At 58.8% G+C, this 66,568-nt stretch overlaps 5 protein-coding genes across 7 annotated transcripts in view; 2 read left to right on the forward strand and 3 right to left on the reverse strand.

Annotated features, from left to right (window-relative positions):
* The first annotated feature begins 12,868 nt into the window (after nt 1-12,868).
* On the forward strand, nt 12,869-26,458 carry HSPA12B (heat shock protein family A (Hsp70) member 12B). Its single transcript, XM_004593333.2, has 13 exons — nt 12,869-12,998; nt 17,485-17,542; nt 19,408-19,505; nt 20,378-20,502; nt 20,928-21,114; nt 21,325-21,429; nt 21,632-21,748; nt 23,046-23,229; nt 23,898-23,984; nt 24,215-24,319; nt 24,416-24,674; nt 25,051-25,154; nt 25,429-26,458. Exons 2-13 carry the CDS (start codon nt 17,500-17,502, stop codon nt 26,073-26,075), a joined length of 2,061 nt encoding a protein of 686 aa, XP_004593390.1. The 5' UTR covers nt 12,869-12,998; nt 17,485-17,499; the 3' UTR covers nt 26,076-26,458.
* A 639-nt stretch (nt 26,459-27,097) lies between these two features.
* ADISSP (adipose secreted signaling protein) lies at nt 27,098-38,225 on the reverse strand. 2 transcript variants are annotated; one of them, XM_004593332.2, is made up of 6 exons: nt 38,098-38,225; nt 32,442-32,564; nt 31,249-31,391; nt 28,727-28,865; nt 27,912-28,034; nt 27,098-27,756 (listed from the first exon to the last, which is right to left on the reverse strand). In XM_004593332.2, exons 2-6 carry the CDS (start codon nt 32,458-32,460, stop codon nt 27,656-27,658), a joined length of 525 nt encoding a protein of 174 aa, XP_004593389.1. In that variant the 5' UTR covers nt 32,461-32,564; nt 38,098-38,225; the 3' UTR covers nt 27,098-27,655. The 2 variants fall into 2 exon arrangements, with proteins under 2 accessions (XP_004593389.1, XP_058535561.1); XM_058679578.1 differs by lacking the exon at nt 38,098-38,225 and adding an exon at nt 37,855-37,878.
* Nucleotides 38,226-42,909: 4,684 nt separating this feature from the next.
* SPEF1 (sperm flagellar 1) lies at nt 42,910-45,965 on the reverse strand. The gene is made up of 7 exons (XM_058679575.1): nt 45,332-45,965; nt 44,747-44,858; nt 44,289-44,445; nt 44,083-44,122; nt 43,911-43,971; nt 43,714-43,822; nt 42,910-43,160 (listed from the first exon to the last, which is right to left on the reverse strand). The coding sequence occupies exons 1-7, from the start codon at nt 45,438-45,440 to the stop codon at nt 43,053-43,055; spliced, it is 696 nt and encodes a 231-aa protein (XP_058535558.1). The 5' UTR covers nt 45,441-45,965; the 3' UTR covers nt 42,910-43,052.
* A 2,135-nt stretch (nt 45,966-48,100) lies between these two features.
* On the reverse strand, nt 48,101-50,405 carry CENPB (centromere protein B). The gene has a single exon (XM_004593330.2). The coding sequence runs from the start codon at nt 50,111-50,113 to the stop codon at nt 48,260-48,262; it is 1,854 nt and encodes a 617-aa protein (XP_004593387.2). The 5' UTR covers nt 50,114-50,405; the 3' UTR covers nt 48,101-48,259.
* A 10,261-nt stretch (nt 50,406-60,666) lies between these two features.
* The window catches only part of CDC25B (cell division cycle 25B), an 8,343-nt gene continuing 2,441 nt past the window's right edge, over nt 60,667-66,568 (forward strand). The window contains exons 1-13 of one of the 2 annotated variants that reach the window (XM_058679574.1): nt 60,667-60,995; nt 61,688-61,809; nt 62,400-62,451; nt 64,059-64,100; nt 64,193-64,229; nt 64,428-64,553; nt 64,672-64,794; nt 64,887-65,024; nt 65,346-65,426; nt 65,522-65,701; nt 65,793-65,888; nt 66,250-66,312; nt 66,452-66,550. In XM_058679574.1, the coding sequence (XP_058535557.1) occupies nt 60,826-60,995; nt 61,688-61,809; nt 62,400-62,451; nt 64,059-64,100; nt 64,193-64,229; nt 64,428-64,553; nt 64,672-64,794; nt 64,887-65,024; nt 65,346-65,426; nt 65,522-65,701; nt 65,793-65,888; nt 66,250-66,312; nt 66,452-66,550 (1,329 nt within the window). In that variant the 5' untranslated portion in view covers nt 60,667-60,825. The remainder of the gene's footprint in view (nt 60,996-61,687; nt 61,810-62,399; nt 62,452-64,058; nt 64,101-64,192; nt 64,230-64,427; nt 64,554-64,671; nt 64,795-64,886; nt 65,025-65,345; nt 65,427-65,521; nt 65,702-65,792; nt 65,889-66,249; nt 66,313-66,451; nt 66,551-66,568) is intronic. The other variant, XM_004593380.3, reaches the window with a different exon arrangement.

Genomic DNA, 66,568 nt, shown 5'->3' on the forward strand with positions numbered 1-66,568 from the left:
GGGGCGTTTACTCTCCCATTCCTTTGGGGGGGGCCTTTCTTCGCTCCCCCCATCCCCACCACACTGCTCTAAGAGTGTCCAAGAAGCGTGGCCTAGCTGTGGGGTCTCTGGGGCTCCCACATGACCAACAGCACCTCAGAGTGCTTCCTCCTCACCCCTCACCCTACCCTGCCTGTCCTATGCCTCCAGCCCTGCTTTGAGGCAGAAAAGGAAAGTCCCTACCCCAAACACTGGACCTGTTTTCTCAAGGGCCTCCTATTTAACAGGCTCTTGACACAGGAGCGAGACAAGTGCTAAAAGCTCTAGGCAATCCCAGACACAAGGATGTCTGCTCAGTGGAACAACCCAGCCTCACTTAGCTACTGCCCCTGCCTGTTGGGACAAAGTCACAAGCTATGCCATGGCCTGGAGACCAATCCAGCAGCCTCACACTCAGAAAGCCTCAGGCAGTAGAGACCAGCTTCTTGGCTACAGCTTCTCTCCCCCATCACTCCTCACATCTACTCCTAAGCTAGGGTCATTTCCACGTCAGATCGGATCAAAATATCAAGTGTTCATACTGGGGCTTCCTGCCTGGAAGGCTGCCACTCCCCTGCCCAGCTCTGGGTCTTGGGCTGTCACCCCTGCAGACCAAGGCAGTCATCTTCCCCAAGCCTGCCCCACCCTCAGTCAGGCCTTCAGCAGTGACATGCTCCTCCAAGGGGTACACAGGGACAGGACCTGAGTCCTGGTTGGCCTTTGCTTTGCCCTTCCAGCCCCTGCCTTGCCCAGGTACCCTCCAGCTCTACCCTGGAGGCACAGGTGTGCAGCTGGAACTCCAGCCCTCACCTGCAACCAACCCTGCAGGAGTGCAGGCAGACCTGCATATGAATCCTGCAGCAACCTGAAACAAGGCCCAAGACTCAGAAAGCACACAGCAGACGGCCTCACATCTCCTTAGGACAAGGAAGCCAGACTCACACTCCTTGCCTTTCCTGACTCTGTGGAGTCTACAGGAGCCTAAGCCCATTCATTAGCATTCCTAGGTATGTCTCAATAGGTCACCCTGTTGTCCGTGCCCTTAGCCTTCACAAACAATCTGGGGGTGGACACCATAGTTCTCATTGCAGCTACAAGATTTTAGCCACAGGCAGATGGGGAACTCCCCAGGACAAAATGTTTTGGTTGCAAAATATAGAAAAGGTGGCTGTCAAAGTGCAGAAAACCTCAGATAACAGTGGCATAAACAATGTAAAAGTTCATCTGCCTTCCTTCAAGTGTCAGTCTCCGAGATGAAGCAACGGCACAACCCCAGCAAAACAAGACTGACTGCTTGGCCCGTCGTCTTGGAGGGGCTGCTTCCACTCACGGTTGGTGACAGCAGCTCCAGCAACCGCCTCTGCCGCCCAGCCGGAGAGGGATCGGCCGGTCCTGCCTCGTGCTCTGAGACAGAGGCTGAAGACGGGTAGCGATCGAGAGCTTCGGCAGAGATCGAAAGCTCGGGCCGAGGCTGAAGCCCGGTGAAGCTCGAAGGCCCAGGCCTCAGGAACGGGAGAGAGGAAGCTCCGCCCTCAGGGGCAGCCCGGGTCGAAAGGCAGCTTCCCATTCCAGGCCTGCTTGCAGATCCCAGCTCCCGCCCCCAGGGCCCTGTCCGCTTCCCTCCAGTATCTGCAGGGCCGCCTCTCTCCCCCAGAGGGAGCCAGAGCCCTCTGCTGCACCGAGCAGGGGGTGTTCAGGCTAGCTGGGGGACACCCTCGAGGCACGCAGCTCTGCGGTGAGGCGAGTCCTTCCTATCAAGCTGTGTTCCAATGCAGACACTGCTGTGTTCCGGTGGGGACTCTGACCTGGAACCCACACTGCAACGCAGTCATCATCAGGAAAGCTCTGTGACTGTGGAACCCCGCAAGAGCCCGGAGGCATGACCCTGCCCTGTGCGGGCACTCACAGGCCCGAGCCGACACTCATGGGCATTCCATGTGGACACTCACAGGCCCCAGGGGGCGCCAGCTGTGCACAGCTGGAGAGATCTGAGGACATGTAAGCCACCACACCTATTCCAGTGCAATAGAGGGGAGAGGGTTAGCCTCAGCCCCACAGGGATATGGAACGGAGGACAGAGGCCATCAGGGGCCAAGGCTGGAGGAGAAAGACGCCCCTGGGCCGAGCAGGTGTGGACCCTCCCTGGGCAGCGCACAGAAGTTTGTCCCTGTTCAGGGCGGGGACAGGCTGTGTGATCACCACCGCCCATCACACCTACCCTTTGCTCCTGAAGATGAACCAGTCACAAACGGCCCCTACAAAAGTGGACGCGGGCAGGCTTGAGAGACGGACGAATGCCAACAGCCTGGAAAGCTCCCTGTGGGCCTGAGCTCTGGCTAGGTCACACTGGGGCGTGCACAGCTGGCCAGCCCCAGAGAGAGGAAATTCCAACACAAGCGCGGTTCCTGCCTTGGGCCTGGATCCCTCAGGTACACTTTCTCTTTAACAAGTTAAAGAGGATCGTGGACAGAAGAGAGCTGAGGACAAGAAAGGTTCGAATGAAGCTTTCACGACACACACGAAGGCAGCTGGGCTGGCACTGTGGTCAGGCCAACGACCGCAGCCTGTAATGGAGCATCAGGTCGGATAGCAGTGCTCTGCCGACCATCCAGCTCCCTGCCCATACTGCTGGGAGGCAGCAGCTGGTGGCCCAAGTGCATGGGCCCCTGCCACCCATGTGGAAGACCCAGCTGGAGTTCTGGCTCCTGGCGTGTCCTGATCCAGTCCTGGCTCTTGCAGTCATTTGGGGAGTGAATCCGCAGATGGGAGAGCTCTCTCTCTCTCTCTGCCATCTGCCTTTCACATAAATAAATCTTAATAATAACAAAAAGCAGTTTCTATGGGTCCAGCACTGTGGCATAGTGCTAAAGCTACCACCTGTAACACTGCATCCCATATGGAAGACGATTCATGTCCCAGCTGCTCCACTTTCGATGCAGCTCCCTGCTAAGGTGCCTCAGAAAGCAACAGAGTGCCTGGGTCCCTGTACCCATGGGGGAGACTCGCTGTTGGCAGCCATCTGAGGAGTCAGTTAGCCCATGGAAGAACTCTCTCTTTCTCTGTGAATAACTCTGACTTTCAAACAAGCAAATCATTTTTTAAGAAAAATCAACCGGGCCCGGAGGCGTGGCCTAGTGGCTAAGGTCCTTACCTTGAACGCCCCGGGATCCCATATGGGTGCCGGTTCTAATTCCAGCAGCCCTCCTTCCCATCCAGCTCCCTGCTTGTGGCCTGGGAAGGCAGTCGAGGACAGCCCAAAGCCTTGGGACTCTGCACCCGGGTGGGAGACCCGGAAGAGGTTCCTGGATCCTGGCTTCGAATCGGCATAGCATCGGCCTTTGCGCTCACTTGGGGAGTGAATCATCGGACCGAAGATCTTCCTCACTGTCTCTCCTCCTCTCTGTATATCTGACTTTCCAATAAAAATTTTAAAAAATAAATATTTAAAAAAAAAAGAAAAGGCAACCAAGATAAGAAAGCAGTGAACAATTATGGGAAACTTAGCATCGAGTGCTGAAGTGAAAAGTGTGGACATCTGTGGCAAGGTTTCCAAAACTAACTCACTTTCCTTCTGGTAAAAACCAAACCAAACCACCTGATTCGCTTCCTGTATTCTGTAGTTCTGCGGATTGCTGGGACCCACTTCCCTTCCATTTATGCCATGCAAGGGACAGAATGCTCTCCCAGGCCACCAGGAGAGGCCAGGGGAGGACAAGGCTGGAGGCAGAGGAAGGATGTACTGTGAGTTCCTGGATCAAACCCTACCTGAAACGAAAGAGGCGAGAGCTTCTCCGTCTGCACTGACCAAACACCCTGAGAAGGTTCCGGTCACCCTCATTGCAGTTTCAACCATCCAGACCGAAGCCGAGTCACCACTCAGGGAAGCTGCCACGCCTTGCCTAGAAACCCACCCACAGAGACACTGGAGCTGGGAACAAAGCAGGAATCACAAAATTGGATGATGAAGAGCAGCCGCTCCCCAGAAATCAGGGACCGCGGCAGGCGAACGCTGGATACCCACGCCAACAGCCGCTTTATCCCACTGCACGCACAAACGACTGGGCGTGGAGAGGTGTGTGTAGCCAGTGGACCTGCAGTGACGTAAGGAGGGCATCTGTGTCCACCATCAGCAAGAAACCAGCAAATGAGGAACAACAAGGTCAAGTCCAAAGAGCAAATAGGAAGCAAACACAGGTGAGGCACTCCACAGCCAATGGCGGGCAGGAAACCCAGGTAGGCACCCCGCAGACATTGGTAGGTAGGAAACCCAGGTGAGGCACACCCCCACCGCCCCCCACCATTGGTGAAGTGCAAGAGAATGCAATTGAGCTTGACCCTCTCCTTCAGCAGCAGGGCTGCAGGGAGCAACCTGTGTTTTCTCCCCAAAGGAGCTCTCAGGCGTGGCCACGCGGTAGGCAATGCTTAGAGACTCCTAACATGTGACCAATTCTGTGTTCAGAATCAACCTGGAGTTAGAGCGGGCAATAGTTCACTCTAATTACAGAACAGAACGCAGCTGTTAGGAACACTAAAGAGAAAAACCAACAGAGCCAGGGGGCAATGGGGGAAGCGAGGTGGCTGGGAATACAGCGGGGTTCACTGATCCCGTGAGGCCGGTGGGAGTGAAGCTGTGGTACAAATGGAGATGGCTTAGAACATTCCAGAGCCCCAAAGAGGACTGCAGTGACAACCCAGCAAGCAGAATCAAGACGGCGGGCCAGCGAGACCAGAAGTAACACAAGTGACATTCCTCGCTCGAATGCTGAGAGGTCCAAGAAGCTGCTCTCAAGCTGCTAAATAATGTGTTATCTGCGGCTGAGATGATGAGCCTCCCGCAGGGGCTGCGGGCCTAGTGGTTAAGATGTCAGTCAAGACACTCATATCTCAGGAGGGCAGCTGGTACAGCAGCCCCCCAGCAGACGCCTGGTACAGCCCCCTCCTCAGATGCCTGGTACAGCAGCCCCCCTCCAACAGGCACCTGGTACAGCAGCCCCCCAACAGATGCCTGGTACAGCAGCCCCCCTCGAACAGGCACCTGGTACAGCAGCCCCCCCCAACAGATGCCTGGTACAACAGCCCCCAGCAGGCACCTGGTACAGCAGCCCCCCAGCGGGCACCCAGTAAAGCAGCCCCCAGCAGGCACCTGGTACAGCAGCCCCCAACAGGCACTCCACTCACTCCAGCTCTCTCTAATGAAATGAAGTGAACCAATGAGTGGAAGATGCCTCTCCCTCTCTCTAGCTCTCTGCCTTTCAAATAAACTAACTATATATATATATATATATATATACATTTATATATATATACATTTATATACATATAAATATATATTTATATGTATATTTACATAATATATATATACATTTTAAAATATATATACATTTTAAAATCTTTAAAATAAGGCCCAATATGTTAGCCTGGAAGTCCTCACCTTGCACACACCAGGATCCCATATCTGGTTTAATCTTCGCGGCCCCCTTTCCATCCAGCTCCCTGCTTGTGGCCTACAAAAAGCAGTCAAGGACAGCTCAAAGCCTTGGGACCGTGCACGCGCATGGGAGACCCGGAAGAGGTTCCTGGTTCCCGGCATCGGATCGGCGCGCATTGGCCCGTTGCGGCTCACTTGGGGAATGAATCATTGGACGGAAGATCTTCCTCTCTGTCTCTCCTCCTCTGTATATCTGACTTTGTAATAAAATGAATAAATCTTTAAAAAAAAAGATTAAAACTTTAAAAAATTTTTATTGGAAAGTCAGATATACAGAGAGGAGGAGGGACACAGAGGAACATCTTTCATCCGCTGGTTCACTCCCCCGTGGCTGCAATGGCCAAAGCTGAGCTAGCTGATCTGAAGCCAGGAGCCAGGAGCTTCCTCTTCCGGGTCTCCCACCCGGGTGCAGGGTCCCAATGCATTGGGCCGTCCTCAACTGCTTTCCCAGGCCACAAGCAGGGAGCTGGATGGGAAGTGGAGCTGCCGGGATTAGAACCGGCGCCCATATGGGATCCTGGCATGTTCAAGGCGAGGACTTTAGCCACTAGGCCATGCCGCCGGGCCCTAAAGTTTTAATCTTTAACAGAACAAAACAGTAAAGGAGCAAAGGATCAGCATCTTATATCATTAGAGAATTTCAGAGTAACCCCAGCATCCGCCCCTGTTGCATCCCTATTTAATGAGCCAAATCCAGGACAATGACACCCCAGTGCCAGTCATCTGCCTTGCCAGTGTCACCCCGGTGCCAGACGGGCACCTCACAGCTCTTGGTCCTTTGGTAAGAGGGGGGATATGAATGGTACTTTGATTTGAAAGCCTGCCAGCTTTTGCAGAAATTCAACATTGCCTCAAAGTACAGTCAGGCAGTCACATGCCTAGATAGTTCTCCAGCTGAGACAAAAACCTATGTCCTCACACAGCCCTGCACGCGAATGTTTGCAGCAAGCATATGTGCCATGTCCCCAAACCAGAAGCAACCAAGAGGCGCTCCAGTATTTGAATGGATACACACACTGTGCTATAGCCACACAGTGGAATACTACTCAGCACTTAAAAAAAAAAAAAAAGCTACCGAGCCACAAAACTAAACAAAAGAGTCTAAAATGTTTATAACTTATAATGGGGCAGGCATTGGGGCTCGTGGGTTAACCGGCCACTTGGGAGATCCACTTCCTATGTTGGAGTGCCAGGTTCAAGGCCCCACTACTCCACTTCTAATTCAGTTTCTTGTTAAGGCACACCCTGGAAGGCAGCAAATGACAACCCAAGGGCACTGTCGCTCTTGTGAAAGGCCAGATGGGGTGTTAGGTTCCCGGCTTCAACCTGGCCCACCATAACTGTCATGGGCATTAGAGAGCGAGCAAACAAAGGTGTTCCTTCTCTCTCTCTCAGCTGCTGTCCTTCAGACACGTGGGAGGTCATGAGGCAGCGGGCAGCCAGAGACGGACCAAGACAGACAAGCACAGGGGCCTGAGCTGGAAGCTGGAAGGGATGAGTCTGTACCGACCCTCAGAGAGAAGGGGTCCTGCAGACCACCCGAAGGACAGGAGATGGGTGGGCAGGGCACCTGACACCCCCAGATGTCCCCGCTCAACCCACCCCGCCAGCCCAGACCTGGACTGCAAGAGGGCAGCATTCTTCCCCACCGAGTCCTGAGGGGTGGGCTTCCTTCCAGAAATTCCTCTGCCTGCCCCACCCAGCTGGACTTCCTCCTCCTGGCCCACCAGGCTGCATCATTTTCCTCCTGGAAATGGGAGCGTGGGAGGCCGGGTCCCCTCCCAGCTACACACAGGAGCCCGGGGGCTCCTGCTGGCCCTGCTTTGTGGCCAGCTAGTACCTCCTTCTTCACGCAAACCAAGCCCGGGGCCCACTGCCCTGCCCAGCCCCCTCCGGCATGGGCAGCAGCAGAGGATCCCTCCCGCCCACATTAGCAGCCCTTGCCCAGCAGGGACATCAAGATGCCTTGTGGAGGGAGGTGGCTCCTGAGTGGACGGATGACCACATGGGAGCCATGTGGAGGAGTGGGAAGGGCATCCCAGGTGGCAGCAGTGACAGTGTCCACAGAAGCAGGGAGGGCACAGCTGAGCAGGGAGTGGAATGCAGCTGGCATCCTTGGCCGCCGGCCTCCCACAGGGCAGGCGCCTTTGTCCCTGCTGCTTGCAATTACAGACCTACCCTGATGCCTTGGCACAAAGTCATCTGGCCCTTGGCACAGCAACTCCCCACACCACTCTACTTGGATGTGCGCTGTTGTGGGAGTTGAGGTGAGAGGAGGGTCTCGCTTCAATGAACAATGATCTGCCCTTCTTCACTTAGCTTGGGTGAGACCTCCCCATGCCAACTCCAGCCCCAGAAAAGTGCCCTGCTGATGAGGTGGCCGAGATAGGGAAAAAGGCAAGACCAAGGCAAAAGGAAGACTTAGGGGACAATGAGGCTTCCCATTTCAATCATGTCCAGAGTGAAGGGGACGGGGCTGCAGCCCCCCTCCCCCCGCACAAGGAACGGGCCTATCTCTCAGCCTTCTTTAAGCTAAGGGTGGCGTGGCCAGGTGACCAAGTGTGGCGAAGAGACATGAGCAGAAGTGCTTGGTGGCATCTTCCAAGGATCCTCCTTGAGGTGGCTGCTGGATGCTTGCCCAAGGCTCCTTGTTTCTCATCATGCTGCTCGATGTCTGGCTGCCCAGCATGCTGACAGGGTGACCAGAGACTTAAGTCCTGCTGTGGACCATGAAGCTAGAGGACACGCCCCATGGACAGCAGCAGAGTGACCTCAGGGCAGCAGCCTGGGACTGCAGTCCTGTGCCAAGCCAGGCGGGGCTTTTCTGACTGCCAAGTGCAATGGGAGGGAAAAACAAAACTTCATGTCACTGTAGTCTGGTCTCTGTCATTGACAGTGGAACGCAACCCTGTCTGCTGCAGCCCACAGGGGATGCTGAGCAGGCAGCTCATGTCTGGAACTGCAGCTCCAAGCAGGGCTGGGGATTGCAGGTAGCCCTGGTAGGCATCCAGGTGGAGGTGGGATTGAAGACACCAAGATGTGCTCGCCCAGGTGAATGTGCTCTGGGGAAGAGGAGGTGCTGCGAGCCCTGCACCAAGAGGCAGTGCTGGAAAGAGAAGACAGGCAGGCAGGCGGGCAGCCAGAGGAAGCCTCTCTCTGTGAGAGGGCCGCCCGGGGCTGACTACAGGCTTTCAATGAGTACACAGACGCAAGAGTTGTTTTGAAAGCAGCAGGCAGGGCCTGGCATGGTAGCCTGGTGGCTCAAGTCCTCACCTTGCATGTGCTGGGATCCCATATGGGTGCTAGTTCTAGTCCCAGCTGTTCCATTTCCCATCCAACTCCCTGCTTGTGGCCTGCAAAAGCAGTAGAGGATGGCCCAAAGCCTTGAGATCCTGCACCCATGTGGGAGACCTGGAAGAAGCTTCTGGCTCCTGGCTTCGGATCAGCTCAGCTCTGGCCATTGCAGTCATTTGGGGAGTGAACCAGCGGATGGAAGATCTTTCTCTCTGTCTCTCCTTCTCTCTGTAAACCTGCCTTTCCAATTAAAATTAATAAATCTTTAAAAAAAAAAAAAAAGAAAGAAAGCAGGCCCAGCAGCGTGGCCTAGCGGCTAAAGTCCTCACCTTGAACGCCCCGGGATCCCATATGAGCGCCGGTTCTAGTCCCAGCAGCTCCACTTCCCATCCAGCTCCCTGCTTGTGGCCTGGGAAAGCAGGAGAGGACGGTCCAAAGCCTTGGGACTCTGCACCCTCATGGGAGACCCGGAAGAAGTTCCTGGATCCTGGCTTTGGATCGGCATAGCATCAGCATTGCGCTCACTTGGGGAGTTAATCATCAGATGGAAGATCTTTCTCTCTGTGTCTCCTCCTCTCTGTATATCCGACTTTCCAACAGAAATAAAATAAATCTTAAAAAGAAAGAAAAAAAGAAAGCAGCAGGTAGGGGGGTTCCTCTTGGAGCAGGAGCAACAATCCACTGTGTGTCCCAACAGCTTTTTTTAAAAAAAGATTTATTTATTTTATTACAAAGTCAGATATACAGAGAGGAGGAGAGACAGAGAGGAAGATCTTCTGTCCTATGTTTCACTCCCCAAGTGAGCCGCAATGGCCGGTGCTGTGCCAATCCGAAGGCAAGGACTTTAGCAGCTAGGCCATGCCACCGAGCCCCCCAACAGCTTTTGTTCACGTTTCATATGAACTAATTCAACTGTATGGCTTTTGCTCCCTGATAAGTCATCACCCCAGCCAGGAGGTCCTCAGGGAAACCCTTGCAGGCCTGAGCTGGGAGGAAGATCCGTGGCCATTTCCAGTAGACACATGTGCTGCCCGGAGCTCTGGCCTGGCCCACCACAGACCTCATCAGCGCAGCTCATTTCTCACAGCTTCCACGTCTGTCACCACTCTTCTCTGATGCCATCTCTCCCTAATGAGAGGAGGAGACCAACATAGAAGCAGATCTTCCTCCCCCTGGTTCATTCCCCAAATGGCTGCAGTGGCTGGAGCTCACCCAGTCTGAAGCCAAGAATTTCTTCCAGCTCTCCCATATGAGTGCAGGGGTTCAAGCGTCCTCCCTTTCTCTCCCCAGTGCAGTAGCAGGGAGCTGGATCAGAAGTGGAGTGAGCAGCGTTGGGGAGTTGCTGTGCCAAGGGCCAGATGACTTTGTGCCAAGGCATCAGGGTAGGTCTGTAATTGCAAGCAGCAGGGACAAAGGCGCCCGCCCTGTGGGAGGCCGGCGGCCAAGGATGCCAGCTGCATTCCACTCCCTGCTCAGCTGTGCCCTCCCTGCCTCTGTGGACACTGTCACTGCTGCCACCTGGGATGCCCTTTCCACTCCTCCACATGGCTCCCATGTGGTCATCCGTCCACTCAGGAGCCACCTCCCTCCACAAGGCATCTTGAGGTCCCTGCTGGGCAAGGGCTGCAAATGTGGGCGGGAGGGATCCTCTGCTGCTGCCCATGCCGGAGGGGGCTGGGCAGGGCAGTGGGCCCCGGGCTTGGTTTGCGTGAAGAAGGAGGTACTAGCTGGCCACAAAGCAGGGCCAGCAGGAGCCCCCGGGCTCCTGTGTGTAGCTGGGAGGGGACGCGGCCTCCCACGCTCCCATTTCCAGGAGGAAAATGATGCAGCCTGGTGGGCCAGGAGGAGGAAGTCCAGCTGGGTGGGGCAGGCAGAGGAATTCCTGGAAGGAAGCCCACCCCTCAGGACTCGGTGGGGAAGAATGCTGCCCTCTTGCAGTCCAGGTCTGGGCTGGCGGGGTGGGTTGAGCGGGGATATCTGGGGGTATCAGGTGCCCTGCCCACCCATCTCCTGTTCGTCGGGTGGCCTGCAGGACCCCTTCTCTCTGAGGGTCGGTACAGACTCATCCCTTCCAGCAGGGCCCCTTCTCTCTGAGGGTAGAGGCAAGAGATGTGATGAGGGTGAGGGAGCAGGCAGGGTGAGATTGCCAGCAGGCCCCAGCATCAGGAAGCCTCAGACAGTGTTGGAGGCAGCTCCTGGCACCCCTTTCCTTCCCAGGGCAGCCTGGCAGCTCCCCTCCTCTACCCATGGAGTGTATTTGAAGCTAAGGGTCTGTCCCACTTTGTGGGTTCTGGGCCAGCAGCCAGGCTAAGTCAAGAGTGAGGTGGGGAACTTTGAAGTCCCTAATCACCTTAGGTTGGGGAGGACAGATCGTGTAAGCGAATGTGCCCCTTGGTTGCACTGGTGCGTGGACCCGGCAGTGGGCACTGGAGAGGGAGGACTCGTGTCTGCCTGCCACGTTCAGAGACTTCCAGAAAGGCCCTCATGGTGGTGCCCGGGACTGGGGGCTCTCGATGCGGCCACAGAGACCCCAGGAGGGCCCAAGGCAGGGAAGCCAAGGTCAGGGTTGCAGTTGCCCAGGTGGAGCAGAAGCAGGAAGCACAGGAGACCAGTCATGTCGGGGACAGGCTGGAGGTCATGCTGGCCGGGGGAGCCCGAGGGATAAGCCAAGGACAGGCCTCGCCATAGGCCACCAGGAGAGGTCAGCAGTGGCCAGGTGAGGGCCCCAGACTGTCCTCTCTGCAAGTCTCCTCCAATTGGGATGGGAGGTCCAGGGCCCAGAGGAGGGCAGCTGCTCCCGCGAGGGCCACTAAGGCCACCTTTCCTCACGCTCGCCCTGCCCACAGGGAGGTGCAGAGAGCTGAGGGGTCAATGGTGGACCCACTGCAGGGCACAGTGGGGCCAAGGACAAGGACCCTGTGGGGCCTACCTGAGCCCATACCCCCTGATAACAAGTGAGTCACGCTGGCCTATGCATGGAGTTCACGCACCCCCGACTTCACACACATTCCTCAAACATGCTCATCCTTCCATGAGGCTGACCAAGGACTTGCTCCCAGGCAGACACACACAGACACCAACACTCCACCAGACACACAGAGGCAGTGAGAGGGTAGAGACCCTGGCTGGCTTCTGGTGGGCACCACCTCCAGAACTGTGGGTCAGCCAGGGCGGTGGGGCGGGGGTGGCCCTAAGAGTCATGGTGGCCGACCTAGGGGAGGTGGCCCTGCAGCCGGGCAGACAGGTGCAACAAAAGAAGTCAGACAGGGGAGGTGGGCACTGTGGAGGCTGGGGCGGGAGGACACAGATGATGCTCTGAGAAAGGGGTCTTGTTGGCTGGGGGCAGCCAGAGCCGCTGGGAGGGCACATGGAGTGGAGGACTCAGCCTAGCCCCTGCTAGTACCAGTGGTGGGCCAGGAGCCTTAGGAGCAGCAGGCGAGACAATGCCAGCGGCAGGCTCTGCAAACTGCCACCTGAGATGACATCTTAGCATCCCTAAGAGGGCCTGGGTGGTACAAGTGAGAGTAATGAATCCCCACGTGAGAGGGCTGAGTCCTCCCTGTTGCTGAGGCGGGAGGGAGGGGGCGGGGGGGGGGGTTGCCCTGGTCTGATCATCTGATTGCGGGAGACCAGGGTGGGGAGCCCACGAGGCTAGGGGTCTGAGTCAAAAGCCTGGCGGTTGGGGCAGGGTCCTCCCTCCCCAGCGGCTTGGGCTCCCCGACAAGGTGGGCTGTGGGCGATGGGAGGTGGGAGGTGGGCGGCAGGGGAGGTGGGGGGAGGGGGGAGGTCCAGCACAGCTGGGCTGCAGGAATCGCGCCTGCCTGCAGCGCCTCCCCGCCCGCCCCAAAAGGGTCTGGAATTCCTCGCCGCCTCCTTCCACCTCCCCCGCTGCCTGCTCCCACCCCTCTGGCTGCTCGCAGGAGGGACGCAGGGAGGGCCCTGGACGCCGGGCCAGCGTGGGCCCCTCGGCAGTGGAGGAGGCCCGCGCAGGCAGGCCCCGCCCCGGCCTCGCACATCTGGGCTGCGAGTGAGCGCGGCCATCCGGCCTGGGGGAGGGGGCGGCGGGCGGGGTGGGTGGCGCGGGGGCCGAACTGGGGGCCGAACCACCGACAGCCGCGGCAGCTCAGCGCACGTCGAGGGCTGCGGCCCGGGATACAGGCGGTCAGTGGGACAGGCTCAAGCTGTCTAGAGCGCGGAGGTGAGCTCTGGGCCGGGGGCGGTGGGGCTCCTAGAGAGCAGGAAGGCATAGGGGGATTGTGGGCTGAGACCCCACCAAAAACGAGGGAGTCGGGCCGGATCAGATGTACAAGGCCCTCTCTGGCGGCTCAGGACTGCCATGCATCAGCCTGGAGGCCAGCGCCTGCTTTTGGGGACCCCGTTGTGGGGTGTTTCGTTTGGGGCAGTTCTGGAGCTGGTTGTGTGGGGCGTGGAGGTGGGGGTGCTTCCACAGGCCAGTGCCAGGGGCTCCCTGCTGCTTTCCCTGAGGCCCTTGTGGGGGGTTCAGCTGGGGTGGGCCGTGGGCTCTGCTACCCAGAGGGGTGTTGTGACAAAAGCTAGTGTGGGAGAGCCCGCCCTGGCTGGGAGGGAGCTGGGAGAGCCACAGTGACCCAGGAGTGAGGGGGCAGGGGTGTGTGGGAGGGCAGCAGGGCCCTTGGGACCCAGGTTGTTTGTGACCTGGCTGTCCTGTCCTGGGGAGCCACAGGGTGGGGCAGGCAGGATGTATGGAAAGCCAAGGGGGAAGGGGAGGCGCCTGATGTGCCCCCTGCCCCAGTACAGCCTGGGACAGCAGGGCTAGCCCTTGGGGTGCAGTGTCTGATCTTACCTTGGGTCCTGGTTGGCCCCGTCTGTGACTAGAGTGCCTGTGACCCAGCTTCCCCTGTTGTGAGAGTCCCGTTCCTCTCAGGAGCCAATCCAGGGCTGGGCAGTGGGTAGTGCACAGGATGGGCAGGGCGCCGGAAAGGAGGGTGGCCCAGCAGAGCGGGGTGGGCTCCTGGTGTGGATCCCTGAAGCACAGCAAAGCCACACGCCCATGGCTCTCTGGCCTCTGCACAGCACCCTACCTCACCCCAGGAAGAAAGCCGCCAAGAATTTCTTCCCTCAAGCTGGCCCAGCCTCATCCTTGGCTGCCCTGAGACTGGGGCGTGGAGTGAATCCAGGTCCCCCAGTGGTTTCTTGACCATGTTTTGGAGTAGAAGTCAAGGCCAGGGTTCAGGGTAAAGCTGAAGAGTACAGGTCACCTTGAGGCCAAGAGTTGAAGATCAGTTCCCAGGCAGGGCGGGAGTCCCTCTAAGGCTTTGGTGTGAATGACTTGACTTGCTGAGTTAATCAGACTGGCCCAGCCCATCACCCTGGGACCACAGGCCTCACTGCTCTGCAGTGGAGGCCCCAGGGGAAAGGCGTATCTCTCCCCATCTCCTGAGCCCCGGGGCAGCACTCTCCTTAAGTGAGTCTGAGCATGCATGCGTGTGGAGCGCAGGCAGTCAGCACACGCATGGCACATGTATGTATGTATGTGTGTGGAGTACAGGCAGCCAACGCACGTGAGGCACATGCATGTGTGCGTGTATGCAGAGCGCAGGCAGCCAGCACACACAGGGCACTACGTATGTGCGTGTGGAGTGCAGGCAGCCAACACACGTGAGGCACATATATGTGTGTGTGGAGCACATGCAGTCAGCACACACAGGGCATGTTTGTATGTGCGTGTGGAGCGCAGGCAGCCAGCACACACGGGGCACATTCGTGCTTGTGTGTGGCCTCCAGCTCCTCAAATCACTGGGATCTTTTGTGGCACACTTTGACTCAGTTGGACCTCCCTTCTCCCCTGAAGAGCTCAGGATGACTAAAGTCTCTGGAGGACCCAGACCTTCTAACAAGAGGAAATCCAAATTCACACCTGCCCACACTGGCCCGATCACTGCCTTCACCAACAGTCACCCTACACACGCCCCGTGCCACCCACAGCACAGGCACTTAAGCCAACTGCGTGGGCCCTGCCTTCAGGGACGCTCAGTGTGTCACATGCACAGGAGACAGCAACTTCAGACAGCTGGGGGACTCCAGGTCAGCGTGGCTAGGCCAAGTCCTTGTCCCACCACTTCTAGATATTTCCCCAGATGCCATCGCCTAGGACTAGAGAACTGTTTCCTCAACAGAGAGGTTCCCCAACACATGGCAGGGTCCAGCACAAAGAACTACTCAATATGTGTTGGTGGGAGAGTTCAGCCGACACACCGAGGGGCCACCAGCTCCTCCGCTGTGGCTCTGACGGAGTGCTGTGCTGGGAAGCCACCTCTCTGAGCAAGGCTAGGGATTGGCCGATTTCTGTGCTGTCGGCACTCCCAGCGTTCGCTGATGTCATGCTCGCCTGTGTGATGCCCCTGAAGTCATCATGAGCACTTGCAAGCTGGTGGCTCCATCGCCCTGAGCCCGGGGGCCTTGGCCATGGCTCCCAAGGTCCCCACTGGCCCCCTCTGTCTGTGTTGCTTTCTCTCGGCGTCACCCCTCTGCTCTCTGAGGGCCCAGGGCCAGCTCCCATCCTTCCCCTGGCTCCCTCCACACAGAAGGTAGCCAAACAGCCTGTGTTTGGTGGCGATGTCCCTGGTGCTGGCCATGTGGACACAAAAAGCACTGGGGTCCATCCATGGCAGGACTGGCTTGTTTGCACCCCTGGATACAGAGGGGAGGGGACTCTGGGCAGCCTTCTCCAGATGAAAATGGTTGCATGGACAATCTTAAAGCTGGCCATGGGGGCCCGGCGTGATAGCGTAGTGGCCTTGCACGCCCAGGATCCCATATGATCGCTGGTTCTAATCCCGGCAGCCCCACTTCCCATCCAGCTCCCTGCTTGTGGCCTGCAAAAGCAGTCCAGGACGGCCCAAAGCCTTGGGACTCTGCACCCGCGTGAGAGACCCGGAAGAGCTCCTGGCTCCTGGCTTCGGATTGCACAGCACTGGCCATTGCGGTCACTTGGGGAGTGAACCATCAAACGGAAGATCTTCCTCTGTCTCTTGTCTCTTCTCCTCTCTGTATATCTGACTTTCCAATAAAAATAAATAAATCTTTTTTTTTTTTTTTAAAGCTGGCCATGGGACACTGGAGAGCAGCGCTTCTCGAACCTGAGTATGCGCCTGAATTACCTGGGGATCTTACTGTTTTATCATTTTTGTTTTCAAAATTTGCAAGACCATTAAGGAAAGAAGTCCCAGCTGCTGGTTCACTCCCCAAGTGTCCACAATAGGCAGGACTGGGTGGAGCTGAGCACCCTGACTCAATTCAGATCTCTCGAGGGTGGACAGGACCCCAGCTCCTAGAGCCAGCACCTGCTGCCTCCCAGGTCTGCAGCAGCAGGAAGCTGGAGCAGGAGCTTGGTCATCCGTCCCAGGCAGCCCGGTATGGGGCAGGCTCGATGCCCAGCTCCTGCGAAGCTTGACAGAACACACGTTCATCAGCGGGTCTGGAAGGGCTCTGAGCTGTGCATCTCCCACAGGCCCCCTGATGGCAATGCTGATGGACTTGAAGGATCTTGCCTGGAACCTAAGCCCCAGAGCTTCACAGACACAAGCTCGGAGTTTGTCCCAATGTAGAGAATGCCCTTTCTTGGATTTGAGGTCCCTGACTAGCAAGTGGCTCAGCTCTCTCACCTGAGCGCACCTGCTTGGATCATAACCACAGAATTTCTGGTCTCATCCGAGGATCTCCTCAAGGCATCTGGCTTTACTGCCTTCTGTCTCCTTGGCGTTTTGAGCCCCCCCGGGGGGGGGTCCCCTCTCTCAGCCAGCCTACCAGGCCCTGCTCAGAGTTCACATGTAGCTGTTCCCCCCTTCCCCAGCTCCTTCTGCTCTGCCCAGCCTCCCAGCTTGGGTTTCTCCCTGACCTCCTGGTCACCACCCCTCTGGCTCAGGCTGTCGCCTGTTTTCCTGACCAGATGCTTGCTGCTGGTAGCCTGCTCCTGCTCCAGAATTCTCCACCCCTCGACCCAACTGCTAGCCACTAGCCACAGCCAGAGCCTACCAGCCTCAGCACCTTCTTCCCCTACCCCCTCATCCCATCCACCTGTTGATTCCCACCTTTGGCTCTTGCATATCTCTAGTTGAATCTCAAAGCAAGTGCCCTCCACCATCGCCCACAACCTGGAGGGCTGTGTGGGCCGGAGGAGGCTCCTGCTTCTACATCACCCAAAGAGCCCACTCACCCATAGCCTGCCCCCCCTCGCAGATCCCACCAGATTGGCCGTAAAATGCATCCATCATGAATCGAGCCAGCCCCTCTCTGAGGCCTTCTCAGGCTCCCGGCCACCTGCACAGCCATCCCCAGGGCAGGGGCACTCGTGTCTCCCTGGCACATGGCACATGGTGGACACCAGAAACCATAGAGAAGCATCTTGCCTCATGCAGGGCAAAGCCAGTTTAGAGACGTGCCAGGCCTGTGGAGCTGAGCTTCTCAGGAGGCTAAGGAATGACTGTTCATTTTGTCCAACATGAGGGTTCACAGTGTTGTAGTGACTTTTCCCAAACATCGTTTTCTTTTAGTGTGTCAAATGTATTGGAGATTTTATAGGTGAACAACATGGTGTCTGGGATTTGCTTCTAAAGACTCCAGCTGAAAGTAAATAAATAAGCATTCAGGGAGAGCACAGAGGAAATAAATAGATCCCAAACCCACTTGCCTGTTCCTGTTGACAGCGACAAGGCTGCAAGATGCTGGCTGTTCCGGAGCTGGGCCTTCAGGGGCTGTACATCGGTAAGAGCCTCAGACCATGAGTGTGTGTGTGTGTGTGTGTGTGTGTGTGTGTGTTGTGCAGGGAACCCTGTGTGGGCCTGTGTGTGTGCATGGCTGGTCTGTGTGCACAGTCCCTGTGTGTGTGTGTGTGTGTGTGTGTGTGTGTGTGTGTGTGTGCAGGGAACCCTGTGTGGGCCTGTGTGTGTGCATGGCTGGTCTGTGTGCACAGTCCCTGTGTGTGTGTGTGCAGGGAACCCTGTGTGGGCCTGTGTGTGTGCATGGCTGGTCTGTGTGCACAGTCCCTGTGTGTGTGTGTGTGTGTGCAGGGAACCCTGTGTGGGCCTGTGTGTGTGCATGGCTGGTCTGTGTGCACAGTCCCTGTGTGTGTGTGTGTGCAGGGAACCTCATGTGGACGTGTGTGTGTGCATGGCTGGTCTGTGTGCACAGTCTCTGTGTGTGTGTGTGTGTGTGAGATGCAGGGAACCTCATGTGGGCCTGTGTGTGTGCATGGCTGGTCTGTGTGCACAGTCCCTGTGTGTGTGTGTGTGTGTGTGTGTGTGTGTGTGTGTGCAGGGAACCTCATGTGGACATGTGTGTGTGTACACCAGGCACATCTGCTCTCAGGCTGTACATGGGGGTGCAAGGAGAATCTGGCTCCAAGCACTGGGTTAGATCTGTCTTGGGCTCCCTGTGAGTGAAGCTGTGTGTGTGGGCACGGGAAGGGAGGCCCTGTATGTGTATGAATGTGTCTACATGCATGTGTGTGTACACAGGACCCGTGTGTGGCCGGGTGTGCAGGGAGGGTATACACAAAGCCAAATTCACGTACCTACAGTGGATGTGGCTGTGTTCTGTGTAGCCCTGGCAGGTCTCTGTGCTCAGGCGGCGCGTGGAGCGTGCAGGGGTACATGCACGCATGCCTGTGAGCTGCCCCGGGAGTGGTTCTGGGTTCCTGCAGGGGTGGGAGGCCACAGGCCTCAGGAAATCCATTCACAAAGACCTGGCGGGCTGGGCCCTTCCTTCCTGCCTCGCTTCCCAGGCTCCAGCCACGGCTGCCTGGCTGCTGAGGCTGGAGCTGGTGAGATACAGCTTAAGCCTGCATGAGTCCTCAGTATGTGAGCACTCCCGGCCCTTTGTGGATGTCCCCAGATTACCCCAAGAGCACAGGGTGCTGGGGTCTGTCCCGGGTCACAAGCCCAGGCCCCAGCCGAGGGAGTACACGTGCCTGTTGCGGTGCAGCCTGAAGCCAGGAGATCTGCTGGTGTGTCCACAGATCCTCACGGCAGATGCCACACCCTGTCCCTGGCCAGTCTCCCCGGGTCCACCCATGGGTCTCAGGGGTGTGGGGACCAGCTTTCAGCCCAACCCCGTGGTGCCCTTCCCACCCACCAGGAGCTGCTTGCCCCTCCCAGCCATGCCTGGGACCACTCTCCTTGCTCCCTGCAAAGTTCCAGCCAAGGCCTGGCTGTAAATGCTGGTGTGTGTGTGGGGGGGAGAAGGGCTGCCCCCTTCCCTGTTGATTCCTCCAACCAGACCACAGCCCTTGTGGGTGGAGGAGGGGCGCTCTCTCTAGGCCTGATTGGAACCATGTGGCCCAAGTTCAGAACTGCAAAGAGCAGCCACACCTCTGGGCCAGCTGCCCCCTTTCTAGCCAGTGAGAGCTGCAGCGCCCCACCCCCATCCCAGGGGCCTGCCCAGTCCAGTTCCCCAGTCCTCTCTGGGTCCTTCCCTGCTGTGTGCACAAGGGGTGTTGGGGAGAGTGGGCCCCCAAGCAATATATGGAAAAAGATGCCCTCCCCCCCACACCTATACCCTTGATTTAGCCCAGTAAGGACTCGTGGGGGTATCCTGCCAGTCCCCATCTCAATTGTGCCCTCTCTCTGTAGGTTCCAGTCCAGAGCGGTCCCCAGTACCCAGCCCACCCGGCTCCCCAAGAACCCAGGAGAGCTGTGGCATCGCCCCCCTCACACCCTCACAGTCTCCCGTAAGCGTGTAGCAGGGATGGGGAATGGGGACCTGGTGATACAGAGGAGGGGGTGCCGGGCAGGCCTACAGTGAGATGGAGGAGGGACAGAAATGCCCCCTGAACACTCCAGGCACCTGCCTTCCCAGAGGGCAAGACTTGGGCAGCAGAATGAGGCTGCCCATTCTGACTCCCAGACTTCACTGGGACGCCCACAGAGGCCACTGCTGCTGCCTGGCTAAGTGTATGTCTTCCATCTTCATAGCATTGGCCTCCCATCTCCTGTCAAGCACAGCCCCACCTTAACCTGAGCCCTATCTGGGGGAGAAGAGACACAGTTGAGAAAAAAAAAATCATTTTGGAACCAGTTTGAGGTCTCCAGGACATACTCTCCACCCCTCCGGTGCCCTTCCTTGTTGGTTTCCAGGCACTCAGGGAACCCCAGGGCCAGGCCTGCAGGAAGGCAAGGGCCGCCCTACTCTGCATGGATTGCACAGTGGGCACAAAGAGCCGGAGGCTGAGATACACACAGGCTCACGGGCACTACAGCTGCCCCGAGCAGCAAAGTTGCTTGCAACTGGGCCCTGCCTAGAGGCAGGCTGTGAAGATGGTACAAGATAGAGACAGGGCTGAAGCCAGCCAGGCAGAAGGTGGGCAGAGAGCTAGACCTTGGACAGGAGGCGCTGTCTTGGCCACCAAAGGTGCCACTGGCTTTCTGAGCACTTGGCACCAAGAGGTGTCTGGTACCTGAAGCCTGGAGCCTGGAGAGAAAGCCTGGTGGGTGGCTAGGTGCGGGAGGGCCAGGTCGGTCAAGTTCCCACAGCCAGCCCAGGGCAGAAGCTCCCACCTACACTGGCCTGGGCCTGTGGCTGACCCCCTTCTCGCACTTGCAGAAGCCGGAACCCCGGGTCCTGCAGCCAGCCCCCTTCTCCGTGGTGGTGGCCATCGACTTCGGCACCACATCCAGTGGCTATGCCTTCAGCTTTGCCAGTGACCCCGAGGCCATCCACATGATGAGGTGACGGCGTCTGGGCTGGGAGCTCCGGGAAGGGGTCTGCCTACTGCCAGTCCTGTGCATGAGCCCCTCCCACGTACAGGGCAAGCTTCTCTCAGGGGTATAGACAGCTGGGGTCCAGTGGTGTGCCTACCTTCAGAAAGGGCATGGGGGGGTCCAAAAAATGTCAGAGAGAGCCATTGCCCCCCACCCCATAGGAAGCATGGGCCACATTTATAAAACACAGTAGCAGGCACCTGACGCCTGCGTTTGCCCTTCAGGCGAACCCAGAGGTAGTGACTGATGTTTCCGTTTCCTAGATGGTAAGACTGAGGCTCGGGGAGGCTGTGGCCAAGTCCACAGAGCCAGCCCTGGAGCTAGTACCCCAGCAGGTTGGAGGGAGCAGGGCGTGCAGTCACTGACTGCAAGGACCACCCTGTGCCTCTCAGGAAATGGGAGGGTGGGGACCCAGGCGTGGCCCACCAGAAGACTCCGACCTGTTTGCTGCTGACGCCAGAGGGCGCCTTTCACAGCTTCGGCTACACGGCCCGCGATTACTACCATGACCTGGACCCTGAGGAGGCTCGGGACTGGCTGTACTTTGAGAAGTTTAAGATGAAGATCCACAGCGCCACTGTGAGCCTAGTTTCTGCTCCGAACCTGGCTGCACCCGGGGGGGGCGGGGCTCGGGCAAGAGGGACTTGGGGTTAGAGGAGGGGTTCAGGCTGGGGCTAGGGACAGAGCCCAAAGAAAATTGGGGCTCACAGGGCGGGGAGACTGCAGGTGATCAGGAAGTGAAGTGCGGCATTACGGCCTCCTGCAGAGCGGCCCTCTCTCCCCTGCCAGGATCTCACCTTGAAGACCCAGCTGGAGGCGGTGAACGGAAGGAAGATGCCTGCCCTGGAAGTGTTCGCCCATGCTCTGCGCTTCTTCAAGGAGCATGCCCTCCAGGTACCTGAGATTCCTCCTTGCCACCCAGGGGGAACCCCAGGCCCTTCTGGTCTCTCTTTGAGGTCACTCCCCAATCTGTGCCCTGGGTTACCTGGAAGGCCTTGAGGGCCAGGAGGAGGGATGTCCAGTACTTACAGCTCTCTGCAGAGGACGGGCACCCCCACTCCAAGCTGGTCCCCTCACAGCTCCCCTCCTGCTTCAGGAGCTGCAGGAGCAGTGCCCCTCCTTGCCCAAGAGGGACGCAGTGCGCTGGGTGCTGACCGTGCCTGCCATCTGGAAGCAGCCAGCCAAGCAATTCATGCGAGAGGCCGCCTACCTGGTGAGCATGTGTGGGCAGATCAAGCGCGCTGCCCAGGGGGGCCCTCACTGGCCATGGGGCTGAAGACCCCCGGCCTTCCCCTGCTGGGAGGTATGGAGGCAGTAGGGTCTCAGGGCACAACCTAAGCCAGCAGTGTCTTGAGCGAGGTTCCCTGGAGGCAGAGCCTGAAATGGGCAGTCTTGGGTGTGTAGCCGGCTGGAGAAGGGCTCTCCAGGGTCAGGGTGAGGGTGGTGGGATGGGAGCTGAGGTCTGACCCAGCCTGGCCCCGCCCGTAGCTGATGTGGAGGGAAACTTGTGGCAGGAATTGGCCACCAAGAGGCAAGTTCCAGAGACAAGTAGGGGGTTGGAGGCTACTCCTGTGAAGTGGCTCCCTGTCCAGTAGTGGCAGACATAGCAGCGGGCAAAAACCAGGAACATGTATTTGGCCCCGGCAACAGCATGTTTGGGACCCCACTCACGCCCCAACCCCGTGGGTCCCAGAAACACTGGAGGTCTTGCTTGCTGCTACAGAGGCCCAAAGTCTACAGGAAGGGGGGGGGGGCTGGGACAGTACCTGGCCACAAGGAACAGGAAGGAAGCATGGTCTCTCCCAGAGCCTGGCTCTATCCATGGGGCCTACGGAGCCACAATCCCCCATGCCTATAGGCCAGGTTGAATGCCCACCCTGAGCACATGGGCATTCCCCAGCAAGGCTGCCCCACCTTGCCACCTGCTGTGTCCCCTGCCTGTTTTCTCCTGTTGCTTCCCTCCACACCGATCCCTGGCTGTCAGGTCTCCCCATCCCAAACCCCTCCCCTACCTGGTCCGCATTCAAGGAACCCCAACAAGCTACCAAGGACCTCCCAAAGGGATCCCCAGCCCCTGCCGCAGGAAACAACAGGGCCCAGGTGTTTTCTCCCTGCCACTCTCCAGTCTGGGTGCCTGGAATTTCACTTGCTTCCTTCCTGCCAGCTCAGATTCCCTGGGAACAGAGAGCCCTTGGGGAGTGGAGCCACCTGTGGCCAGTGTCTGACACAGCTGGCCAACCCCGGGTGCTACCCTACCCTGTCCCATTCCCTCCGATGGCCTGTGCTAACTCCCGAGCTGGCCAACGCATGGCAGGCCCGGGGACCCTCAGTCTCATCTCACTGGGGCAGCCCCTTGGCACCCTGGATCATAGCCAGCCTGGTCACCGGGTGGCTGGGAGGCAGCTCCAAGTCCATGCCTGAGAGGCAGAGTGTGACTGGGGAGATGGGAGCCTCTCACCCTGGTTCCCCACCCTGGGGTGCTGCCTGGTTCTGTCCCACACCCACCCTAGGCTGGCTTAGTGTCCCGCGAGGATGCAGACCAACTCCTCATTGCCCTGGAGCCCGAGGCTGCCTCGGTCTACTGCCGCAAGCTGCGACTGCATCAGCTCCTGGACCTGAGCAGCCGGACCCCAGGCGGTGGAGGTGGCGGGCGCCTGGGCGAGCGGCGCTCCATCGACTCCAGCTTCCGGCAGGGTGAGCCACTGCCCAACATGTCACTGTAGTAAAGGGGCAGAGGAGTGTGGTGCCCAGGAGGGGGAGAGAGACACAGCCCTGTGGGGCGAGGGAGGACAGCGCATAGCCTGAAGGGGCACAGACTCAGCCATGCCCTGGTTGGGGGAGATGGGAGGCCACACTCCCCTTTCCAAGCAGCTGCTTGGAAAGGGACCAATGAATGGAATGTCAGCCCCCAGGCTGAGTCCGAAGGGGACCCCCCATTCTGTGGCCCCCCTGACATCAATCCCAGGTCCTGCTGCCAGGAGGAGGCACTCAGGCCCAGGGTAGCTGTGGCCAATTGTGGTCCACTCCTGGATGCCTCCTCCCATGATAGGCTCCCCAAAATACCCCCTTCGGGCTGCCCCCACCCTCAGCTCCTCCAAAGCCTCCTAAGCATGATTTTGCCCAGAGCTCTCTTGGGGCATAAGGGACAGCACTGGGTACAGAAAGCCTTGTCCCAGCTGGTGGACCCAACACTTGGGAGTCCTTCCCCTGGGCTCCTCTGCACCCTCACGGCTCAGCATTGTCCTCTCCGTGCAGGAGTAGGGGGACCTCCAGGTCCTCGGTGAGAGGACGGGGTTTGCCTGCGGTGGTCCCTAATCTTAACTCTCCTGCAAGCCCTTGACTCCACTGTGCCCTTTCCCCAGCCCGTGAGCAGCTGCGGAGGTCCCGCCACAGCCGCACGTTCCTGGTGGAGTCAGGAGTTGGAGAGCTGTGGGCAGAGATGCAAGCAGGTGAGGGCCGGGGGATGGAGTGTTTTCTTGACCCCTCAAGTGCAGTATACTAAGAGCACGCGCAGGGAAGAGGGGCCTGACCGGTGGAACCTTGCTTCGGCGCCTGACTTTCCTGCTCCAGCAATGCTCTGCAGGTCACCTCCTCACACCCCCTCAGTAGGTGGAACGGGGGTAGGGACGGGGGCTAGGCGAGGCAGGCCCCAAATGTGTGTCCACACTTGTGGCCGCAGGAGACCGCTACGTGGTGGCCGACTGCGGGGGCGGCACCGTGGACCTCACCGTGCACCAGCTGGAGCAGCCGCATGGCACTCTGAAGGAGCTGTACAAAGCGTCTGGTGAGTGGCCCAGCACCCAGTGCGCCCCTCAGCACCCAGGCCCCTGAATGAACGGTGGGCCCTGACTTTGCCCTTCTGCCCACTGCCACTCCCCAGGCGGCCCCTACGGCGCGGTGGGTGTGGACCTGGCCTTCGAGCAGCTGCTGTGCCGCATCTTCGGTGAAGACTTCATTGCCACCTTCAAACGGCAGCGGCCGGCAGCCTGGGTGGATCTGACCATCGCTTTCGAGGCTCGCAAACGCACAGCGGGTCCCCACCGCTCTGGGGCACTCAATATCTCACTGCCTTTCTCTTTCATCGACTTCTACCGCAAGCAGCGAGGCCACAACGTGGAGACAGCCCTGCGCAGGAGCAGGTGTGGCCCGGGCAGGAATGTCTTGGGTACCTAGGGGTGGCAGGTCCATGCACACACTGTGCCAGGATTCACCCCAGGAATACACAGCCCGAACTAAGGCTAGGGGTAGGGTAAGGGGATCATGGGCCCTGGGATAGGGCCATTGCACATGCCCCTGCCAGCTGTTGCTCCCTGGTTCACTCTGGGAACCTCAGGTCAGAGTTGAAGCAGCAACCTGGCAGCTAAAGTCCCTGGGACAAGAGGCAGCGTCCAGCTCATTCCCCCATTGCCATGCAACTTGTGGGCAGTGCCTCGGGGCACACCAGCCTCGTGGCAGGGCAGGGAATGGGGTAAGCAGCTGGGTCCTGCCACATGCTCCTATGGCCCCTTTCTGCAGCGTGAACTTCGTGAAGTGGTCCTCACAGGGGATGCTGCGGATGTCTTGTGAGGCCATGAACGAACTCTTCCAGCCCACCGTCAGCGGCATCATCCAGCACATAGGTGAGCTGCTGAGCTGCAGGGTCCGGGTGAGGAGAGCTGGGAGGCAGCGGTGGGCAGGGTGTGTGATGTCCAGTCCTGTTGTGCTACAGAACCTGTGGCGTCTTGTTTTCCTGTCTTGTAGAATAGGGTGGTAGGATTGGGTTCACAGGGCTTGTCCACAGAATGCATCCGACATCTGCGTGGTTCTGTGCCCATACATACTCTCCTCCTTCCACACAGCAGTTCCCCCACCGCTGTGGTCTCAGCATTTCTCTCTCCCTCCTCCACCCTGCAGAGGCGCTGCTTGCACGACCCGAGGTGCAGGGCGTGAAGCTGCTGTTCCTGGTGGGTGGCTTCGCTGAATCGGCTGTGTTGCAACAAGCGGTGCAGGCGTCGCTGGGTGCCCGCGGCCTGCGCGTCGTGGTCCCGCATGACGTGGGCCTCACCATCCTCAAGGGTGCCGTGCTCTTCGGCCAGGCGCCAGGTGTGGTGAGGGTGCGCCGCTCGCCGCTGACCTACGGCGTGGGCGTGCTCAACCGCTTCGTGGCCGGGCGCCACCCTCCCGAAAAGCTGCTGGTTCGCGACGGCCGTCGCTGGTGCACCGATGTCTTCGAGCGCTTCGTGGCCGCCGAACAGTCGGTGGCCCTGGGGGAGGAGGTGCGGCGCAGCTACTGTCCCGCGCGCCCGGGCCAGCGGCGCGTGCTCATCAATCTGTACTGCTGCGCAGCAGAGGACGCGAACTTCATCACCGACCCCGGCGTGCGCAAGTGCGGCGCTCTCAGCCTAGAGCTTGAGCCCGCCGAGGATGGCACCAGCGCGCCCCCCGGCCGCCGTGAGATCCGTGCTGCCATGCAGTTTGGCGACACTGAGATCAAGGTCACCGCCGTGGATGTCAGCACCAACCGCTCGGTGCGCGCTGCCATCGACTTTCTGTCCAACTGAGCGTGTGTCTGCAGGATTCCGGCCGCAGCTCTGGCCTGCCCTTCCCGGGCCCGGAGGACTGGGGAATGGGGTGGAGCTAAGGAACTGTAGTCCTTATCTGTATCCCCACCAGCCCCAGGAGAGACATGTCATTGGAGGGCGGGTGGGTAGGAACTATCCAGAGACTGGCTTTAGGATTGGGCTCTGGCCAAGGACTGGGATGGGCAGGGAGACTGAGGTTTCCAAGAGGCCCACCCAGCCCGGCAAGGAGCCTGTGGCCTGGAGACTAACTGGACTCTGAGACGGGAGAAGCAGGTGGCTGGGAGGCACAGAACCAGCAAGGCAGGCTGCTGGGGGCAGGAAAGGAGGCTGTTCAGGGCTGCACCTGCATGACTCACCTCACCAACAGCAGGCCCAGCACACAACTCTGTGCTGAGGCAAGTAGCTGGAGGCAGGCACTAGATGGACAGCTGTACGCACTGGCTGTGTACTGATGGCACAGCTCAAGTAGGGATGGGGGAGGTTGTGATGAAGGCAGTTGGGAGGGGCTGAGGGTAGCATATTGGGGGATTTTGCTGAGAAACTAGTCACCCACTGGGGAAGGTAACCCAAGGTGCTGCAGGAAGAGTCAGGATCAGGTATGGAGCACAGAGGGAGTGGGGAGCCTTGTGCATCCAGCCCAGCCATGGCTGGGACACTGTGCTGTTGGGACACTGACCACTGGGGACCTCAGGCTCTACCAGTTAAATGTCAGGCAACAGCTCCACTGCCAGTGAACCCCAAGGTGGCAATAAAGCATTATTGTTCCAGGAAAGCCAAGCCTTGCAGAGCCCCCACGCAGGGGAGCCCATCAGTGGAGAGGTATAGGGCATGGGGGTTGGGAGGGAACTGGCAGGAGCAGGTGCTGTGGTCTCCTGGGCAAGCTCTATAAGACACACTCCACACAGCAGTCCTGCCTCCTGTAAGGATGGCCCTGCCCATGGACATCCAGCTTTGGAGGACTGGCAGCGTCAGGAACCCAAGAAGGAAAAGTCGGCCGGACCTCTGGTATCCACTGGAAGTTTTATTTCTTTACAGTTCTATCCCAACCAGTCATTTAAAAATCAAATAGCACAGACCTGAGGGGTGGGGTTGGAGTCTGCACCTCCCTCCTCCTCACCCGGGCAGCACGGGGGAGAGAGTAGCGAAGGTGGCTGAAGCGAGGTGGTGGCAGCAGCAGCAGCGGTGGGGCCATGTCACAGAGCCAGCTCCGTCTTTAACCCAGACCCTGGCTGGGTTGGGGAATGGGTAGGACCCACCCCAGGCCCCCACTTCCCTCCTCAGATAGCCTCCCATGGGGGCTCAACCCAATGCTTCTGGCAGGAGACTGAGGCACATGGAGGAAGTGGGACAGGAGGTCATGGGAGAGGCAGGGTGGTGGCACAGAAGAAGGCAGAGGTGAGCAGTGTGGGCAAGGCCTGGCATCGGAGGCCCCTGGATGCTCCACCCCCTCACCCCCATGCCCATCCTGGGGAGGAGGAAGGACGCCACACCACTGCGCAGCATGTTGGGAGCCGAGGTGGGGTTAAGGCGGAAGGCCCCGAGAGGACAGGGCCGGGGCGTCAGTCGAAGCCATGCCAGTCACTGTGTTCTGAGTCGTATTCAAGCTCAGCGCCCACGCATTTGACACCGTCCAGCAGCATGGGCGTGCCGTGGTGCCGGTCTGCAAGGCAAGGGTGCAGAGTCAGGCCCTGCTGGACTCTGACCCCGAGGCCCTTCCCTGGGGGACAGGCTGGGAGGAGGGAGTCGCCCAGAGTCACATCAGGGCCCCTTCTCAGACACTTCTGGAATCAAGACAAGCTCTAGCCAAGCTCTTACCCATGACTCGTGCCTGTACCGTCACTCGCACGTAGATGCCGGCCCCTCCTTCGCAGGCCAGCAGCATCTCCTCCTTGAGCACGCCCTCCTTGTGTGCCGAGTATTCACACTTGACACTGTAACCTGCCCAGGGGCGTGGGCCACTGTTAGCACCTCCCTGACTCCCAGAGCCACTCCACCCCCAGCAAACCACAAGAAAGGTCCACAAAGTCTTCCACAAGCTACAAGAGCCCCCAGACTCTCCCCCCATGTGGCCCACATGAGCCCCCAGACCCCCCGTTGTGGCCCACACGAGCCCCCAGCCCCCACCCCCAATGTGGCTCCAAGGTGCTCCGGCTTCCAGCAGACCCTTCACTCCTCAAAAGCAGGCAGTCAGGCAGAAGGGGTGATGAGGAAGAGGAGGGGTGCCCAGGCAGGCTGGCAGGCTCTGAGTACATCAGGCTGTGAGAGGTTCTGGACCAAGAGGTCTCCATCTGCTGAAGGACAAGCTCCCAAGCCAGGGCAGGGGACAGCAGCCGAGACCCTGTCACCGTAGCCTCGAGCAGGCCAGGCCGGGACATGGATGCAGCCTGAAGGCAGCAGGCAGATTGTGAGAAGCAGCCTGGCAGAACCCAGGCCCCGGACAGGTGGTATTCTCACAGCCCCACGAGTCTTTCCTTGGTTAGGCAGGAGGGGAGGGCATCTGAGACGGCGGACCTGCAAGGCACCCCTACTGCAAGCTCACAGGGGTACCATGTCCCTGACTTACTGAGCTGCCAGTCCCCCGTGTTCTCATTCCCACTCTATCCCTCCAGCAGCCTGGAAAGCAGACGCACCTTCTGGGACAGGCAGAACGCTGAGCAGCCGGAGGTGCAAGCTGGACATAGGTGCCTCGCCAACATCCTTGCTTAGCCTGTGCACTGGGGGCAGGGTAAAGGTGATCTCGTACCTGTGCAGGATCTTCAGGAAGCCAACCTGCAGCAGGAGGGATGGGTGGGGGATGCGCCTTCAGCCACTGCTCCTGCCAGGGCCCAGCCAGGGTGTGTATCTGGCACTGCTGCCGCAGGCAACCCGGGAGCCCCCCTCCCTCCATCGCCCCAGGCCTGGGACAGAGCCCCTTCCACCAAGGACTCAGCCCTGCAGGCCCTGTAGCCTCCTCAATTATTTCAACATGGAAATAACTGGCTGGGGACCACACAGTACAGCCAGGGTAAAGTCACCCTGGACCTACCGGCCTTCCTGCTGTGCCTGACAAAGCAAGGCTCTTGCCACTGGCTGCATGGAGATGCTCCCAGTCCTGGACCCAGGCCAGCTGCCTGCCCGGATCAGGCTGCACAGCATGGGACAAGGGGTGCACCAGAAGCAGTAACAGACATTGCAGCAGCTGTGCCAGCCACACCAGGCCCATGGGCCTGGCACCCCCTCTGAGCCCAGCACACGCCTGGATGCCCACCCAGAGGCTCACTGTGTCCAACAGCCTGGTACCCCTAAAGTCCAGCACACTGGATGCTCCCCCAAAGGCTCACTGTATCCAACAGTCTGAAACCCCCACTGAGGCCAGCACATGTCTGGACACCCACCCAGAGGCTCACTGCATCCAGCAGCCTCCACTCAAGGTCTGAGAGATTTCTGTTGTTGGCATCCAGTGCCCTCTGGACCCGATGCTGCCTTTGGAAACTGCAATGGTGAGGAGTTCTGCAAGCCTGTAGCTCCTGAGCACAGTGCTTGACAGAGTGCCAGTCCCGTAGGCACACTGCACCTTGTACCCCCAGTGCCTGTGGCCCACAGCCCTGCCCCTGGAGGCCAGCTGGGACTGTCAGGCTGTTGATGAGCCTGGACTGATGTCCTGCCATGCTCAACCTGACTCCATGGTTGCACCTGCCCACTGTTGACCTTGTGACCACTGGACCACTTGGCAAAATTTTCCAGGGGAAATACTCAGAGATGTACAAAACAATACTCCTCACTAACTGCCCTGTTTGTAACAGTGAGAAAACAGACATGGCCGGAACACCCAGGCATGCGGAACCAGCTAAGTCAACGGAGATATGCATAATGGAACACCAGGCAGTTGTCAAAGCTCATGGAAAACTATTCACTGACACAAGACAGCTTGTCCCCTGTGACGCCAGCTTTCTGGTGTTGACCACAAGGCTTTGAAAAACACTTGGAATAACACATGTCAAAATGTTAGTCCCACTTCATTCTGAACAGTACGATTGTGGATTCTTTCAAATCTCTTCCTCTTTTTCTCTATGTTCCATTTTTTCTTTAGCAGAAATGATAGATTTTGCAAAGGTAAAGAGCTTATTTTTTTTCCTGCTCGCGCCTTTGCTCCTTTGGGGAGGGTTGTAGGCCGAAGGAGACAAGCAGGACAGCTGAGCCCCACCTCTGCTCGGTCCCACAGCTGAAACTGGCCCTGCAGACAGCGGGCTGCTGCACAGTGCAGCACCCAGGCAGCCAGCCTCTCATAGCCTTCCAGAGCAGAGCCTGGCCATGGGAGGAGCCACATAGCCGCCCGCCCATGGCCAGGAGAGCCCACATGGGTGGGAGATCAAGCCAGGGAGGGGAGTAGGTGCCATGCTGTTACCATAGCCTAGCTACACACCTGAACCACAAATGGGCTCCTCACTCCTCCCAGCAGGGTGTGGGTGGGAGCTGTCTCACAGCATGGGCTCCTCCCTCTACCTAGCAGGGTGTGGGTGGGAGCTGTCTCACAGCATGGGCTCCTCCCTCCTCCCAGCAGGATGTGGGTGGGAACCGTCTCAAAGCATTGGGGAAGCAGGCAGTCCTTGCCAGCTCAAGCCTGTCCCTGGGGAGGCCCGGTGCCCAGCGTGGGGAGCGTGATGAGGCCACAGGGGCTCCAGCCCAGAAGGATTACAGCCAGGCCTCAGGAGTGGATTAGTGAGAGCCTCACCCCTCCCCTCCTCCCCAGGCTGTTGCTCTGTGGTCTTGTCCCCCCCACACACTCCTGTGGAATGCCATCCCCAACATGGGGATGGGGCCAGAAGACCTTTGCTGTAGCTAAACAGAAAACAGCACCATGCCCTTGGGCAGCCCAAACAGTGGGCCAAACAGAGACAGCAGGCCTAGACCTGAACCCATCCCTGTGGCACCACCACGAGGCCTGTCCAGCAGTGCTGTCCACGTGGGGCCAAGGACAGGATGGCTCTGGCCACCTTGATCTACATGCAGGAATCTCATTAAACCGTCACCACTTCCCATCTGACAGCTGGAGAAACCAAGGTTTGGGGAGGGGCTAAGAGGCACTGACCAATCGTCCTCCTGGAGAGGTCAGGCAGGCCCAGGAAGGCAGAAGGAGGAGGGACGAAGGCTGCTGAGACACAGCAGGCTGTACCTTGACCAGGAAGCTGCTGTCACTCTCCTGGGTGACCATGACCACTGAGTCATGCAGCTTCTCATCAAAGTGGACATGGCTCTGGGAGCCTTCCGCATCATGGCCTGCTGCGAAGCGGATACTCCGGACTCGGGCCTTGTTGCCTAGGAAGAGCGGAAGAGCGTCCAGGGGCTGCCGGCTCCCTCTGCCCCCCCCCCCCATCAGCAGCTGACTGGGCTCCCTTCAGGGTCAGGTGCACGTAGGACATCATACGGCTGCAGTCCCCACCCCACACCCTGGCCCCAAGAAATGCCACACCCCAAATAGGTGGGGGTCTCAGGGAGTGACCAACATGAGCCCACACTTGGGGACACTGGAGGCAGGGAGGGAGAGACAGAGAGTCCTCCATTCCCGCTGTGGCACATATGGGCAGAGTCCCCACCCCTCACACCCTCTCCCAGCTCCTCCCAATGACCACAGAAGAGAGCTGGGGAAGGCAGGGGTAGAAGAGGCACCAGGGGACCAACCTGAGGAGTGAAGGACGGAGGGACAGACAGCACACTCGGCCCACCCAGGGGAGGCTGTGGCCATGGCTGGACACCACTGAGGATGGCCACCAGGAAGGAGAGCCCAGGGGCCCTGTGCCCTGACCGCCCCATCCCTCAGCTAGGAAGGGAGAGTCTAGAGGCCCTGAGCCCCAACCGTCCCCACCCCCACCTCAGCTGACCTCCAGTTGCCTGGGGCTCTCCAGGGACACACAGGGCAGAGCTGAGGGCAGGCGCCCAAGGACACTCGCTGAGAAAGGCCAAGTGCGTGTCCCCTGAGCTTCCCGGCCTGGGCTTCCCAAGAGCCCTGCCCGTAGTTCTTGATGTCACCAGCAGAGCCAGGAGGCTGTGTGCAGGCTTTGGTCTAAGTCCTCAGACATTCTGCTGAGGCCCAGGGGGCCAGCATGGCACACTCAGAGCCCTGCGGAGCACCCCCAGACACAACCCCTAAATCCTACCAGGTCACCTTTAGTTCTCTGGACTCTAAGTTCACCCCAGCTCCTGCAGTGAACAGGGACACAGTTACAGGAGCACACATTGCCATCCAGCATGCCAAGGAAGCACAGAGGTGCCCGCTGGGGCTTGAGGAAGCCCCAGGACCCAACAGACACTGGCACACTCCACACCCTGCCTCCCCACCACCCCCTGCTGGGCCCGGGAGACACTCACCCTTGTTGGCTGCAGCCATGGACGCCCTCACTGCCGTGGGTGGAGACACACACTCCTGCCTCCTGCCGGACGGCGTCCCTCCAGCTCAGCAGCCTCCCATGCTCCAGGGACACCAGCAGGAGCCTGGGGAAGAGAAGTGAGGGTCAGCTGTGGGCCCTGGGCTGGGGTTGGGCAAGAGCAGGGAATTGCACAAGGTCTCTGCTCCATTCCATTCCCCAACCCATCTGACAACCTTCTGATCCAGGGCCCTGGGGCTGCATTGCTCTGGGGCAGCTTCTGGATGCTGGCGGTGCCAGCACAGAGCTCCTGGGCCCAGCCACCCGAGGCTTGCGGCAAAGGCAGCCTATCAAGGGGAGGCCTGGACTGGACCACTCCAGGGGCAGTCGGCTGGATGCTGAGACCCATGCTCTTCAGAGCACGTGGCCAGTGTAGCAGGCGTGGATCCAACTCAACAGTCTGATGTGTGCAGGGCCAGAACAGGGCCCAGGGAAGACAAGCAGGTCCTCAGGGGTTCCCTTCCAGAGAGCAGCAAGGGCAGAGATGCCAAACAATCGGAGGCTGCGACCCAGCCCCCGGCCTCTTCCTCTGCGCCCACAGGGCCACCCAGGGACTGTGTCCACTCAAACTGTGAGCGTGACTGACGGGGACAGGCCGAATCCACAAACCAGAGCGGTGCACAGGGCTTATAAAGAAGCGGAAGCAAAACAAAGCAAGCAACCACTCCCGTGTCACCACCGACGGTGCAACATCCTCACTCTCGTCCCTCACACTGGCCTGGAACAGAGGAAACACCAAATGCTAAGTCACTTGGCTCCTCCCGAAGAGCAGGGGCAGGGACAGGCAGTGAGGCTGAGCCATGGGGGAAGGCTGAGGAGGAGCGTGTGCCACGGGCAGGTAACCAGCTATGTTTTTTATTTCCACTGATTTCCATGCTACCTGGAAGGCAGAGGGAGCTTTCACTCGTTGGTTCAGCTCCCAAACACCCATAATAGTGGGGGCTGGGCCAAGCCAAAGCCAAGAGTTAGGAACATGTCAGGGACCCAAACGCTTGAGCCATCAGCTGCTGCTGCCTCCAGGGCAGGAAACTGGACTGCAAGTGGAGCTGCTCCTAGAACCTAGGAACTCTGATATACGGGTGTCCCAAACAGCACACTGACTGCTGATCAGGGGTGAGCGGCAGGGCAAGGAGGCGTCACCCAGCCTCTCGCTACCCATCTCCCTACTGTATTCAGGGGCTGACCTGACCCACAGACGCCTGCTGGCATGAAGCAGCCCGAAGTCACAGCCGCGCTGACCAGGGCTTCCTGCCCAAGATGCTCAACCCAGATCTAACAGGGCCTTGAGCTGCAAGAAACACAGGGACTGATGGAACCAATTCAATGACTGTGAGTAAAAGCAGGAAGACAAACCCAGAGGGCGGGGGACTCTCTACAGGACGGCTGACCTGCTTTTTCAAACTGCGAGAAAAAATAAAAGAGGGGGGGAGGCCTAGAGATTGTTCTAGATACAGAAGCAGCAAACCACAGCCTGTTTTTTGTTAGCAAAGTTTACGGGGACACAGCATGTGCTCATCCACAGGTTGCTGGTGGCTGCTTTTGTAACAAGATGAAGTCCCAGGTGCTATGACAGACACTGTACAGCGTGCATGGCCCAAATTTTCACCAGCCCCGTCTGCGCTGAAGGACAAGCAGGACAGTCCCCGGGCTCCTTCCTCACACCAGCTTTGAGGAGAACCGAGATGGCCAGGGCCGCCGGCCTCCACAGGACGGCACTGCAGGGACAGGGAACATGGGTGCCACCCACAGAGGAGCCAACAGGTTTCACCACATACAGCCGTTTTCCATTCGCTTTCAGAGAAACCTGGTGTGATGACAGCATTGAGTGAGCCAGGGTCAGGGGCTGAGCTGCCCAGGCCATGGCCTCCGAGGGCCCAAGGGTCAAGGTGACCTGCCACTGTGGCCTCACTCCCTCCCTTGCTGCCAGGAAAGAGAAGGCCACCCGGGCCCAGGCCCTGCCTCCTAGGCTGGGCATTCCTGAGTCTGAGCCTCTGGCCCACGCGGGCCTCTTTCTAGAAAACAGGAGTGGCCAGGGCCAGACTAATGCTAGGTAAATTCCCTGTAAAAAGCTGACTCTGACTTGAGCCCGGCGCAACAGCGTAGTGGTTAAAGTCCTCGCCTTGCACGCACCAGGATCCCATATGGTTGCCGGTTCTAATCCCGGCGGCCCTGCTTCCCATCCAGCTCCCTGCATGTGGCCTGGGACAGCAATTGAGGACCGCCCAAATCCTTGGGACCCTGCACCCGGGTGGGAGACCCGGAAGAGCTCCCGTCTTCTGGCATCGGATCGGCACAGCTCCAGCCGTTGCGCTCACTTGGGGAGTGAATCATCGGATGGAAGATCTTCCTCTCTGTCTCTCCTCCTCTCTGTATATTCGCTTATCCAATAAAAAATAAATAAATCTTAAAAAAAAAAAAAAAAAAAAAAAAAAAGGCTGACTCTCTCTCAGGTTCCCTTACAGAGCGCAGGGAGAGTCACTGTTGTACCCAGATTTTGAGATCCCCAGAAATCATTAGCAATCTGAAGTTGATGCAAACGCATAAGGGTGGTTTACTCAGATCAGCCTGGGCTCCCAGCCGCCTCCAGTCCCGCTGGACTGCGGGAGGGCAAGAGCAGCCACAGCAGCCCCCAGGTTGGACAGCACAGGGTTTTTATACACTTCAGGCCAATTCTACATAATTTCACAGCCATGATTGGTCTGCTTAACTGTTAACTTTTAAAAAGAATAAGTTGACAGGCTTCTATTGATGGGTTTGAAGCAGGCAACTTTCAAATAGTATAAACTGGTGGGCTGTGGGGTAGTGAGCAAGTCTTATCTAGAAAGCACACCGGGGGCCTCCTTCCTGAGGAATGCTCTGCCTATGTGACCTGTGGTGGCACGTAGGCTGTCAGTCCTGGGGTTCACACAGACCCCCAGCCAAGCAAGCAAGGCAGAAACCACAAAAGCTGAAAATGCTGAGGTTCCTCACCACAGCCCCTCGCCCCGGCTCTGGCTGGGGTCGCTGGGGGTCAGAGCAGCTTGCTCCCCAACCCATTTACTCCAGCCACCCCTTGAAGCTGAGGACTCAGAGCATGGGACAAATGGCCAAGTGCAAGGATGCCTGGCCCGTTTCTTGCATTGCAGAGACCACATCATTGTAGCCACAGGGCGGGGACAGTTCCCCTGGCCCGCCGGATACCCAAGTGACACTCTGGAGGCTCCTCACGGCCAGTCACAAGATACCTGAGCCAGCAAGGCAGGCCTCCCTATCTTGTGCTACCCACTGCCCGGCCCTGCATGCCTTTGCCCAGGCCAACCCCTCTGCCACACCCTAGCCAGGCCTCAGCCCCATCCCAGCACCACACCTGTGTCTCTAGCATCTCTCAGTATACCTGCATCTGCCAGACCACACTGAGCGGAGCCTGAAGGGGTGGGTCCTGGCTGGGCCTGGCAGGATGGGGTAGCGGTCAGGGCCCCGTGGGGTGGCAGGCTTTCAGGAAAAGGAACTCCTCACCACCCTCACCATTCACTTAGCCACCCCCCGCCCTGAGGCCACTCTCCTAGCTCAGCCCCCACCAGCTGCAGGCAGGACCTGCATCCCACGCTGTCCCTGGGGGTCAAGACACAGGATCACGGGTGGGTGGGGGACAAAAGGTTGGGGGCCCAAAGGAGGCCTGAGAAGCCCAGCGTCCTTTCTGAGCCAGGAGCCCTTGCGGTGCCCTGCAGGAGGGCCTCGCACCCACAGAGCAGGAAAAGAGGGCACATCCACACGGACAGAACAAGAGAGAGGAGCTGGCCCTGCCCCCAGCCTCCTCCTTGCGGTCCCCAGGGGCAGCAGCCCTGGTTCCAGCTCAGGGTCTGCCCTTGGGGGGACTGACTTCCAGGCTAAGCAGTGGCCTCCTCCAGACAGGCCTTGGGGCGCAGCCAGGGAGTTCCAGGCTCCCTCCTCCCCCGGCCTCTGCACTGCTAGCCCCCCAGGCAGGATCCCAGGGCTGCAGGGCTCAAGAGGCCTCTTCCGCCACCACTTCCCTGGCCTCCTGCTCCCAGGACAAGCAGGCCCCTAGAGGGCCCAAGAGTAAACTGCCCAGAAGCCCCTGGCGCATCCTCCACACTCTCCCCAGCACCCACTGCCCCATCCATCCATCTCCTCCAGATGGACTGTCAGGCCCTGGACAGGCCCAGGAAGAGGAGGCAGAGAATTGGGACAAGGGCTCTCAGGAGCACTTTGCTGGGGTGAGGGGGCAGCGAACGGCCAGCCCAGACCAGGTCACCCTCAGCTCCAGTGGAAAGGTGGCTTCCAAGCTAGCCGACTTCAACACAGTGACCGACAGTTCCATGTGACCATGCGCTCTCAAGCGAGCTCCCACCCTTTTCCAGGCTGGCCCCAGAACTGTCCCCTCTGAGGCTCTGAGCCACCCCGCTGTGGGACAGGGGACATGTCTCTAAACTCCTTTGGCCTTGTGTCTCAATCCTTCCAACTGCTGAAGCTTGTCCCTGAGCCAGGCCAAAGGGCTTGGTCCTCCCTTCCTCTGTGTCCCTTGCCCCTATCCTGGGGCAGTGCCCTGCAGCCCTCCAGGGAATTCAAGCCTGAAAACCCCCACTGAGTCCCCCAGTGGCGTGCTCACCCCAGGCGCAGCCCAATAACTTACATCTCCAAGCCTGAAGGGAGACAGGTGTGGCCCTGGCAGTCTTAACTGGAGGTCACTTCATTTCCTTCTCCCTCCAGCAGGCCAAAGGTGCAAAGACAAGCCCGGCCATGCGCTCTCTCCCAAACAGGAGGTGAAGCAAGGACTCTTGGACCTCCCGGACAGGTGTCTCCTCCACCACCCAGCATCTGTCCCAGCTAAGACCCACTCCATTCCCACCGCGCCCTAGCCCAACGGCAGGCCGGGGTCAGCCAAGGCTTGACTTTTTCAGTTCCCTGGGGGCAGAGTCACCCCGTCCCCCATTCCCAGCGAGGACTCTGAAGGGGTCAGCCGCGGCCAGCAGGGTGAAGGTTGGACTAGAACCTCCTCCTGGGGCCCTCCGGACTGGTTCGCACGCAGCGGCCCCAGCCCCGTGGGCGTGGCATTCCATTTCCCAACACAAAGCACCGCGCCTTCCCTGGGGACCACAGCAGAAACGTGCTCCCCCCCCCACACACACACACACTGGGACACACCCTGCACACTGGGAGCTGCTCTGTCCCTGAGAGATAATCCGGGGGCTCCCCAGCTCTCAGCTGACGCAGGAGCCTCCCCAGCCAAGGCCCTCCTCGCCGAGGGTGCCGAGGCACAGGGACCCCGCGTCCAAGGTCACACTGCCAGGGGGAACAAAGCTGGGTGGGAGAAGGCAGCGCAGACCCCATGCCACCCCCACCCACCCTCTCTGTGTCACCTGCGCCCTGCAACGGCGACCTGCGGAAAACACGGCTGTCCCGCCGGGTAACGGTCACCCCGGTCACCGGAACCTGTGCCCAGCTCAGCGGCTGCGGAGTCCTCCAGGCCGGGACCCGAGAGCGGAGCTCCCCAGCCCTCCTTTCGCGGCCGCTGGGGGTCCCAGGTACCCACTGCCGGGGACGGCGACGGGGGCTGGGACGGGGAGCTCTGCAGGCAAAGGAACAAGAAGAGGCCACCTCACCTTGCGGGGCGCGCCCGGGGGCCGGGCAGGGCCCGGACGAGCGCTGCGGCGGCGGCGGGGGGCTCAACGCCGAGCACGAGGAGCGCACCCCGCGCCGCGGCCGCCCGCCTCGGGCACGCCCCCGCCGCCGCCATTGGGCGGAGAGAGGGTGGGGCGAGGGCCGCCCTCGGCCAATGAGCGAGCTCCCGAGGGCGGCCGACGGGCGGCGAGCCGCTGCGTCAGGCGCGGGGGACGCGGTGGCTGCGCCGTGCAGGCCGCCCTCGGCCTGGGCCCGGCGAGTTCTCGCGAGGACGGCATCCCGCCTCGCTCCGGGCGCGTCTGGGGCGCGCGGGGCTTCGCTCCGGCGCGGGCAGCCTCGCTCCGGGCGCGTCCGGGAAGCGGGAGACCTCGCTCCGGGCGCATTCTGGGGCGTGGGCGCGCTGAGCGGCGGCAGCCCGGCCTGGTGCTGGGGACGCTTGCTGCTGCTTGATTGGACGCTCGGCTGGGCTTCGCTGCTCTGGGAGGCCTGACAGCAGGCCTCGTGCAGGGCCACCTTCTCCCTGGACACCTTCGCCCTTGGGTCGCCCTCAGTTGACATGGGTTCCCCGCGCTCTTCCTGCCCAGGAGCTAGAGAACCCTCCTACCCTCTACCCTGACCCTTACGCTTCTGTCTCGGAGGAACCGGAGACGCGTCTTGGGAGTCCTGCCCGATAAGCATCAGAACAAAAGAAGGCAACACGAATATGGGGGGTTGGGAGAGCCTTGCCGGCGCCCCCGGGGACCACAGCCTCTGCTCCCGGTCTCCATGGTAACGGTCGTCATGGTAGCGGGATGCGCCGCTGGATAGGATGTGGAGAGGCGTGGTCCTGAGCCTTGAGGGGGTCCTGGCTCGCGGCTCTGCCGGCAGGGCGGGTGGCTGATCTGCTCCAGGTCCCGCAGCTGCCTGTTGGTGAGCGGCCTCGTTCTTCCTTTTCCAATTCTTTTCCGCCAGGCCGTGGGTCGCTGTCTTTGAGGACGCCTCAGGCTCTCAGCCTGCTGCTTCCACTTGGCTCCAAGCTGTCTGCACACTGTGAATCTTCCTGAGCTATTGTTTCCGTCGTGTCCCTCCTCTGCTCTGGAACTGTCTCCAGCACGACTTCCGAAGCTTGAGCAGTGTCCAGGGGTGACTCTCTGGTGTTGGCAAAGACGCTGTCCTCCGGAGACCTTGCTTCCTTCTGAGCCCAGCGCACCAGCTCCTGCCCACTCCCGCACTTCCGTGCACCTGTAATCCACCCCCTCCTCAGTGTACTCATCTGCCGCTCTTCAAGGTTGAAGTTGCCAGGAAGTGGCTTGCCGATGTGTTTTTCTTAGCTCACGTTTAGCTTTTTCCGAATCATTCTTCCTCCTCGCCCCCTACCCCCAGCCCCTTCTTCCTTCACAAAGGAATCTGGTTTCCCAGCTCCTTGCAAGTGTGGCACTACCTCTTCAGGACGCACAGATCCACCGCAAGCCCTGCCAGTGGTCCCTGAGTTTATTTTACCTTACCCCACAGTGCAAGCATTCGATTCTGCAAACCTCTCCCCATCCCTGGTTCTGCCTTCTCACCTGAAAGTCTTACCCACGTCGCCCAACTTCACCCTGCCTGCAGGCAGGCTAAGGTCTTTCTTTTTTTAAAATCAAGTTTTTCAGGCTCGGCAGCGTGGCCTAGAGGCTAAGGTCCTCGCCTTGATCCCATATGGCCGCTCGTTCTAACCCTGGCAGCTCCACTTCCCCTCTATGTCTCCTCCTCTCAGTATATCTGACTTTGTAATAAAAATAAAATAAATCTTTTTTAAAAAAATCAAGTCTTTGTAGCTAACTTCTCAAAACCATCTCTACGGTGGGCTGCTTGCAGCTATTTCTTAACTATCCTTTCAACACTGCTCGCTGGGTGTATGTACTGAACAAAATTACTATGCTAAGTTCTTAGAATTGTGGTCCCCTGTCCCTTGTAGACAGTCCTCACACAGGCCACCAGCAATGGGACCACCTGGGAGGAACGGATGGTCAGCTGCCTGTGCCTGGGGTACCACTGCACCCCACTAAGATCACATAACTGTTTCTAGAATGCTCCGGAAGACTATGCCAAAAGGAAGTCAGGGTAGATGTAGCCTGGCTGCAACAAGTGTGCCTGTAGCACCATGATGCCCATGGGCTGGCTTCCTAGAGCTATGTGACAGTGATGAGGGAAGCCATGGGCCCCTGCCGGGGTCCTTAGAGATGGGGAGTTGCGAGTGCCCCATCAGGGACTGCAGAGGAACTCCAGATTAGGAGAACAGCTTGGCACCGGAACAAGTGGAAAACTGCTTGGCAGTATTTGATAAAACTGATAAATACCAGACCCTCTGCCCAGTAATTCCCTTCCAAATACACTCCAGAAGACATGAAAACGCACAGAATTAGAAAATGTTGGCTGTGATGCATGAAAATATGAAATCCATACAGTATACAGAAAGGGTCTCGAAAAAGTTCACAGGAAGTATGCATTATGAATTGTTGCACCCTTGTAAGAGTCCTGAAGTGAGACAATTCCAGCATCCACCAACAGAGTATGTCAGTGACAGCCAACAACCCATGGGACACAGCAGCATGAATGAGTCTCACAGAAGTCCTGCTTACTCACGGTGTCTGGGTTTCTGTCTAGCTTCCTGCTAAGGCACACCCCAGGACACAGCAGGTGGCCGCTCGGGGAGCCCTGTCCTTGCCCTTCCTCTGGGAGATTAGGACTGGCTTCAGCCTGGCCCACACCTTGTCCCTGTGAGCCTCCCGAAGGGGGGGTACTCACACACCTCCTCGCTCCCTCATTCCCTCACATCATTCAGAAATATGTAATACGTTCTACTCCAGTGCAGGTCTTTTGGTGAACATCTGTCTGCACTTGAGCATCTATTTAGGAGTGGAACTGGGAATGGGACATTGCTGTGGTGGTTTTGGTATGTGTCAGCTTAGCTAGAGTGAACTGCATTTCCCAAATTCCCTTTCGTGTATGTTTTCAATTAGGGTTGGCCACAGCAGAGACTTCTGCGTACCATCTGCATGGTGGTGGGAGCAAGAGGGTGGCAGTGCTGGGCTTGGTTTGGGCCAGTTCCAGGAGAGGCTCTGTAGCCTGGGCGGGTTGCTGCCCACCACTGCTCCACCTCACCGACCCGGGGTGGCAGCTAGGCCTGCGGTAGCGCTGCCTCATGTGCCAAATGGTAAAGCAGGCAGCTCCTTCTGCAGTTTACCGGCACCAGCAAGTTCACAGGGGGCAAGAATAGCCACACATTCTGGCTTGTCCTTGAGGCTCCCGCTGGCCCTCACAGATTCCAGCTCTTCCAGCACCCCTTGCTTCCTGTCCGTCTTCCCTTCCCAACAGCCAGACCCGTGCACTTGAGGATCCAGCCTCAGGTGCAGAGACGTCTACCAGCTCACACAATTGAGCTTCCGCTTCGATGCGACAGCACAGGTGTAGTTTTACTCTTATAAGAAACTGCCAAATTGTCTTCAAAACAGTTGTCCTTACTTAGACTCCCATTAGCAGTGTGAGAGTTCCAGTTGCTTCATATCCTTGTCCACACGGAAAGGGGCCATTCACAGTGTCCACATGCTAACTGTGCGAGTGCAAGCCGGGCCAAGGCCGCCCAGCTCTGGCCTCTGTTCTGCGACATGCCCTCCGGCCACACACACAGACAATGGTGTTCAGAGAGTCCATGGAAATAGGCATGATGAGAAAAACTGCGTGGACTTCAGAATTTTTTAGATCAACATAAACTTATCTTTTCATATCATTTTGCACAAACTTTTAAAAACACTATTGTCTATTTAACCTAGCAATATATTCTGTTTGTGTGACACATACAGATAAACACTTGTATATGATACTAAATTATTGACATAGGAGGTTATTGTCATGAGTGACTATTAGAAATCACTCAAATGTCTGTAAATGGACTGAGTACATTTGGTGCGGATCATACCATTTTATAAATTAAAACAGACAACAGGGCAGACATTGTGGCACAGTGGCTTAAGATGCCACCTGGGGTACCTGTGTCCTGCATCAGAGTAGCTGGTTCAAGTCCTGGTTGCTCCGCACCTCTGAATCAGCACCTGGGACGCAGACTTCCAAGTGAGAAACACAGATGGAACTCCTGCCTCGTGGCTTCAGCCTGGCCTAGCCCTAGCTGTTGCAGGCATTTGGGGAGACTGAACCAGAAGATCAAAGATCTCCCTCCCTCCCTTCCCCTCTCCCTCAAGAAGGGAAGCGTGGAAAGAGGGCTTGGAGAAGCAGGGGACGGGAACCGACTACCCCGAGGTATGCAGGCACAAAGAGAAGGCAGGCCCAGGAGAGAGCACAGCAACTTTACTGGGGGCAACCCTGTACCATACCCCCCAAACATTACCCACAGGAGCCAGCAGGGAGAGAGGGCCACGGCTGTAGGAACACCTGATGTCACCTCAACCCTTCCTTTTCCGCCCCAAGCTGGGTCACCACAGGTGGGCACCCAGGAGGTGCCAGGGAGCCCCAATCTCCAGGGGGCTGTTTCACCCACCAGCCAAAACCATCCTTCATGGAGATGCTGCTGTTCTCAGAAATGGTTGGGAACCTGGTTCTGGAACTGTGAGTGGAACCAGTCCTCCCTTCCCCCCAAGGAGGAGTCCCAGGCGCGGGGCACCGCTTTAGGGAGCACTCCAGGTGTCTGCAGGTGGCTTCAAGCTCTAGAAAGTGTGCCATTTTCCTGACCCAGGTAGAATGGAAGGAGACTCCTCTGTGTCCTCCTTAGGGTCTCCACTCTAAGGGCTGCTGTCCCACCATTCCTCCCCTTAACTCCCCACACACACCATTCCAAGGGAGGAAAGTGCTGGCTCCCCCAGGGAGGCTCGACCCTCCCAATCCTTGGTCTCCCTGTGGCTGCGTCTGTTGGGCTTTGGTGGGGGCCAGTCGGGGAGCAGCCCCCGCCATGTCCCACGGCAGCCGCTCACCGCTGCTTACGCTCAGCCTGCTGAAGCCGCCGGGAGAGGTCCTCTATGCGCACGTTCTTGAGCTGCAGCAGGTGCTCTAAACGCCTCACCTTCATCTGCAGGACCTGGGCACCCCGCACAAGGTCAAGGCCGGCGTCCCCCCACCTCCTACCCTGCCCCCCACCCCGCCTCTGCAGGACCTGGGCACCCCACACAAGGTCAAGGTTTGTGTCCCCCCACCTCCTACCCTGCTCCCCACGCTGCCTCTGCAGGACCCGGGCACCCTGCACAAGCTCAAGGCTGGCACCCCCTTCTCCTACCCAGCCTCTGCAGGACCTGGGCACCTTGTACAAGGTCAAGGCCGGCACCCCCACCTCCTACCCTGCCCCCACCCTGCCTCTGCAGGACCCGGGTACCCCGCACAAGGTCAAGGTCGGCATCCCCACCTCCTGCCCTGCCCCCTACCTCGTCTCTGTAGGACCTGGGCACCTTGCACAAGGTTAAGGCTGGCATCCTCCCACCTCCTACCCTGCCCCCCACCCTGCCTCCGCAGGACCCGGGCACCCTGCACAAGCTCAAGGCCGGCACCCCCTTCTCCTACCCCGCCTCTGCGGGACCTGGGCACCCCGCACAAGCTCAAGGCCAGTGCCCCCGCTACTCCATCTCTCAGCCCCTCACCTGCACAGTCTCCTGCGAGGCCAACAGCTCCTGCTCCTTTTCCGCGATTTGGAGGACAAAGTTGGGGTTGCTCTGCAGTGCCTGGCCCTGTCCTGGAGGCTGGGTCCCCCTGTGGGCGGGAAGTACCTCAGCACCTTCCTTTGTCCAGTGTCCACTACTCCACCCTCCCACCCCACCTCTGTGCCAGGCTGCTTTACCTGAGCTGTGCCCCTCCCTGGGGGTCTGCGACACTCTCCCTTTGAGCTTTCTGTGACAAACCTGAGAGGGGGCAGGTGGAAGGGTGAGCATCAGGAACTCCAGAACACCCACGTCTCCTCCTCCCGTATCCCCACCAGCAATGGGAAGGGCAGGAGGAGAAGACCAGCTCACCCACATCCATGTAGCTGCTGCCATCCTGGGGTGCCAGCTCCTGAAAGACAACCCCCGACACACATACCCATCCATGCTGAGCCTGGTCTCCTCTCCCACCAGAGTCCCCTGCCCCCTCCCCATGCAAGGCCCTCGTTGCCAGGTACCCCTTCCCCACACTCATTGCCAAAGTGGGCATCTCTGCTGCCTGGGAGACGGCCCAGCACCTGTAAGGAGCCAGAGCCCTGCTTCCTGCGCCTCTGCCGTTCCTCCAGGCGCTGCCTCAGTGGGATGAGTACCAGCTCCACCACGCCCGGGGCGCACTGTGCAATCTTGCGCATTACGTCGTCAGGGACCGAAAAGTTCAGTTTGTGCAGCACCTTCCTGGGAGGGGGCACACACAGAGAGACTGGGTTCTGGCGGAAGGCAGTGTGGAGCGGTGATGGGAGGGCACCACAGTGAGCCCCTCTGCTGCGTATTCCCACGGTCCCTATCTCTGCTCATCAGAAGGCTCCCTTGACTTTTTTAACAGTTGGATTCTCTGTTGGTCCTCCCCCACTCTGCCAGCAACACAGCCCCAGCCTGGGCATTCGCAAGCACAAATGAAGGCATTAGCCCTTCCTGGGAACCCAAGGGGGCAGGTGAGGGTGGGGCTGGACATGCCTGGGCCGAAGCTCGCTGCTACCTGTTTAGGTGACCCCAGTTGCTGAGTTTCTGCTGGAGAGAGTTGGCAGGGACATAATTGTGCATCTCCACCATCTTGGGAAAGTAAAACTTGATGACCTCTGCAACCAGGACTAGGGGAGGGGGTGCAAGCAGACATAGAAGGCAACGAATGAGTGAAGGAGGCGGGAGAAGAGAGGGTGGGGTGGAAGGAGCAGGGAGGCAGGCAGTTAGAGGCGCAGAAGGGAAAAGGCAGCATACCTGGTCCCCGCTGACACAGGGTGTGGGGACTCCGAGCCTCTGCCCCTCCAGCTGACCGCGAGTCTCCAACAGACCACTCCAGGAGCCCAAAGCCCCAAGCCAGATTTACAGGGATGCCCCCACACACACAGACCCAGGGCCCTGGGGTTGGGATTACACACACACACACACACACACACACACACACGTCTGCACACAGGATGGGACGCGTAGGCAAAGCCATACTGTTCACAAACAGATGTAAATCCAAGTCCCAGTAAACTGATTCCACCCCCAAGATACAGCCGCTAGCACAGAAGCTCCGCGCGACCCTACACGTGCGGACGCGCACTCTGGGGGCACACACCTCCATCACTGAAGTCCCGGGAGAGGTTTCGCTTGGGTCGGGACAGAGGGATGTTGTCGACCCACAGGTACAGCTGGTGCAGCGCTTCCTCGTCCACGCTGGTCGCCATTGGCAGCTTCGCCAAGGCCAGGCCGTTCCCGTGCAGCGCCCAGACCTCCGCCTCACCACCCCCCAAGCGCTCCTTTTCTTCCTACGGCAGACGCCAGGATCCGCGTCTCCGTCTCACCGGGAGACTCGCGTCCCAGCTGGGAGCGGCCATATTGTTTTCTGAAACCATGGCAACCACTCCCGACTCGCCTGGGAGCAGTGCCTTCTGGGAGTTGTAGTTTGCCCCCACCCCCGCTACGGTCCTTCCAGGTCCCAGCTTTGAAAAAAGTTAGATAGGTGTCCTTCCCACCTTCTCAGGAAGATATGACCTGTAGCCCGCATCACGTGCTGACCACCCTTTCTGGGACCCACTGAGGTCGAGGCGACACCTTGCATCCTTGCATAAATAATATCCTCATGCCGTTGAGCCCTCACTAGCAAAGAAGGCAGCACCCAGTGTTTGCCTGTCCTCCCTCAGGGTTCATTGCTAATAACATACTACCTGGCTGTGTGACAGCACTTCCTGGGGGCTCCCTCTTCAAGGCTCTGTGCTTGTGGGAGTCACTCTGTACCCTCACATAGCAGTGCCCTGGTCGGGGGGGGGGGGGGTGGAAGTGCATTTAACATGAAACTCAGATTCCCAGGAGAACCCGACTCTGGGTCGTGTCACTCCTCAGCCCTATTACTGAAACGGAATGGTTCTGCCCTTGCCCTGGAGATGGTTCTGTCTCCGGGAGACCTCTGTGTGTGCATGTGTGTGCCGAGGGGGGACTGGTGAGACACAGATGCGACAGGAGCTCCAGCAGGGTCTCCCACACACCTCTTCTCACCAAGCAGCCGTTCTTCCCCCAGTTGTAGACTGATTTCCGTAACCAGCCCCATGTGGCTTCAGGCACATCAACCACCCTGTTGGGGCCAGTACTCCATGTGTTACCTGCCTCATGTGGGCAAAGCCCTCAGCGAGGGCCCCTGGTCACCAAGGGCCCCTGGTTGCATCGGGTGCCAGGTCATGAATGAGACAGTCACCAGTCCCAGCCAAGAGGTGTTCTTGGCAGGAGACCAGTGGAAGGTACTTGGGTTGAGGGACCTGGGCCGACCGGGGACTTCTGGGGAGAAGGCCAGGGGTTTCCTTGGGCTCTGTTTGGGCTTTCTGGCCTTCTCCTTCAGGACTGGGACTGTGGGAGGAGCTAGGGAATCCCCTGTGACTTGCCTGTCACTTGGCTCATCCCCATGTATTCAGGTCATGTGGTATGCTAGAAGGGGGCACCCCCAGGGCCAAAAGAAGGCCTGGATATCCAACTGCCCCTCCCCCAAACATTCCAGGGTGGGGACAGGAGGAACTTGGTGGGGCGGGGTGGTGGAAGGAACTAGAGGTTCTGTGCCAGCCCCAGGCAGGGTGGGAAAACCGGTTTGGGGCCCAGAGCTGCCTGTGGGGCTCAGGCCTTCCCTGGCTAAAGGCCTCGTGGGGGGAGGGAGGGCCCCGGCTTGGGAAGAGGAAAGGAGGAAAGGGCTGCCCTTTGCAGGGAGGGGAGTCCTCCAGAGGGCAGCCTCAACTTCCTGGGGTGCAACTCAGCTTCCTCCTGCCGCTGTCCCCTCCCCCTGCCCTCCTCCAGCAGCAATGCGTCACTGAACGGCATGGAGGCTGCCTCCCAGCCCAAATGCCCTCTTGCTTTCCATCCGGGGGGTTGTGTAACCACACCTCGGCTGGGCTGCTTGGGCCCAGGTGCATGACTGCTGCTGCATCTGGTCAGAGAGAGCCTGCCTGCCCAGCCCAGGCACCCCCAGGATCCTAACCCAAAGGCCTGCGTCAAAGCCTTCCTCCCGGTGTGGGTGCACTGGAAACCCCTTCTCCCCCCAAGCAAGGATGTGGCTGTTGAGGTGCTCCCTACATGCCCCTCGCCCTGGGCCGGGCCACCCCATCAACACCTGCTCCCATGTCCCACCAAAAGCCAGGACCAAGGAGAACCAGGAAAGGACGTGTCCCCCAAGACGGACGCAAGCCCAGACCACGAAGGATGCACCCTAGGCTGTTAAAACGCTCACTCCCCACAAAAGGGAGTGGACGGATTTATTGAATTCAAACTGGGGGGAGGAGCAGCTGGACGGCTGGACTATCGGCCCAGCCCCAGGCCCCTCTGCCCAGGAAGGGCCCTGCCAGAGGGAGGAGAGGCAAGGGCCTGCAGCTGCCCACGAGGGGGGTGCCCAGTGCCACTCCCCTGGAGCGCCTCTTGGAAACCTCTCATCAAGAAAGCAAACCAAGGGCCAAAGTCACACAGACTGGCTTACACACTGGGAGTAGGGAGTTGGGAAGCAGGCGGAACGGAGGCAGGCTCAGCCGCCCGCCAAGCGTGCCGTGCGTTCGATGTGCTTTCTCCAGGTGGCCCGGGGATGGGCTGGGGGGCTGCCAGCCCTGCAGGGACCAAGGCTGGACTGTCCCCTGGAGCCCTTCCCAGAATGGCTTTGGGGTTCCCCCCCACCAAAGACCTGGTGTGGACGGCGGAGGGGAGAGGCACTATCCGGCCGGCAGCTCGCAGGCTCCAACCCTGACTGCTGCCGTGGTTGAGTCCACTGATGGGCTGGCATGGTAGCACCGGACAGCTCCCCACCCACTCCGCCTGGTCTCCAGAGCCCAGGGGCAAATGGGGAGGAAAGAGAATTCAGAGAGGCCAGAAGCAGGTGGTAAGGCTGGCCGCAGCCCGACCGGGGCATGCCTGCTGCCCTTCAGGGAGCAGGGCTCCCCACTGGCCCCACCTCTGGCTCCATCCACAGCAGTGACCCAGGGGTTTCTCTGCCCTGGGCTGGCGCTGCCAGTGAGGGCCAGGGGCACGGCCAGGCAGAGGCTCAGCTTTGGTGCCCCAGAGCCCGCACTCCCGCCTGCCTGGCGTGGTTCTTCCTAGTCACGTGGACTAGATCGTGTTCTAAGTGCAGGATGTGGCTCTGCACCCGGTCGTCAATGGGGAAGGAGGTCAGGTACCGCTTGACCATGGCAAAGTACGCCATGGCCTCCCCGAAGCTGGGCACAGGCACCTCATCGCCATCCTCATCCTCATCCTCATCGTCGTCATCGTCGTCCTCCTCCTCCTCACCTTCCTCCTCCTCGCTGTCTGATTCTGAGTCCTCCTCGCCTTCCAGGAAGTGCAGGGCAGGGCACCGAGCCTCCTCCTGGGCGCCGTAGCCCCCGTAGCTGCCTGCGGCCTCCACCACTCCCTGGGCCCAGTCCTCGGCCTCCAAACCCTCAGAGGAACTCTCTTCCTCTTCCTCCTCTTCCTCCTCTTCTTCATCGCTGTCATCCACATCCCCCTCCTCCTCCACTTCCTCTTCCTCTCCCAATTCCTCTCCTTCCCCTCCTTCCTCCTCTTCCTCTCCTTCTTCCTCCTCCTCTTCCTCCTCCTCCCCTTCACCCTCTTCTTCCTCCTCCTCTTCCTCTTCTTCCTCCTCCTCCTCCTCCTCCTCCTCCCCCTCGCTCTTGAGGGAAGCGGTGATGGTGGTATTGGGGCCACCCCCAAAGCCAGCCTCCCGGAAGCACGCGGCAATGTCCGAAGGCTCCACCGCCTGCCAGGCAGCGGCCACGAAGTGCAGGGCCTCCATGAGGCCCAGCTGCAGGCCAGAGCGATCCTGGCCCTCGAGCGCAGCCATGGCCTTCAGCAGCATGGCCTGGCGGTAGTGGCCCTTCACCTGCTGGACCACTCCCCGCTCTAAGGGATGCACGGTGCCTGGAGGGAAGAAGGCAAGCTGCACGTGTCGCAGGCCTGAAGTGTCCAGGGACTGGGCGGCCAGGCGGCCGGCCAGCAGCAGGACCCGGCGGGACTCTGCGGCCATTCTGGCGTCCAATGCCTTCAAGTACTTGGCCAGGGCCTGGGTAGTGACACCACCCTTGGAGTTGGCCGTGTAGTCGCAGGGCAGGCCGGCTTGTCCCGCGCGGGGCTTGGCTGACTTGCCGGCCACCAGCGGGGGCAGCTTCTCGCTGCCGTCGGCGTTGGCGCACAGCAACACACTCAGGCGCTGGGTGGCTTGGCGCGCCCTCCCGTCGCCACCACCGCCACCACTGCCCCCAGCACCGCACAACCCCGCGGCCTGCTCGGGCAGAAAGTCGTACCACAGGCTGGTTTCGGTGGCGCTGAACACGTCCTGGGAAGCGTAACCCTCGGCCACCGACGGCGGCTGCTCCTCGCGAGCGCGCCAGCCTGCCGTGCCCCCACCGCTGCCCTCGGAGGGCACGGCAGCCGGGCTGGCGGGTGCCGCCGGGGTCCGGGGCGCCGCGTTCCGTGCACGGGCGCGGGGTACGCCACTGCAGGACACCACGCCGTGCCGCCGGCGGAAGCGGTCCAGCCAGCCGTTGGAGGCAGTGAAGTCATCCATGCCCAGCTCCTCTGCGATCCGCAGCGCTTTCTCCTTGAGGATGATGCCCTTGACCGGCAGGCCGGCGGCGCGGATCTGCTGGAACCAGGCGATGAGCAAGCCCTCGAGCTTGTCGTACGGGGACAGCTTGTTGGTCTTGCGGCAGGTGGAGGCCACGCCGTACTTGCGCTCCGACGCCAGGATGGCGCGCTTGTTCTTCAGGATGGTGCTCAGTGTGGACGGCGGGATGTTGAAGCGCCGCGCGATCTCGCCCTTGCGCAGGTCCGGGTTCTCCTCCACCTCCTGGATGATCCGCGACTTCTCCCGGAACGTCAGCTGCCGCCGCTTGGGGCCCATCGCGGCGTGCCCCCCGCCCCGGGGCCCGGCACCGCCGCTGCCGCCCCGGGGCGGGGGGCCCTGGCCCGCGGCGGGGGGCACCTGGCGGCCTCTCCCGCGCGCCCCGCCCGAGACAAAGCGGCTCGCGGGGCGGCGGGCGGGGCGGCGACCCGGCGGGGCCGGGAGCACCTCGGGGAGCGCCGGCGGGCGCAGAGCCGGGCGGCGGGCGGCAGGCGGCGGGCGCGGGCGCGGGGCGGCGCGGGCGCCGGAGGCAGGAAGTGCCGCGGCGCGGGGAGCTGGGAGCGCGGCGCGCGGGGCGGAGCGGGCGGAGCGGGATCTCGCGGGAAGCGCGGGGACGCCCGGCGCCGCCTCCCGGTCCTCCGCGCCCACCCCCTTCCCGTCGCCGCGGACCTGCCACCGGGGGCGCTGCGGCCTGCGGGGCTGGCCGGGGCTTGGCATCCGGCGACCTGCGGGCGACGGCGTGCGGGCGGGACGGGGCGCGCCGACACTGCGCCAGGGGACAGCGGTTTTGTTGCCTGATAGGAGTAACAGCTTCTTTTATATACAATATATGCATTAAAAAAAAAGATTTGGCAAAATAGCTGGTCTTTTGCGGAAACCGAAAATTGCAACGAGCCAGAAATCGCCTCCGGCTCAGCACCTGCAGAGCCGCACAGGTAACATTTGGAGACCTCTCCGTCTGTGCTTTCTTTGGGCAGATGCGGTTTTACCATTGCTAATTTTTTTTTAATTTTTATTGTTTATAATGATTACATGGTTGGTTAGGGGAAATGGGGTGAAGTCATTGTTTCCTCATTTGTTATTTCTTCTTGTTGTTTGTGGGGGAAGGGAAGAGACAAACAGAGAAGCCGCACTTGACTTTGCAAACGTGCCAGTACCCAGGGATGAGGAACCATCACTTCTTATTAACCCAGGGTCTGGGTGTGTTTGCCCCAGTGGTTTGGATAGTTCCGATTCAAGGATGAAGCCACCCTGCCAGTGTCCACTGGCTAACATAGTAATCCTTGGGTCTCCATTCACCGAGATTAGTTTGCTGTCGTCATTTGACTGGGGTAGTTGTCCAGTTCTGTCCACTGCTCCACATTTTTCACTAAGTAGGAAATGCTCTGGCAGGTGAACCCAAGGACCTGGGACAGTTATCTGAGCCTTGCCGGATCCCCCAACCCTGGGGCTCAGGAACCTAGCACCCACCTCACAGGCAAGCCAAGAGACCTGGGCCAGGCGACCCAAGTCCTGCTAGGTCCTCCACCCCTGAGGCTCATTGAGGCCCTGGCCAAATACTTAAAGCCCCTGGATGCCAGAATGGCTGCAGAGTCCTGCCGGGTCCTGCTGCTGGCCAGCTGCCTGGCTGCCCATTCCCTGGACATTTTTAATGCATTTAAAAAAAGACATCAGGGTTCATGAGCCATCTATCTGGCATCAAGCAATGAGAATTCTGCCATATGGATGAATGTTGTGCCAGCATTTTTAATGGTTGGGTTTTTTTTTAAGATTTATTTTATTTTTATTGTAAAGTCAGATATATAGAGAGAGGAGGAGAGAGAGAGAGGAAATCTTCCATCTGATGATTCACTCCCCAAGTGACTGCAATGGCCAAAGCTGAGCTGGTCCAAAGACAGGAGCCAGGAGCCAGGAGCTCTTCCGTGTCTCCCACACAGGTGCAGTGTCTCAAGGCTTTGGGCCGTCCTCGACTGCTTTCCCAGGCCACAAGCAGGGAGCTGGATGGGAAGCGGGGCCGCCGGGATTAGAACCAGCGCCCATATGGGATCCTGACATGTTCAAGGCGAGGACTTTAGCTGCCAGGCCACTGCATTGGGCCTAATGGTTTTATTTTGTTCTGTGAAACTGATAAACTTTTACAGGGTTAGTCTGGCTTTCTAAGCAACACTATACTTTGGTGGTGGTGGTATTGATGTAGATGAACATGGACAGTGTGATCGCTGCCTGGACATTTCTGTGCATGTAGCCATGGGTAGACATGTTTACTGCTAAAGAACTGCAGAGCTGCAAGCAGGAGTGTGTCCTGTAAATGCAGAGGCATGGCATGCAGGGGTCTGCACCAGGCCCACAAACACCGGCGACTCCTCGGACTGCACAGGAGTCCCGTATGGCAGCGTAAGGGGAAGTGAAGCTGTAGGCAGAGGGGAAGGCTGTCACTGGAGGGGCTGCCCAGCTTCACGTGATTAGCTATAGACAGAGGACCCAGGACAGTGCCTGGCCGCTGCAGGTGGAGAATAGTAGCCAGTCGGCAGAGGCCCTCGGGAGCAGGCAGGCCAGTGTGCCGCCGAGGGAAGTACAATTCACGGCTGGATTCTGTGCATTCCTCCTTTCACCTCTTGGTCGGTCATTTTTAGAAAAGATTTACCTTTTCATTTGAATAGTAGAGAAAAAGAGAGAGAGCTGTTTCATCTACTGGTTCACTCCCCAAATGTCCAGCATGGTCAGGGCTGTGCCAGGCTGCAGCCAGGAACCAGGAACTCCATCGAAGATTCCCATGTGAATGGCAACAAGCCCAGGACCTGGCCATCCTCTGCTGCATCAGCAGGGACCTGGGACAGAAGCTCAGCAGCTGGGACACCCTCTGCGCCCCAGCAGCGGTGCTGGCGTTTCAAGCTGCGGCTTATCCCACTGTACCCCATGCCTGTCTCTTGCTTGCCCGTTGGAATCCTGTCCATTGACTGGCTCTTGTGTTTGTTTTTTCTTTTAATTGTTTTTATTGGAAAGGCAGATTTACAGAAAGAAGGAGAGATAGAAATATCCTGTGTCCACTGGTTTACTCCCCAAGTAGCCGCAATGGCTGGAGCTGAGCCAATCCGAAGCCAGGAACCAGGAGCTTCTTCCGGGTCTTCCACACAGGTACAGGGTCCCAAGGCTTTGGGCTGTGCTTGACTGCTTTCCCAGGCCACAGGCAGCGAGCTGGATGGGAAGCCGGGCCGCTGGGATTAGTACCGTTCCCTACACGGGATCCTGGGTGTGCAAGATGAAGACTCTAGCTGCTAGGCTGCCATGCCAGGCCCTTTCCTTTCCCTTTTTGGGGTTTTTTACATGCTTCAAACATTAAGATCCTTAAGTGTATTTTTAAGTATAAACATTGAGATGTTTTCTGTTGTTTTTTTTTAATAAAAGGTTTTATATTTTTATTGGTTAGGCAGATTTATAGAGAGAAAGAGAGACAGAGAAAAACCTTCCATCTGCTGGTTCGCTCCCCAAATGACAACGGCCGGAGCTGAGCCATTCCGAAGCCCCATGGGGGTACCGGGTCTCAAGGCTTTCGGCCAATCCTTTGCTGCTTTCCTAGGTCATACACAGGGAACTGGATGGGAAGTGGAGCAGCCAGGACACAAACTGGAGCCCATTTGGGATCCAAGTGTGTGCGGGTGGAAGATTAGGCAGCTGAGTCATCACACCAGCCCTGAGGTATTTTCTGTTTGTTACTTGCCTTTTAGTTTGTAGGATTTTTAAATTAAAAAATTTTAAATTAAGAAAATACTCATTTGATCTCAAAGCCCAGAACAGAACCTGTGTCAGTACTTAGCCAAAGAGGGGTGTAGGCTCACCTGCTGAGCGTTGTAACTGGAGGCAGGCCAGGTCAGGCCAGGCTGCAGCATCCAATGGCAAAGGTCAAGACAGGGGAAGGCCTATGCAGACCTGGGTCAGAGCAACCACTGTCATGTGCAAAATCTGGTGCTGGAAGCAGACTTGGTTGGGGAGCTAAGAGGACACCCAGGCTGGGTTATGGTTCCCACTGATAAGTACAAGAGCTCTGGGCTGGACATGGCTGCAGTGTCCCTCGGCATGGGTGTGGACTGGGTCTGGAGTATGCCAGACTGGGCTAAAGTCCAGCACCCAGTGGTGCTCGTGAGAGTCAGAGTAGGTATAGGACAGGTTAAGGCTAGGTTTTCGCTCCCACTGGGTCACATGAAAACTTCGTCGGGACATGGATGAGGGTGGTTGGGCTGTAACACCCAACAGTAAGGACCAAATTGGGTATGGGCCAGTTAGGGCAAGACTACTGTTCCCACCAGGACAGGAGGTGGACTAAGGCCCAGACTTAGTCTGCCCAGACTAAGGCCCACTGGTGTACATGAGATCTACCACTGAGAGGAGACCCGACAAGGAGCTTGGGGAACTTCATTGTCACCTGCAGGTGAGTGCAAGAACCAAGGCAACAAGCAGCCCAGAGCAGACCAGGTTACAATACCTGCCTGCATACATGTGGTTTAGGTCTGGGGGAGCGGGGGTGGTGCCAGAGAGCACCAGCTCATAACACCCACTGGCAGATCTGAGAACCAGGATGGGGTGCAGGAAAGGCTGAATCAGGTTGCATCACCAGCCAGTTCACATTAGGGCTGGGATTGGGAACTGATTGTGTCGGGTTGGGCGGCAGCTCCAACCAGTGTGAGCTGCAATGGGGGCAGACTGGGCCAGGCCAGGCTACAGCACCCTCTGGCAAATGCTGAGGTGAAATGCCACACTAGGCCGCAGCACCAGGAAAGATATACAAGGCCAGTAAAGGAGTAGTGGGGACTTCCCTGCTGGGCCGATACACCTGCCTGGTGAGCCTGAGACCTGGAACTGGGGGCAGACCTGGCCAAGCAGAGTTACAACACCTATTGGCCTACATGTGAACTGGTTTTGGGAGAGAGCCAGGATGGGGTAGCTGATTGTACAGGCATGAGCCAGAATAAGGGCAGGTGGGTTGGGCTTTGCCACAGCATCAGCTGTCAAGTGCCAGAACTGGGGGCAGTCTTGTCAAGCTAGACTGCAGAACTACCTGGAGTGTGCAAGATCTGGGACAGGGAATGGGTTCATTGGGGAGGCTGTGGGCACCTCTCTGATGGGCTGCAACTCCCACTGGTGAACATGAGAATCAGGACTGAGGGTGGGCCTGGCTGGACAGGTGGTGGCACCCACTGGCACAAGTATGTGCTGGAGGGTGGAGTCAGTTGGGTTGAGTTAGGCTTTAACATCCAATAATATGTATGAGAGCTGAATAAGATGTGGGGCAGACCAGACCAGTCCACTGCACATGCCAGCAGGCATAGGAACCAGAGCTGGGGGCGGGGGGCAGTCCAGTGGTGGTTATAGGGGGTTGCTCTGACTGGGCTCCAGCTCCGCTATGGTACATGAGGGCCGAATGTGTTTTGGGCAGGGCTGGGCTCGGCCACAGGCTGAGCTCATTGGTTTGCAGAGGAAGTTGGGCAGAACAAATTGATCAACTACCCCAGCAAAGCTTGACAGCAAATTTCTGGGCAAGTGGAGACTCGAAGGTGAACTATGACAGCCAATCAACCTTGGAAGGATTTCCTCTTCCTTGGAGTGGCGATATCAACAGCGTCTCAGAACTATCCAAACCACTTGGGCAGAACCCTCAGAACATACTCCACAACGGGGACCCTGGGATGACATCGGGCACTGGGGAGGCTGGGTGTGCTCGCTCCCATTGTATCTACCCTCCCCCAGATACAGGAAGAAGCAAAAGAAAATGTGTAAACAATGCCTACTTTCCCTTGATCCTTGACCCTCCCCACCCTGGTCAACTATGTAAACATCCATCAAAGATAAAATTTAAAATAAAGATGGGTGTAGGGTCCCCCTGTGGAAGCTGGGCGGGCATGAGGCCGGCTGTGACTAAGGGCTGCTGCTTTGCAGGAAGCCATGCCCCGTTTCTGGAGACTCCATCCCCTCTGCCTCCTGACCCACAGTGGATGTTCACCCACAGGCGTTTGGGCGGCTTGGCCGCATAGCAGTGGGAGGTGTGCTACTTTATTTATTCATTTATTTTTAGCAAGCAAATACTTCTTCCCCCCCTTGAGATGCCAAAGATAAAGGGAGTCCCGTGGAGGGGTTTGAAGGGCATGATTAAAAACGTAGAATGATGGGAGGCCTGCCGGGCACTGCAGACAGCCTAGGCCCAGAGAAGCCAAAATGGAACATGACTTTCTCTAACAGCTGCAATAATGTAAATACGGGGCTTGCAGAGCAGGTAGGCTGTCCATGGCCATAGCACCCTGAACCAGCCCCATCTTGTCTGATCTTGGAAGCTAAGCAGGGATGGGCCTGGTTAGGATTTGGGGTCTTGGATGAATGGGTGAGAGCAATAGTCTTTGGGAAGGATCAGAGATGGGCCTAGGACTAGTTCATGCAGAAGGTAGACCAGCTGTCTGTGAATGGCAATGCCAGCAGTAACTGTGTGTGGATATTTGCCCTGAGGTGGCTGGGCCAGTGTCCACTCATGGCACCAAGGAGGAACTTGGAGGTTAAAACACACTGTGAGCATTTGATGGGTCGGGGAAAATGCACGTAGCAAAAAGTACCCAGCCATCCGAGCACAACCCTAGAGTCCTCAAAGCATCCCAGAGCCAAGGCCCAAAATGCATACCTCATCTACCTATGGTTCGCTTGGAGCACACGTCTTCCTTAGAGAAAGCTATACTGAGAGATAGCTCATGTGCTACACAGTGCCCGTTTAACTAGACATCTGGAGTGTCGGGGCAGGTGTTTGTACAGTGTTTGTTCACTTCACTCGTGTCTCCAACTCCCTGTTAATGCACTTTCAGAGAGGTAACAGATATGGCTCAAGTCCCTGGGTCGTCCCTACCACCCACGTGGGGAGACCTGGATAAAGTTCCTGGCTTCTGGCTTTGTCATAACCTGGCCCTGACTGCTGGCAGGTCCTTGAGTAGCAAGTTGGCAATCATATGCTCTACCTCTCAACAAAATTGAAACATCAGTTCTTAAAATGCATACAAGTCACAGCTACATGTAAATTTTAGAATGATAGCTTTTAGAATGTCCTCACCATGAAGGAAGAAATGCCATCTCCTTTCTATGTCCAACCCTAACCTTGCAGCCTCTTCCCTCTAGCCCTGCAGCCTCCTCCCCCATCCCTGCAGCCTCCTCTGCCTAGTCCTAGCCTCCTCCCTCTAACCCTGCAGCCTCCTCCCTCTAGCCCTGCAGCCCCCTCTCCAGCCCTCTCCCCAGTCTCCTCCCCAGGTCCCTCTCTAGCCCCTTCCCCAGCCCTAAGCTACCATTAATCTGCTTTCTGCTTCTACATGTGTTCCCTCTCCTGACCGTTACATACAATGCAATCGTATGTGTCTCTTGTGATTGGTGTCTTTCATTTAGCATCATGCTTTAATATTTATTTTTTGAAAGGCAGAAATGATGGGGAAGGGAAAGACAGAATCTTCTCTCCACTGATTCACTTCAAAATGTTCACAATGGCCGTAGCTGGGCCAGGTTGAAGTCAGTGACCAGGAACTTTCTCCAGGTCTCCCCCAAGAGTGGAGGGGCCTGGGTGCTCTAACCATCTTGCATCGCTAAGCCTGTGAAGATGACAGGAGGTAGCCCAATACTGTCTCCTGCAATCCATGAAGGGGATCCAGATGGAGTTCCTGGCTCCTGATGTTGGCCCAGCCCAGCACAACTGAGGCAGCCATTTGGGGAGTAAACCACTGGATGGGAAGATATCGCTCTCTCTCTCTCTCTCTCTTTCTCTCTCTCTCTCTCTCTCTGGATCCCTTTTTCTGTCTCTCTGCCTTTCAAATAAATCTTTTTTAAAAAAAGCATTTAATCAGTTAAAAAAAAATCCAATGGCAGTGAGACAGAGATATTCTGTGAACTAGTTTACTCCCCAAATTCAACCACAGCCAGGATGGGCCAGGCCGGAGCCAGGAGCCCAGAACTTAAACTGCATCTCCCATGCAGGCAACAGGGACCCCCGTGCTACCCCAGGGTGGGCCAGGCTGGAGCCAGGAACCAGGGACTCTAAGTTGGTCTCGTACACTGGTAGCCCCAGGGGGCACAGGTGCACATAGGCAGATGCTGGAATCAGATATAGAGAAGCATGGCCTCAAACCGGCCCTCTGATGGAGGTCCCAGCATGGCAGAAAGCAGCTCACCCACTGTGTCACAGCTCCAGCCTCAGTTTCAGACTTCCTTTTTAAATAACTCTTTTCTGGAAGCTCAAAAGCTGATTGGTAACTAATCGCGGTTATGGACGGAGGGTCCCTGCCAAGTGTCAGGCACCACTACCCCGTGCCCCATTCTCTTTAAAGCCTGCAGCGACTGCGCCGTCCACGGTGCACCTGCCCTCAAGAACAGCAGTGACTCTCTGAGTTGGCATCTGTGTGTACTTCTGTCATCTCCTGAAGAGAACTCTCTGAAAGTGGACTCACGGAATCAGAGACCAACTTGGGGTTCACACACATAATTCCATGCTTTCCAGAAGTTCCTCCTTAGATATGCCTTCTTTGTTTTTTAAGATGTATTTATTTTTATTGGAAAGTCAGATATACAGAGAGGAGGAGAGAGAGAGAGAGAGAGAGAGAGAGGAATATCTTTTGTCTGCTGATTTACTCCCCAAGTGACTGCAATGGCCAAAGCTGAGCTGGTCCAAAGACAGGAGCCAGGAGCCTCCCCTAGGTGTCCCACGCAGGTGCACGGTCCCAAGGCTTTGGGCTGTCCTCAACTGCTTTCCCAGGCCACAAGCAGGGAGCTGAATGGAAAGTAGGGCCACCAGGATTAGAACCGGCACCCATATGGGATCCCAGGGCGTGCAAGGTGAGGACTTTAGCCTCTAGGCTACTACACCGGGCCTGAATACATCTTAAAAAAAAAAAAAATTTAAAAAGAGGTACACATCTATTTGAAAATCAGAGCACAAGGAGGCTGCAAAGAAATCTGAAGCCACAAGCTTCCTCTGGGTCTCCTAGGTGCAGGGGCCTGAACACTTAGGTCACTGTCCATTGTTTTCCCCAGGCACACTAGCAGGGAGTTGGATCAGAAGTGGTGCCCAGATGGGATCCCAGCTTCTCCGGTGGTGGCTTTACCTGCTGTGCCACAATGCCAGTCCCTATTTGTAAGCTGTATGTGGGGAGAGGAGCAGGAGAGCTTCCATTCACTGGTTTGCTACCCAAAAGTCCCCCAAGGAGTACAGAGTCCCAGCAGCTGAGTACCAAGTGCTTCCAGGTGCTTCACCGGAACCGGGTCGCAGTGCAGTCGGTGGGACTCAGCTGTATCCTCTATGGGACACTGGTGTGGCAGGCAGGAGCCCAGCCTGCTGGCTCACAGTTAGCCGCTCCATCAGCGTCTAGTGTAGCTCATTTTATTGACTGGTATTGTTTGAAGGATGAAATAAGCTGTGATCTGATTGGCAAGATGCGGGAAGACACGTCAGTTGTTCCAGAAAGTGCTGGGGAGGGCCTCCTGCCCTTGCCTCCACGGGCCTTGGGGCAGTCCTGTCCCAGGAGCGACCTTCTGACTGTAGGATTTCAAGGGGTTCCAGCCTGCCGCCCTCAGACCTCCCCACATCCGGTGTGTGTTGGGAGGGGGCGTGTTTTTCCTGTGTTCATTTTGAAAATGCAACCCTCTGGGCAGTGTTGTCTTGCACCGCCTGCCAGGGGCTCAGTCCCCTCTCCCTGCCAGCAGTGTGGGCAGCGACCCGAGGGACTGAGCGGGAGCCTTGGCCCTGGCGAGGTGACCGGGAAGTGGCCCTAGCCGGCTCTCAGCCCTGGCCCAGGCAAAGGGGCTGGGCAAGTTGTTCAGAGTGGCCTCTCAGGTGGGGCCGGAGCGTCCCCCAGGCTCACCGCGGGTCTGCGGTCCTCTTCACCCCACTCCGCCACTCCCGTTTGCCCACCCCACCCAGGGGCGAGGTTGCGGTTGACCCGGAAAGGGCGTGGGGCGTGCGAGCTGCACCTCCCCACCCCCAAGTCATCAGCGAGAAGTCCGACTTCCCTGGGGAATCGAGGTGCGCTGTTTCCCGTCCACTAGCTTTTGGGGGACACTGCCTTGGAGGCCTCAATCCAAGAAAACAGGGGCTTAGCTGGAAAGTAAGTTAGACGTTGCCGACAAATTCTACTTTCTCGGTCATCAGAGAAACAAGAGTTAAACAACACTGCACCATTGACACAAGCATTGCCAAGCCACGGGTCATCCGGGTCTGGTCCAACGGTTAGAGTCGCCTCTGGGCTGTTAGGAGAAAAACGGACCCGCGGTGGTCTCGGGATGCGTCGGTCAGCGGGGCGCCGGCCCCCTAGCGTCCTCCCACCACCTGCACTGGACGCTGTGGGGCCGCTCGGCCGCAGGGGCGGGGGGTTTGCGGAATCACGCGTAACCTCGAAGGAGCTCGAGAGCTTCAGGCCTCCACGTCCGCGTCTGTGAAATGGGACCGCGGACGCAGCTCGTGCACGGTGCTAACCGCGGGGCGCCCTTTCCGAGGGCGGCCCGGGAGCTGCTGCCGGCTTAGGTGGGGTGAGGCTGCAAGCCCTGTGCCCAGGCCGGGACTCGGCAGGGCCGCTTCGGGGCGGCGAGTAGGCCGTGGGTTGAACCCCGATTCCTCCGCTCCACCCGAGGCCGGGAGCCGAGCTGGGCTGGGCGGGCCGGGCTGGTCCAGCCTCCGCGCCGCTCTCCGCGGGCCCCGCCTCCGGGTCCGCCCTCCTCGAACCCGCGCCCCCATTGGTGGCGTCCGGCGGCGCGGCCGCTGTTATTTTTCGAATATATAAGGAGTGGAGGTGGCAGCTGCAACCAGAGGCTTCCCGGACTGGTGCCGGAGTCCCGCGTCCCTCACCCCTCCCCACCCTCCCCGCATCCCTTTCCTCCCTGGCTCCCGGTCCTGCTGCGCTTCCTCCCTCCTTCCCTTCCCCCAACCCCGGACCCGCTCCCTGCCCCCTCCACCTCGACCCCGGCCCCCTAGCCGGCGCTCCGGTGCGATGGAGGTGCCGCCAACATGCTCGACCCTCAGTCCGGCCCGCGTGCACGAGGGCGCCCCGCGCCCGGGCCACCTCCCGGGCCTCCGGCTGGGGTCTCCGGAGCGCGCGGTCGCTTCCTCGCCGGTCACCACCCTCACCAAGACCATGCACAACCTGGCCGGGCTCGGCAGGTAGGACGTCCTCAGAAGGCTGGACGAGGGGTGGGTGGGCGACGGACCAGGGGGTGGCACAGAGCGAGGCCCTGTCTGCTTGGGGGGGGGGGCCGGGACCAGGGCCGACAGCCCCGTCGAGTGATCTCTTCTGGGTCTCCGTCATCCCACCCCATCCTAGACCCCCGTGCCTCCACCACGCTGCCTCCTGAAAGTCGGCCCAGGTCTCCTCCATTTTCCCCAGGCGGGGCATATTGAGCCGGGAGGGGGAAGTGGAGGCTGGTACTAAGGGTTCTCACAAGCCCATCACCCTGCACCCTTCCCCCTCTGCTTCTGTCTCCAGGGTCAGGTGACTGACCCTGGAGCAGCTCCCTAAGTGAGCCGGCTGCCTCCTACAGCAGCAATAGATACCCAGGCATGGGCCTTTTCTGCAAGATGGCCCTGGATGGGGATGGGGATGGAGTGGGGGCAGGGGGGAGGAAGCGCTCTCTGGGCTGCCCCACTGACCCCTAGCCCAGGCCCCTTGCTCCCGCCCAGTGACAACTCCCCGAGCCACTGGGAAGGCCTTTCGTAAGCCAAGCATGGGGGGAATGAGCCTGCCTGGGCTTGAGAAGCAGGTGGGGGACCTGGAGCGGCAGGAGGGGAGAGGGGACTGGCCAGCCTGAGACCCGAATTCACCTTCCTGCTCTCCTGGGTCCCTCCTCCCTGCGCAGTGAGACCCCAAGGAGCCCTGCAGGGAGCCTGCTGTTCCACAGCAGCCACCTGGCACGCCTGTCCATGTCCCGCCAGGCGTCGGAGTGCTCCTCTTCCGACTCTTCGGAATCTTCTGACGCAGGTGAGGCCCACAGGTGCCCCCTGGGAGGTCTGAGTTTTGGGGTGGGGTTCATGTTCTCCTTCCTGAATCAGATTAACATTCTTCCCACTACCTGGAGTGCCCAGAAGGCTTCCCGCCTGGCCCTGGGCAACAGCACTGGGAGGAAGACACGCCTTTGGTGGACCCACCCAGCCCAGACCCGCAGCCGCGGTGGAGTGGGTGGGAGGGTGGGGCCCTCTGAGGGAAGCAGAGCTCACCTATGTGAAACCAGGCGCCAGCCCCACCTGCGAGCCGCCAGAGACTGGAGGTTGTTGGTCCTCCGAGTGTTCTGAGCCTGTAACTTTTCCCTTAAAAAGCCATAATCTCTTCTAGAACAAGTTATTTTAAGCCCAATGGAGACAAAATGCTTAGTAAGCCCTGTGGTTTACACACATATGGAATAGAGGAGTTTCCATAGTAACAGGGAGGGAAGTCCTGCGCCTTTTGGGGAACAGGGTGTGTGTCATCCAGACGGCAAGTAGAAATGGGATTTCTTCCCCTCCCTGAGACGTGGTGGGGGAAAGGTATAGGACATGGGACAGCTTTCACGGCCAGGCCCTCCATGCTTGCAGGTCTCTGCATGGACTCACCCAGCCCTGTGGACCCCCAGGTGGCAGAGCAGACGTGAGTAGATGCTGGGGGAGCCCTGCACTAGGGGCCAGTACCGGCCCACTACACTCGCTGGAAAGGCCTGGGAAGGCGGATGGCCTCCTTGGGCTGCCTACACAGGGCTCTTGCTGACTTTCCCCTTGGCCTCAGGACCAAGGCTGGTGGGGACCCGTGTCCCCCTGGAGCAGTGACTGCTGGACCCCAGACAGCCCCTGGTCTGTGCAAACAAAACCTGATGTGTGTGCCATCTGCCTTTTCTGCCTCCACACTTCATTTTAAGCTATGAAATATGTCCCAGCTAATTCAAAACTGCCATTCAACCCAATGCTATACAAATGGCAGCTGCTTACAGACTGGGTCTAGCCCTAGGCTTCAGACACTTGGCCCACCGGCCAGCCCCTTTGTGTGAGAGGGAATGGACAGAGAGCTGGTGATCTCTGCTCAGGCCACATGCCTCCCGTAGTGTGTGTTGGGGCTGGAGGCAGGAGTAATGGCACAGCTGTTCCCATCCAGCTGTGAGGACCCAAGCAGGTGGAGCAGCTGCCAGTCGTTAGTAGGGGCAGCTGAGCATCCCTCGCCCAGGCTGGGGACTCTGGCTGTGGGTTTAGGGCAATGACGGCTGTGACTGTCTTTCCTCCCCGGTGCCTTTGATCAGATTGGGCTGGGTTGCAGCGTTAGTACACAAACAGGAAATGGAGAGAGAGTTGAGGGTGGCTGAGGTGGAGCTGTCCTTGCCTCACCGCCCCCCACCCCCAGCCATGGCCCAGGTGCAGATTGAAGACCTAGCTAATGAGCTGGATCAACCTGGATACCCGTGGCTGGGCACAGCCCTTCCTCTGGTGGGGGGTGGGGCATCACTTGGGGCCTGCATGCCCCCTCCACCCTGCTCTGCACCTGCTGTGGCGGTTACACAGAATTTCTCAGAAAGAGGCTGTGTGTGCGCGCGCGCACAAAAGCTTGGCGTGGCAGGTGGTCTCTCGTCACATTGCTGGGGGTGGGGCTCATATCCAGAAGTCTTCGCCCTGGCCTCAGAAGGAACATCTGCTGGAATTCCTTGCCTGCTGGCCTCTTCTAAGGCAGGAGGAGGGGTTGGAGACAGAAGCTGGATCCTAGAAAATTCCATAGGAGGGAGGAGAGGATGTGACCCCACACAGAGGTCACTGGGGAATCCACTGGCCACGGGGGAGGGGGAGTCAGGCCAGCTCCACCCCAGGCCTCGCTGACATACGGGCCCTGGGGGATGCCCATTGCTGGGTGCCCACAGCCTGTTGTCATGGGATGGATGGATGCCTTGCCTGGTGGCCATATGGCCCCCACTGAGGTGATTTGCATACAGGTGGAAGGCCTGCGTGCAGGCTGGCGAGACTGTTGCCTTGGTGATGCCTCAACGACCCTTCGACCTGCCCCAGCTGTCTCCTACACGGCCATTCTCTGGGCCCTTGTCTATTCAGGGCAGTCTTTCAAACCCCAGGCTGCCTCTCAGCTGCCCCCTCCGCAGTACCTGGGCCCCACTGGCCTCAGGCACTCCCCTCTCCCCGCCTCCCCTCCCTCTGGCTGGCATTACCCCTGGACTTTGTGACTGGAGGCGGGTGATGGGTTGCAGGGGCCCCTTCTCTCCCCAGGTTTGAACAGGTTATCCAGGCAGCCAGCCGGGTCATCCGGAGGTAAGTATCCTTGGCCTTGTGTTTCCCTGGAGTGGCATAGGGCTTGAGTCCTGTCTGCTCTCCCTGTCCTGACTGGCCCATTTCCTTTGCAGCGAGCAATTTGCCATCAGACGCTTCCAGTCCTTGCCCGTGAGTGTCCTCAGGGGCTCAGGGGAAGCCCAAGGTCCTCCAGCCAGTCCCAGGGCCACTTCCCAGAGGGGAGATGAGTTGACACAGCTGGGGAGGGTCCTTGGGCTGGTGGGGTGGGGCGCTGTGAGGCACTGGGGAGATGGTCAGAAGAGGGCTGGGAGAAAGTGGGTACAGCTTTCAGCCTTTGCTGTTCCCCAGGTGAGGCTGCTGGGCCACAGCCCCGTGCTGCGCAATGTCACCAACTCGCAAACGCTGCATGGCTGGAGGAAGCGCGAGGCAGGTGGCTGCTGTGCGGCCAGCAGCTTGGAGGAGGACAAAGAGAATGTAAGCTCCAAAGGCCCAACCCGGCGGGCTCCAGGGAGACTCCTTGCCGCCTGGGGCGGTGGGGCGGGTGCCGGTCCTCTGGCTTTGGTTGACATCACTTCTCTTACCCTGCCCCCAGGAAGAGGTTGTCTTCAAGATGCCGTGGAAGCCCACACATCCCAGCCCCACACGCGCCCTGACAGAATGGGCCAGCCGTCGAGAAGCTTTTACCCAGAGGCCCAGCTCGGCCCCCAATCTGATGGTACTTTGGAGGCAGCCTGGTAGAGGGAGAGGGTCCCTGAGCCCCAGGCCCTGATCTCCACCCCACAGACAGCTTGGCCCCTTGTCTTCAAGCAGCATCTCAGCCCGGAGCAGAAGATGGAAATGGAAGAGCTGCGTCCTTTGGCCCAGGCCTCCTTATCTCTGACTCCAGTCCAAGGGACTGCTGAGGAAGACGATGGATTTGTGGACATCCTGGAGAGTGACTTAAAGGTAGAGCCTTGCCCTGCCAGGCCCATGTCTCCCGTTGCTGGGAGCTCCCTTGGGGAAGAGATCCGAGCCCCTACGGCGAGTCTATAGCTTCATCCCAATGTCAGAAGAGTTCAAGGTAACAGAGTCAAGTCTGACCCCTTGCTGATCAGAGGAGTGGGCGGCTGGGGCTAGAATGGAGGGAGGCGGGCTTGTGCCTGCCGGGGAAGGCTGCTGGCCTGGGGTTGGAGGGGCTTGGCCAGTGCCCCGTGGGTGCTGGCCTGGGTTTTGGGGGCTTGGCCAGTGCCCCATGGGTGTCCCCAATCCTTGCTGATTTGGTTACAGGATGACAGTGCAGTGCCCCCGGGCATGGAGAGTCTCATTAGTGCCCCACTGGTCAAGATTGTGGACAAGCAAGAGGAGCAGGTGTGCCTGGGGCTGGGAGGGCTGCTCCCTCTCTAGGTGGGATTTCAGGAGCTGGGTGGGCTCAGGCGCTCTGACTGACCTGCCACCCCTGCCAGGACCTCGTCATGTTCAGCAAGTGCCAGCGGCTCTTCCGCTCTCCATCCATGCCCTGCAGTGTCATCCGGCCCATCCTTAAGAGGATGGAGCGGCCGCAGGACAGGGATGTGCCGGTTCAGAGCAAGCGACGCAGGAGTGGCACCCCTCCTAAGGAGGAGCCGTGGGAACCCCAGCAGCCCGTGAGTGCCTCATGGGGTTGGCTTCTCCGCACGGGGTAGGAAAGGGGGCGCTGGCCCCTCACCCTGGCCTCTGTCTGCCTCCCCCTCCCAGAAAGCCCGCGTCCTCCGCTCCAAGTCCCTGTGTAACGATGAGATTGAGAGTATCCTGGACAGTGACCACCGGGGGCTCATTGGAGATTACTCTAAGGTACAATGACGGTGGCCCTGCTCGAGGGTCGTGCACCCTTAGCCCAGGAGCCACTGGAGCACCTAGTGTCTTCTTGTCCTTGTCTTAGGACCACATCTGGAGTCTGTCCAGGCACGTGTTGTAGCTCAGCTTTGGAAAACACCCACTAATGTCCAGCTGAGCTTCCCTGTGCCACCTCCTCCTGGGCTGGGGAGAACACACAGGGAGTCGGCCCATCTCCCCTTATTCTCTTACTGCTTGAAAGCTTGCTTCCCAGGTGTCAGACCCAGAGGGTATCTTGCAGGTATTATGAGAGCACTTGGAAGCCAAAGCAGATGTGTTCTGGGCTTCTCCATCTCACCTGCTCCTCCCCTCCCTTCAGGCTTTCCTCCTGCAGACTGTGGATGGAAAACACCAAGATCTCAAGTACATCTCCCCAGAAACGGTGAGCAGGGCAGGTGCACATGGGACTGCCGTCTGGCTGTTGGCCCACCCCCAGGGGTGGGCCTGCATGTGCTAGACCAGCAAGAAGGCCCCCGGCCTGATCTGCTGGGACTGACCCCCGCCCCCATGGCCTCCTCCAGATGGTGGCCCTGTTGATGGGCAAATTCAGCAACATCGTGGAGAAGTTTGTGATTGTAGACTGCAGGTACCCTTATGAGTACGAAGGCGGGCACATCAAGGTGAGTGGGAGGGACGCC

Source organism: Ochotona princeps, chromosome 22, assembly GCF_030435755.1.
Source record: "Ochotona princeps isolate mOchPri1 chromosome 22, mOchPri1.hap1, whole genome shotgun sequence".
NCBI lineage: Eukaryota > Metazoa > Chordata > Mammalia > Lagomorpha > Ochotonidae > Ochotona > Ochotona princeps.

What these genes read in the sequence shown, in the direction of transcription:
- HSPA12B (XM_004593333.2), top strand. Translation starts at nt 17,500, where the DNA reads ATGCTGGCTGTTCCGGAGCTGGGCCTTCAGGGGCTGTACATCG. An exon ending in TCAAGGAGCATGCCCTCCAG is followed by an intron (nt 21,430 to 21,631) that starts GTACCTGAGATT and finishes CTCCTGCTTCAG; the next exon opens with GAGCTGCAGGAGCAGTGCCC. An exon ending in TGCGAGAGGCCGCCTACCTG is followed by an intron (nt 21,749 to 23,045) that starts GTGAGCATGTGT and finishes CACCCACCCTAG; the next exon opens with GCTGGCTTAGTGTCCCGCGA.
- ADISSP (XM_004593332.2), bottom strand. An exon ending in CGTTCTGCCTGTCCCAGAAG is followed by an intron (nt 28,035 to 28,726) that starts GTGCGTCTGCTT and finishes GCCCCTGGGCAG; the next exon opens with GTTACAGTGTCAAGTGTGAA. An exon ending in GGTACAGGCACGAGTCATGG is followed by an intron (nt 27,757 to 27,911) that starts GTAAGAGCTTGG and finishes CTTGCCTTGCAG; the next exon opens with ACCGGCACCACGGCACGCCC.
- SPEF1 (XM_058679575.1), bottom strand. Translation starts at nt 45,440, where the DNA reads ATGGCGACCAGCGTGGACGAGGAAGCGCTGCACCAGCTGTACCTGTGG. An exon ending in CCGGGACTTCAGTGATGGAG is followed by an intron (nt 44,859 to 45,331) that starts GTGTGTGCCCCC and finishes CCCCTCCCCTAG; the next exon opens with TCCTGGTTGCAGAGGTCATC. An exon ending in AACTGGGGTCACCTAAACAG is followed by an intron (nt 44,446 to 44,746) that starts GTAGCAGCGAGC and finishes GCCCCCTCCCAG; the next exon opens with GAAGGTGCTGCACAAACTGA.
- CENPB (XM_004593330.2), bottom strand. Translation starts at nt 50,113, where the DNA reads ATGGGCCCCAAGCGGCGGCAGCTGACGTTCCGGGAGAAGTCGCGGATC.